We start from the raw sequence: 72,089 nt of genomic DNA on the forward strand, positions 1-72,089 counted from the left end.
CAAATTTCTAAACTGGATCTATAGTTACAGGCATCGAATTCAATATATATCTGTAAAGAAAATTAAAGTGTGAATGATGTATAATAATATGCAGAAAATATAGTAAAATTAAATGAACAATGAAAAGCACTACCCAAGACGTTTTAGGAATGTTAAAAAAAAATGTTTTTTGGCTGTGCAGTTATGGAAACTTTTAATTAATTACGCGACCTGTAAACATTACACAATAGACGTGAAACTTACACTCTGGAGGTTTCCCACCAAGTGGATGTAAATGACCAGTTGCTGCAAGATGCGTGTATGATTATATATATATATATATATATATATATATATATATATATATATATATATATATATATATATATATATATATATATATATATATATCATTAGCCGTTTGAGTGTCCACTGTAGGTCCTATCCCGACCGAAGTGGAGACGGTACAGCCAATGTAACTCTACCAATTGGCTTAGGCTGTCTGGTAGAGATTGTATGTACGGTGAGAAGTGCTTGTAAGTGTAATTGTAGTGTTGGAGTGGCTTTGGGTGTGTGTGTGTAGTCTGTGAACCAAGTGTAATCGGTCCGCGCAAGTCGAATGGGTGCAAGCATACTTTATAAAGTTTATAGTATGTGACACTGGTTCAACCACAGCACCCCTTATGTCCGCTAAGCAGTACGTGATCAGAAGAACGCTCCCAAAGTTTATTACCTTGGCGGGGTGCGAACCCTTGTTCTTCAGTGTACGAAAACGCACACACACACACACACACACACACACACACACATATATATATATATATATATATATATATATATATATATATATAAGAAGAAAATTCCCAAAACATGGTGTAATGCAAGTTATTTTACTTTACAAAAAAGGTGACTCAAAAGACCTTAGTAACTATCGACCCATTAGCCTGCTATCAGTCATTAGCAAACTCTTCACAAAAATCCTTACAAACAGAATAGCTACAAATTTGGAGGAAAATCAACCTCGTGAACAGACAGGATTCCGAAGCGGGTATTCGACTACTGATCATCTACACACAATGAATCAGCTAACTGAGAAAACTACAGAATATAATAAACCACTGTGCTTAGGTTTTGTTGATTACGAAAAGGCTTTCGACTCAGTGGAGCACATAGCAATTATAAAATCATTACGAGAACAAGTAGTGAATGAGAACATTGTAAAACTGCTCGAAAACATATATAAAGAGGGAACTGCTACAGTTAAATTACAAAAGGACTCTGAAAAAATTAAGATTGAGAAGGGCGTGCGTCAGGGAGGTACAATTTCACCAAAGTTATTTACAGCATGCCTAGAAAGTATTTTCAGAAGGCTAGACTGGGAAAACAAAGGAGTGAACATAGATGGAGAAAAGCTAAACCATTTAAAATTTGCAGATGACATTGTCCTAATCTCAGAAACAGCAGAGACATTTCAAGAAATGTTAAATGACCTGAACAGAGAAAGTCTCAAAGTAGGGCTAAAGATGAACCGGAGTAAAACTAATGTTTAATCCTCAAACACCAAAGAGCGTCATCAAAATAAGTGGAGAAATTCTTGAAGAAGTAGAGGAATACAATTACCTGGGACAAATACATAAAAAGACGCATTACAATTGGATGGAAAACTTTCGGTAAACATAGAGACATTATGAAAAGTAGTTTGCCAGTTTGTATGAAACGTGAAGTATATAATGAATGTATAATTCCAGCTATGACAGATGGTTGTGAGACCTGGAAACTTAGAAAATCGATGGAAAATAAATTAATTAGTTCTCAGAGAGCAATGGAAAGGTCAGTGTTGGGAATATCTTTAAGAGACAGGAAAAGATCAACTTGGGTGAGAGAGCAGACTAAAGTCAAAGATATTATAGAAGTTATAAAAGAACAGAAATGGAGGTGGGCAGGCCATGTAGCAAGAATAAGGGATAATAGAAGGAGCATGAGGTTGACTGATTGGACACCAAGAGATTGTAAGCGTAGCAGAACAAGGCTAGGCAGGAGGTGGAGAGATGAGATAGAGAAATTTGCAGGGAAAACGTGGCAAAGATTGGCTCAATCAAGGAGAAGGCTGGTACGCCAGGTACCCCTTTTTTGGATAAGGGCTATGGCGTTGCCCCTGGGTAGAGACTTTGGTTTGGAGCGTGTAGCATTTTATGACCGGATGCCCTTCCTGATGTCTACCAATGACCCTTGGGTGGATTCGATCCTCCGACCCTTCGGTCAGAACGGAGCGCTCTAACCCACTGAGCCACGGCTGCTACCATATATATATATATATATATATATATATATATATATATATATATATATATATATATATATATGAGAGAGAGAGAGAGAGAGAGAGAGAGAGAGAGAGAGAGGAGGGGGGTTATCAACAAAACTCACAGTTATTAACATTCACAGGATATTGATACTTCATGAAGAAATGTTGTCTGGAAAAAAAAAAAAAGTAAAAATATGTTGTTTAATTTCATATGTTGTTAATGAATCTTTCTTGTTTAATCTACTGTAAACCTACCTACTGATTATTGTCGATATTGCAATACTGGTACTGGTAATGCTTTAGGCTTGACAAGTTTGGATTGAAGGTGGTATTCCAGGTGGTTAGGAAACTTGGTAGCACGTCTTTAGCACTGAAGATGGTATTCTAGGTGGGTTAGGAGGCTTAGTAGTACGTCTTTAGCACTGAAGGTGGTATTCCAGGTGGTTAGGAAACTTGGTAGCACGTCTTTAGCACTGAAGGTGGTATTCTAGGTGGGTTAGAAGGCTTGGTAGCACGTCTTTAGCACTGAAGGTGGTATTCTAGGTGGGTTAGAAGGCTTGGTAGCACGTCTTTAGCACTGAAGGTGGTATTCTAGGTGGGTTAGGAGGCTTGGTAGCACGTCTTTAGCACTGAAGGTGGTATGCTAGGTGGGTTAGGAGGCTTGGTAGCACGTCTTTAGCACTGAAGGTGGTATTCCAGGTGGTTAGGAAACTTGGTAGCACGTCTTTAGCACTGAAGGTGGTATTCTAGGTGGGTTAGAAGGCTTGGTAGCACGTCTTTAGCACTGAAGGTGGTATTCTAGGTGGGTTAGGAGGCTTGGTAGCACGTCTTTAGCACTGAAGGTGGTATGCTAGGTGGGTTAGGAGGCTTGGTAGCACGTCTTTAGCACTGAAGGTGGTATGCTAGGTGGGTTAGGAGGCTTGGTAGCACGTCTTTAGCAATTGTCTTTGCACTTTTCATCTTGCTAGTGGTTTGTATGCTAAACAAGTCTTTCTAGTGCCGACACAGTTTGCATCAGAAACATACTGTATAATGCTGTCTAAAAATCTGGAAAATTAATGGATCTTGTCTTTGGCTGCGGTGGTAGGTGGTGGTGACCATCATCCACTCACTTGATGTAATGCTGCCTACTTCTTCCTTCACCTTTATCATACCTGTGTGTGTGTGTGTGTGTGTGTGTGTGTGTGTGTCCTCCTCTCTTCCCCTTTCTCTCCTATCTCTCCTGTCATTTTTTATTACCCTTCTTTCCTTCTCAGGTGACTGTACATTGAGTGACAAGCCTAATGGTTTCTGTAAACCAGGAAACCACTTACAACGCTGGGTTGTAATCAAATAACCCACCCATATGTGTTCCCTGCTTGTCAACAAGTGGATTCGTGGAGGGTTTGTGCCTCTCTCCATAGAACAAAAACTCAGAGAAACAAGTCATCCTTTACGAAGTTATGGCATCTGCCTAGACAGAATTTGGCTTTTTCAATGTTATTTTTTATTTGGGGGGAAAAGAATACGTTTGCTGGTTTTTATCTTTGGATTCTTAAATCTTTCCCCCCTCTTCTCCAAAAAATAAATCAACCCTCCAATGTAGTACAAAACAAGACTTTCCATGGTATTATGACATAATCAGGAGTATTATATTTAACCACGAGTATGAGTATGACATGCCTTTTATTTAATCTCGAGTATGAGTATGACATGCCTTATATGTAACAAGAGTATGAGTATGACAAGCCTTATATTTAATCTCGAGTATGAGTATGACATGCCTTTTATTTAATCTCGATTATGAGTATGACATGCCTTATATGTAACAAGAGTATGAGTATGACAAGCCTTATATTTAATCTCGAGTATGAGTATGACATTCCTTATATCATGGTGTAAATCGTACTGAAGGGGAATTTATCGTATATGTACGATAATTATTGTACACCTGGCAACACTGGCACGCTGGGCGGTCACAAGCTAATAATCACGGCGTTGCCTTGGATCCGAATTTCTGCATAATTGCGGAAGTTTTAAGATTGAGAAGGAAGTTACAGCAATGATAAGCTACTATTTGGTTTGCACAGTTCTCAACACAGAGGTCATGGAATTCTGATCATTTCTAGGGCATTATTGCACATTTCAACCAATAGCCTCTCCAGAAACTCTTCAGTGTTTAGAAATCTCTAGAAAGAATCTTGTATTCATGTTGCCACCTGCCAGCCTCCATCTCCCGCCAACCCATCCGCTCGAGGCGGTGTAAACTATCTTGGTGTAACCTACGCCTGGCCACAGCCTTGGCTAACTCTCTGGTCAGAGATTAGTAATCATGACTCTGTATGTCCCTGGTCCCCCAAAATTTGTCTATAGTTTATAATTTTTCTATTTCTTGCTTTGTTAACCTAATCAGATTCACTGCACATAATACTGATGGCAGAGCTATGTTTTTCCAATACGTCTTTCCTATTAACATTTTTGAAAAACTTTGGACTATAACTGAATATGCCATACTTGCCAGCCTTCTTGCCTTCATTATCATCTCTTCGTTATGCACCTTAAAATAGTTTTTACTATCATTTATTGTTACTCCAAGATACTCAATCCCACCACCGTGTGGTGTGACACAGATGCCAGACTTTTGAAGCTATACCTGCTGCTTCGACTTATCTGTAGAATATTTAGGGGGTTCGGAACGAAGACACAACGTTTTGGGCTGACTATACAAAAGAAAGCAAACAGCACCAGACCTAATGGTCATTTCGAGGCTACTTATTACAGAGAAGACTATCACCATGCTATCTAATTCTACAAGTTAAAGGTAAGACTAGTAAAGCAAGAAGGCTGCCCCGTCACCCGCCAAACCCTCCAATCGAAGCTGGCAGGAAAAAAGTGAGAAGGACCACCATGCAGCAGGGAAAAGCTGACATGGAATTTTCATAGAAAAGACTGAAAAGTGGTAAACTGCTGTATATTCTGTCCTACTATACAGGGTATCTATAAACTACAAGGGTCAATAACCTACAAGCATCATTAATTACATAGTGTTTCCCTGCTATAGTTTCATCACGATCTGAAATAAAGAAAAACAGCTTACATTATTATTCGGTCATGAAGGTGTTTTGCTGGGGATTTGAAGCGAGACACGTATCCGAGCGATTTTTTAATGGCACCACTGTACTGCAATCAACGACATCCCTGGGCATTGTTTTTTCTCTCCAAATGTTAACATCCTTGTTAAAGAAAAAAATGCTTTGCTTCATTAGATTGGTAATGCTTCCTAATATTTTTGTACCCAAACAAATTGCCTCTTGTGTAGTTCGAACGATCAGTTGCAAAGTACTTGTCAATGTCCATATCATCAATTCCTTTAATAATCTTGAATACTTGAATCAGATCCTCTCGTAATCTGCGCTTTGATAAGTTATATAACTTTATCTCATTTAAGCACTCCTCATATGATTTGTTCCTCAGTCTGGGTATCATTTTTGTCACTCATCGTTGCACTCTAATTTCTCTATACCTTTCCTGTAATACGGTGACTAGAACTGCACACAGTACTTTATATCTGGACACAGTAAGGAACTGTAAAGAGCAAGAATTATATTTTCAGATTTGAATTCAAATTTTCTACCTACAGTATAAATCCAACTAGTTTGTTGCTTCCTTTACAGCTTCTGTGCACTGTTTACTTGGCTTCAGATCACCCGTTACAATTATTCCTAGATCCTTTTCATGGTTTACATTCATGAGTTGAGAAGGATTCATTGTATAACTAAATTTTTCATTTATTACTTCCAACATTTAGAACTCTGCATCTATCAATATTAAAATCCATTTGCCATTTTTTAGCCCAACTAAGCAATATATCAAGATCCCATTGAATCAGTATTCTTTGTTCTGGGGTATCAGCTCTATTACCAACCTTCGTATCATCAACAAATTTTGATATCTTACAAAACAAGCCCACATCAATGTCGTCCACATAAATCAAGAACAGAAGAGGACCCAAAACTGAGCCTTGCTGTACTCCACTAATAACATTCTTCCAGTCTGATTCCTTACCATTGATTACAACTCTTTGTTTGCGATTCGTAAGCCAGCTTTCAATCCATCTTAGCACACTGCCACCGATACCATATACGAGCAGTTTCTCGACAAGTTGAATATGTGGAACTTCATCAAATGCTTTTCTGAAATCAAAGTAAATAACATCGACTGATTTAGTGCTGTCACACATGTTGATAATATATTTGAAATATCAGTTAGAACAATAAGACATGAACGCTTATTTTGGAATCCTTGCTGAGAATCGTTCATGAGACTGTTTTGTTCTAAATGCTTGACCACTTTATCTCTAATTATGGATTCCAACAACTTGCAACCAACTGATGTCAAGGTTATTGGTATAAGATGTTAACCACTTCAATCTGACGACGCATTCTTAAATTTTATTCTCCCAAGCTCCAAATGCTCTTAGTCAGTTTTGGACACCTCATTCAGTGAAGGGATACCTGAAGGCTAAAATCTCTCCAGTTCAAAAAGCCGCTCCAAAGCTGAATGAAAATGTATGGAAAAAGCAAAAACAAAAATCAACACTGCGTCATCAGATTGAAGTGATTATGTTGTACTTTGCAGATTACAGTAAGTAGAAATGTAGAAAACCCTGGTATTTATTGGCCCAGTTAAGCTTTCTGTGGAATAAAAATTATCTTATTGAATTTTTATCATTTTGATTCAAGCAAGAATAATTTTACTTTATGGTTATAAAGGGGTCGTGAAAAATATATACAGTATGTTGCTAAGCTTAAAGATGGGAGGCGTGATGGCCAGAAAGATGGAGAGATATGGTGATGATAAAGTGTGTGAGAAAGTGGTGGGAGACGTGGTGTCAAAAAGGTGGACAGATATGGTAAGAAAGTGTGTGAGAAAAAGATGGGAGGCGTAGTGCCAAAAAGGTGCACAGATATGGTAAGAATGTGTGTGAGAAATAGCTGGGAGGCGTGGTGCCAAAAAGGTGGACAGATACAGGAAGAAAGTGTATGAGAAAGAGGTGCATGGAAGACGAGGAGGCTTCGGACTGTCTGGATGAAATACGTACAGAGGAGTGCATGACAAGGCTTTGGGATTCCCTGGTAAACATAACAATCGTAGTATTGACTGTGGCTGATGGGTAATTGTGAAGTTTCACGTGAAAGGTGTGCCTATGAAGGACATCCAGGTTTCAGGGGGCTTTAATGGAGAGTGAAGGTTGGTGGAGGATTAGTGCCCCTCCCTGTAAAACAATTAACTCTAAGCCCTTGGCTACCCCGTCTGGGATACATGGCGTCTGGCAATGAATGAATGAATGAGTGTGTGGCCCATTTCACATTACTTCAACCACTGTCATGTTTGTTACGTTTCCTTGCTTTCTGAGTCTTATCTCACCCCACCAACGGGTAGGCAAAGAGGCGCGAATGATGATGTCGATAATGTTGTTGATAATGATGATACTGATGATGATGATGGTGATGAAGTAACTGTTAACAGAAATTCAATATTTGTTTGGATTAAAGGGAATTTCCAAATAATTAATTTTTTGTATCCATCTAGCTAGTTTGAGTATTATAAAAATCTTAAACAAAAGATCCGTTGTATAAAATGGACGTATTACTGAGTGATATTAATGATTAAAGAAGGGCCTCTTCTTCAGACTTGGCCAAGGTCGGCCATATTCCTTGAGCCGCCACTGGGGAGGGTGGACAATAAATAAATGCGTCCAACAAAGCAGTTTGTCCTTACCCTAAATGCAGATATCCTTGCATGAAAGTACAACTACACAAGACTTTACTCCACATCATTATGTGTTGATCGTCCTAGCCTCACATATTACAATGACATAGATATACATCAGGGCCTGGCTTCACAAACACAAACAAGAAGGAGCACTCACAGTGTTATACACCCCCTATAATAGGTCCAAGGACGTACCTATGACCCTGCTGAAACCTTGACCTTGACCTTGAGATAAGTTGGCATGGCTAAGCTGTGTGGGGTGGCTATGGGGACCCGGTGGCCCAAGAACTATAACTGGGACTGACGTTTGGAGGGATGGGCCTACTTGTCACTGGACAGAATAGCTTGACCCCGGACCATGACAGTCCGAACCCTGTTTATCCAGCTGTGTTGGTGTGGCAGTTTGTATTTATCCAGCTGTGTTGGTGTGGCAGTTTGTATTTATCCAGCTGTGTTGGCTGTGGCAGTTTGTATTTATCCAGCTGTGTTGGCTGTGGCAATTTGTATTTATCCAGCCGTGTTGGCTGTGGCAGTTTGTATTTATCCACATGTGTTGGCTGTGGCAGTTTGTATTTATCCACATGTGTTGGCTGTGGCAGTTTGTATTTATCCACCTGTGTTGGCTGTGGCAGTTCCTAAAACTAAACACATCCTGTCAAGACACACTTATGGCTTGGAAACTAAACACATCCTGTCAAAACACACTCATGGCTTGGAAACTATACACATCCTGTCAAAAACACATTCATGGCTTGGAAACTAAACACCTGTCAAAACTCACTCATTGCTTTGAAACTAGAACACATCCTGTCAAAACATACTCATGGCTTGGAAACTAAACACGTCCTGTCAAAACACATTCATGGCTTGGAAACTAAACACATCCTGTCAAAAACACACTCTTGTCTTGGAAACTAAACACATCCTGTCAAAAACACAATCATGGCTTGGAAACTAAACATCCTGTCAAAACTCACTCATTGTTTTGAAACTAAACACATCCTGTCAAAACACATTCATGGCTTGGAAACTAAATACATCCTGTCAAAAACACACTCGTGGCTCTGACACCACCAACCATCAAAATTTAGTATAAAAACTTCAGGTTCAGTCTTTGTCCAGCAACATGCAGACAGACACAGGATGATAATTGTCCAATAAACGTTTAGGGCAATTAATTCAAGCGATGCAATGCGATAATTTTGACTCAGAATTACACGACTATCCCGAGTTACTGACCGTTTAGTAGCTAAACTCTGTTACAGTGTGTGTGTGTGTGTGTGTGTGTGTGTGTGTGTGTGTGTGTGTGTGTGTGTGTGTGTGTGTGTGTGTGTGTGTGTGTGTGTGGACACATTTCCAAGCCACCCAGGAGGTAGTGTCAGGGCTCGTTTTTTTTCAAGTGGTGTCCCCGCCATGAGCTGGTCAGGCAGGCCTAATCCACCAGTACACAGAGGGAAGGTGTTAGTGTGGGGGGGAGGGGGTGATACTGAATTAGTGTAATTTAAAGACAATTTTAGTGTAGTCTACCGGTAAGATAGTGAACTCATACATCTGGCTCGGAAAGGACCAAACCATCACTGGTTACAGAAAGTTTATTAAACCAAATAATAAGTTGTACACCAAAGATAATCATTGAAGTTGGGTCCTCTCGTATAAAAATGTCCACATTATTAACCGTCGTGGAGCCAACCACAATGGTTACACCTGGACAATAAAGAGTAACTTCCCACACACAATCCACACCTTCCACCTTACGTGGAAATTCCAATTCCATAATCTCCAGACCACATCGTCGCGCCTCCTCTTCAGTAAAGACAACGTATGCTGCGCCGGTATCCAGGACGCCGGTCACTTGTACTCCTTTAACGGTATATGTGACCAGTTGTTCTTCTACTGGTTCCGGCAGGTCATCAGTCATTACAAAGTCTAGGGTTGGTGGGGGGTCAGAATCCTCTGGTTCTAAGCTAAAGAAGTTCCGTAGACAACACTGGTAATGCACTAACACGTCCCTTCCCAACAGAGGTATAGGCTGAATGGGAGCATCTTCAACCACCATAACATACGGGTAAATAGTGATCATTTCTTTCTCCACTGACGGTCTTACACTGGAACTCAATGTTACCCAGGATTCCGACTATCACCTCTGTACACGCTGGGTCAGCAGGTAGCATCCTGTCCAGCAGACCACACTGCTTGACCAGCAACAAAGGTAATACTGTATTGGTCGCGCCTGAGTCAATCGACATCCGGAATGTGTGGTCGCCAACTTGCATTTCGATAAACGGCATAATTGGGCATGGGTCCCCCTCCGGCCCATAAATGACTTCGACAGACCACATTGTAAACCACTAATATATTATACTATGTAAAGCTTGAAGCGTATCAGCTATACAAACTTTAGCCTTTGTATAACGTTAAAAGGAATTAACACGGAGTTAACACTCAAGCGTGCACTCACTGCAACACACACTCGAATAATGACCTTGTGATCATCCGCGACCTTATATATCCTGTCAGCTGGTGAGAATAACTTTTCAGTTATGTTCACTGACTTGTGTGAATAACTATATCACTATTTTCACCGATAACTAATTTTATTTTAATATTAATAAGAAATTATAAATAGATTTGAAAATATGAAAATGATCACATTAAAACAAAAGGCAAAGAATATAACTTTTAAAATCATATTTATTGGCTAACCACAAGCGCCCGGGGATTAAAATAATATCGATTGGCATTCAAATTTCAGTTCACCTTTTTTTCTTTTTTCCTTGATTATTATTCTAGCGTTTTAAAATAAAAGCCATTTACTAAATCCATTGTAAGTATGCTGGTTCGTATTTGATCAGGGTTACTGTTGACTTACTGTATGTAAGTAAAATGCCCGCCGTGCCCGCCGACGGACCTCCCACCTCACCACCCCCCACACCACCACCGGGCCGCTACCGCACCACCACCCCAGGAAGACACACCGGTGAGTTTAGTGACCTCAGTCAAGAGGGTCATCAGGACATTACGGTCCTAGGTCCTTGTTCCCCGCAATTGCCCCAACCCCAGGTGATCAGGGGAAGTAAACTACATTGCGGGCGGAGCAGCGATCGCCAGAAGAGGGGTGGGACTGAACCAGACTCAGTCCCAGGTAGCACCGTATTGACGGCTTTGTTACACCCTCTAGGGCAGGAGGCCCAAGGGCAAGAGGCCCAAGGCTACGGCCTAATAGAGAGTGTGAAGGGGAAAGCGACCCCAGTGTCCGGCCTTAACACACCAAAAAGAGAGAGTTGCCCCAGCGCATCGCTCTCTTGCTGTTCTTCCCTTCAGGAGCAACATCACGTCGATGGCCCTAAGCTGCGGCGTGAGGGCGACCCCGTACGTCCGGCAGATGTTCCTGCTAGGATAGATCAGCTACCGGCTATGGCCAGAGTACGGATCAGCGTAAAGAGCCCCTGCTACCGTACGTGTAGCACTTCCCCATTATGGAAGCAACACCCCGTCGACGGCCCTAAGCCGTGGCATGAGGGCGACCCCGTTCGTCCGGCAGTTGCTCTTCGAATGGGTAGACACTCGGCTCCGGCCGGGGCATGTACCAGGGTAGAGAAGCCCCTGAAGGTAGACTCAATCCGTATTGGAGAGAGTGTGGCCTCTGTGCCCCTCACTCCGGCTTGTCTCCTACTACGGGAACAACACCACGCCGGCGGCCCCCAGCCGCGGCGAAAGGACGGCCTCGTCCGCCCTACAGGTGTCCCCCGTACGCCGGGCAAGTTCATGGCTACAGCCAGAGTGTGTGACAGGGGAAGGTGGCCCCAGGCTCCGGCCTCCAGACGCACTCGAGAGGACATGGGTAACGTGAGTCCTCCTCCAGCCTCTTTCCCTTTGGGGAGCCCTTCATCACCACCCGGGAATATAGCCCCGGCGGAGGCGCTAGAGTGGTGGCAAGGCCCGATATCGGGCTTACCGCCTACACCCGGGAGTTCCTTGTTACTGTCCGAGCCCCGTAGGAGACACTGCCGCAGCCCAGTCCTGACGGCGCCTCTCCCCCTTGGTGCCCGCAGTCCCAGGACGCCCCGGCCAGACTCTCCAACTCCCAACGAAGGCGATTCGGGCTCCCTCACTCCCCGGAGTCGGAAAAGGCAGGCCTAATTACTCCGGCAGTTTGGCCCCAGTCCCGAGGGCCACCTATCAGGTCGAGGCCCCCAGACCAAAGGCCTCACTGCACCCCACCGGCGCGGCCCTAGTACGAGGGCCGCCTCCCAGGTCGAGGCCCCCAGACGGGAGAGCCTCCCTGCACCCCACCTACGAGTGCGACCTAGAGTGACTATTACCCAGGAAACAGGGAAACAGTGACAGTGACTCCGTGAGAAACAGTAGTAAATAGTGGCCTATCAGAACTCAGTGCTGACAGGGCAGAAAGTGAACTTTGCGAATTATCCTAGTCCCTCCCCATGTAAGAGAGTCAGAGAGTTTTCTGTGAACACCTGAGGTAGGGGCATGCGGGCTAGTCAAAAGCTTAAGTGTACGTGTCTCCGTGACAAGGTGACAGAGTCGAGTGTCAGTACCCGCACCCTACCTCCTTTATAGTAATATTCCCCATATAGACTCCCAACCTTGTTTATTCCTTATGTGAACAATTCTATTTATATCCTGCCTCCAAGTGACGTGTAAACCATATTGTAGATAATTCCCGATCTCCCTGTATAAACATTGTAGTGTATATGACTGCTCTGCGGTGCCAAGTGTTAACTATGTGTCTCTGTGTCCCTGTATCTTAAATATCACTCGACGTGTATTGTTACGATTAGAATTAAGGTAATAGATGTGTTAAGGTATACTGCCTGGTTTTTATGTCCTGTTTCTTTGTTGGTGCTTTACTTCCGGTCTAGAAAGAGGACCCCGCTTCAGGAGCTAGTGTTTTTACGACGAGAAGTCGCCTTAAAAACACAGCATAACACTGGTGGCAAGCGGTGGTTCTGGATCCGAGTAAAGGCACGGGGGAACGATAAAATGGAAACTTGCACAATGGCAGCCAAACCGCATATCCAATTACCGAGATTCAACCCGGACCAATGCGACATAGAAGTGTATTTAGATATGGTCAAACCCCTCCTAGACATAGGGTTCGACTCAGACAGAGAAAAGATTACAGTCACACTACCTAACCTGGGGAAAATAATCGCTACTGTCGCACCAAAAATCGTCCCAGAACTGTCATGGGATCAATTCTCACAAATAGTGAGACAAGCTTTCACACCATGAATAGGCAGAGTTGTCACCCTCTCTCAACTCGACGTCCTCACCTACGACGGGAACCTGGACGATACATTCGTCCAGGCTCGGCGCCTCATCAGCGCTGCCTATCCCGAGGCATCTACAAATGCCCGAGATATACATACATTTAATGCCCTACTGAGGATTCTCCCTAGCACAGTCAGGGAGCACTTCTCAATCTACGACCCCTCAGGGGACATGGAAAACGACCTGCAACTCGTCAGACGTCTCCTCACCGCCCGTCCCATACCACAGCCACTCCACGTGGTGACACGATTCCCGACAAAACAAAACCCTCCACCCAAACCTAAGCTGCCGCCTCACCAGCCAACTACAGAGCCATCTCCTACTGTGCCTAGGGCTTACCCGCAGAAAAAACGCCCCAACCCCAAGGAACAAGGAAACCTCATCACGATAAATCACTGGGAGTTCACGGCTTGCAGTCGTGCCTGCCCCTTGCACAACATAAGAGAACAGCTAAAGGCTAGCAGGCGCAGAAACTTTCACCAAGGGCGCAAGAAAGTCTCCTCCCTAGACGACGACGCCCCAGAAGACGACGCACTGCCAACACACTACTCAGGAATGGACGACAACGACCACGACGACCCCACTCTGCAACAGATGGATTTTTAGGCCTGCCCCCGCACCTCCCCATGGTGGCGAGGGCCACCTCACATAACTACAGACCCCCAGTCTACAACAAGATTTGGCTGAACGGGGTCAAGGCGCGATTACTGGTGGATACGGGAGCAGCCAGATCGTGCCTCTACTCCCACTTCTACTCCTGCCACACCTCTGCATTCAGCCCCCTTCTCCCCACTTCAGCCAACCTCGTCAACGCGGGGGACGGCCCCCTGCCTATCCATGGGGAAACATGGGCCCTTCAAACCCACACCCACCAACAAATATCCACTAACCACCCATTCATCATATTCGACTCGACATGCGATCAATATGATGGATATCTCGGGCTGGACCTGCTCCAAAAACTCCACGCCACCATTGACTGCCATCAGCGCTGCCTCCACTTCAGTCCAGCCCGTCCCAACCAAGCATCAATCAACAAGAAAGAAAAAAAAAAATCGAAGAAAAATCAGGAACACCACCCCTCCCTCACCACGCAAACACCCCCACCGTCAAACACTCACCTGTCCCAACCCACTCGTACATCTGACCCCAACCCGACCTCTCACACTGCCTCACTCCATCCCCCTCCATCATCATCCCCCACCACACATCATCTGGACCCCTCCCCATCTTTTCCTGCCACTATCGCCTCCTCAATCACCATTCCACCCCACCATGAAGCTTGGGTAAAACTGAACAAACCTCCATGTACCTCCGTCCTCTTCTCACGATCCATCCCCACCGGACCACTCTCCTCCTGTTTAGTAAGCCCCACCTTCCTTCCCCCACATGCCCACGAAATCCGTATCGCCAACCTCGCCACAACCCCACTAACCCTACCAAGAGGACTCATCATCGGCGACACATAAGAAGCCGAACCATGCCAAGCACCACCTCCAGACCATCCCACTCTCCCCGACCTACCATCACACCTATCCCCTGCCCAAACCAACAGCCTCCAACAACTCCTCCTGGACTTTCAGGACCTATTCTCATCTGGCCCAACCGACCTCGGCCATACTACCTATCTCAGCCATGAGATACACATGACCGGACCTACAATTTGCCAACCATCACGACGAAAAAATCCAAAGCAACGGGCAGAAGACCGGCAGGTCCAGGATGTGCTCGATGCTGGCGTTATCTCCAACTCCACTAGCCCATGGTCCTCACCAGTTGTACTCGTACGGAAAAAAGATGGGACAATGTGCTTTTGTGTAGACTACCGCTGAGTCAACGACGTCACGATCAAAGATGCTACACCCCTACCCCGAATCGACGACTCACTGGACTCCTTACACAGCTCGACATGGTTCTCCACCCTAGACCTGCAATCGGGTTACTGGCAAGTCCCTGTACATCCCGACGACAAACACAAAACCGCCTTCTCAACATCAAACGGGAAGCATTATGAATTCAACGTTCTTCCCTTCGGACTCCGCAACACCCCTGCCACATTCTCCCACCTGATGGAGTCAGTTCTCAGTGGACTAACCTGGGAGACTTGTTTGGCGTATCTTGACGATGTCATCATCTTCAGTCGTACCTGGGCCGACCACCTCCACCGCCTCAAACAAGTGTTCCACCGTATACGCCAAGCAGGGCTAAAACTAAAAAACCAACAAAGTGTGTCTTGGCCAAGAGGTCTGTTTCTTTCCTTGGACACCTAATTAACGCTGAAGGCATCTCACCAGACCCAGATAAACTACGTGCCATCGCCGACATTCCCCTACCTCGTGACGTACACGAAACTAGAGCCTTCCTAGGCTTAACATCATACTACAGGCGGTTTGTCAAAGGATTTGCTGATATCGCCAAACCCCTACACGACCTAACAAAAAAGGGCGAGCCGTTCGTATGGACCGAACCAAGGAAAACTGCATTTACCACCCTCAAGTCCAAATTAACCTCTGCCCCAGTAGTCGCTTTCCCAGATTACAACCTCCCATTCCGCCTGTATACTGACGTATCACTCATCGCCATAGGGGCTGTCCTTGCACAAGTACAAGATGGGCGGGAGCATATCATTGCTTGTGCCAGCCGCACCCTAAATCCTGCAGAATGGAACTACGCAGCCACCAAACGCGAGTGCCTGGGGATCATCTGGTCCCTAGAATACTTTCGTTCCTACATCTCAGGCACCCATGTGATAGTCATTACAGACCACCAATCCTTGCAATGGCTACGGCAATCAAACACCACCAACGCACAACTGATACGGTGGCGAGAGACACTAGAGGAGTATGATTTCGAAATCTCATACCGCCCAGGCAAACTCCACACAAACGCTGACGCCCTGTCCCGTCTTCCAATCAATGCAAGCTCGACAGAGCCAGACCTGGTCCAAATGTGGCACAACAAACAACGCCCTACCTGGATCCCACCGAACACATTTGCTAAACTCCACCCACACGGCGAACACCTGTTCGATCCAAACGGACACATCATCCTAAGCCCCACCACTGCCCACGACACCATGCTCCACCTCCATGCCCATAACGGCATCCACCTGGGAACAAAGAAACTCCTACAAGTCTTTACCGACATGTACTGGACCCCTAATCCATCCACCATCGCCAAGAACATTATACAATCATGTCGAGCCTGTGCTTTAGGAAAGGACATCACCCGGACACCAAGCCCTGCAGGAAAATTAACAGCACAAAAACCGTGGCAACTACTTTCCTTAGACGTCATCGGCCCCCTCACACCCAAAGCAGGGTACAAATACATAATCACGTTCGTGGATGTATATTCAAAGTTTATCATCGCATGCCCTGCCAAAGATCACAGTGCAGTATCAGTTGCTGATGCCCTCACCGACATGTCTTCCCTTATTTTGGTAGTCCCCAAGCACTGCACTCAGATAATGCCCCAGAATTTACGGGAAAAGTCTGGGAAGAACTGGCAAACATATTCGGATACCACATCTCCCACTCATCCCCCTACTGGCCCCAGGGTAACAGCATCTGCGAGAGAAGCCATTGCTCCCATATGAACCAGGTCCGCACACGCATTATGCAAACAGGAAACGAAGACTGGCCTGCCCATGTCAAGATCATCCAATGGGGTCTAAATACATGCCCACGAGAAGACGGGATAACTCCACATGAAAGAGTTTTCAGGGAATCGCCACTGCTCCTACCACTCCGCCACCACCTACAGCCACCCACCCCACCCTCCACTACCGACCCTCTCCACCACCTCAAACGCCACCTCCACCATCTACATTCACAACAAGACCTAGCACCCAACATGACCCACTCCAACCCATACAAACCTGGTCAATCCGTAGTCGTCGCAAACCTGCCTACCCCATCCAAAACCTCCCCCCAATTCAATGGACCCTTCAAAATTGTACGAGTACCCAACCCATACCAGGTCATTATAGATCAACATGGACAGCACCGCACATACAGAAATCGCCACGTGCGGCCCTTCCACCCACCCGCCACTGACCACCCCCGCACTAGGCCTATCTGCACCCCTGCCTGCACACCTGTCCATCCCGACCTTTCTCAGAATTACCCCCCAAACTCCTACTCCTACTCCTTCTCACCCCCTCCCTCAAACTCACCAACAACCAGCCCACCCCCCCGACACCCCACCACCACAGGCCGAAACCACCACCCCTTCACAACTTACAACTCACCTACCTAACACCTGTCCACCCACCACCTCCCAACCCACACCACCACCACCACCCAAAACCACCCCCCCTGAAAACCTCACAACTCACCACCCCACCACCTCCACACCCACCACCCCCCTCCCCCATGACCACTCTCATTATACGTGCCACACCGCGCCCCCAGCCATCTTTCCCCCTAACCTCCGCACACCCTCACCACCACCACGTGCACAACCACCATTGCCACCCACACCCACCATCACTACTACCACCACCAGATCAGGACGCCTCTCACGCCCACCCTTGAGGTACACCTCAACACCTCCGCCCATCGCACACCGATCCCAACACCCACCCCCTCCACATACTCCCCCAAACACCTCCCCCATAACCCTCCCCCTCCACCAAGCACGATGGAATTTTCCCAATTCCTAATTCCCCAAAGGACGACGCTCCTCCCACCGAATTAGTCCCAATAAAACCACCAACCTCCCGCCACTCTCCAGTATTCAAATTTCATCTCTCCACCAGGCACCATTCCCCGAGATGAAGGTGACGAGAGTGCATTGGCAACCCTACAACCGCCCACAGGCCAGAATCCGGGGCACCTACCACCTGCTCCAGCTCCTACGCTGGACCAACCATCCGTCCTCCCTCCACCTCACGCTCAACCCCCATCAGGAGCCCAACACCTTCACCACCCACTGGGCCAGCCTCAGCCAACACCTTACCCCAGCCCACCAGACATCCACCTCCACCACCTACCACCTCCAGTCACGGGGTCGTGACTTCAACGACGCGGAGGGTGGTAAAATGCCCGCCGTGCCCGCCGACGGACCTCCCACCTCACCACCCCCCCACACCACCACTGGGCCGCCACTGCACCACCACCCCAGGAAGACACACTGGTGAGTTTAGTGACCTCAGTCAAGAGGGTCATCAGGACATTACAGTCCTAGGTCCTTGTTCCCCGCAATTGCCCCAACCCCAGGTGATCAGGGGAAGTAAACTACATTGCGGGCGGAGCAGCGATCGCCAGAAGAGGGGTGGGACTGAACCAGACTCAGTCCCAGGTAGCACCGTATTGACGGCTTTGTTACACCCTCTAGGGCAGGAGGCCCAAGGGCAAGAGGCCCAAGGCTACGGCCTAATAGAGAGTGTGAAGGGGAAAGCGACCCCAGTCTCCGGCCTTAACACACCAAAAAGAGAGAGTTGCCCCAGCGCATCGCTCTCTTGCTGTTCTCCCCTTCAGGAGCAACATCACGTCGATGGCCCTAAGCTGCGGCGTGAGGGCGACCCCGTACGTCCGGCAGATGTTCCTGCTAGGATAGATCAGCTACCGGCTATGGCCAGAGTACGGATCAGCGTAAAGAGCCCCTGCTACCGTACGTGTAGCACTTCCCTATTATGGAAGCAACACCCCGTCGACGGCCCTAAGCCGTGGCGTGAGGGCGACCCCGTTCGTCCGGCAGTTGCTCTCTGTACGGGTAGACACTCGGCTCCGGCCGGGGCACGTACCAGGGTAGAGAAGCCCCTGAAGGTAGACTCAATCCGTATTGGAGAGAGTGTGGCCTCTGTGCCCCTCACTCCGGCTTGTCTCCTACTACAGGAACAACACCACGCCAGCGGCCCTCAGCCGCGGCGAAAGGACGGCCCCGTCCGCCCTACAGGTGTCCCCCGTACGCCAGGCAAGTTCACGGCTACAGCCAGAGTGTGTGACAGGGGAAGGCGACCCCAGGCTTCGGCCTCCAGATGCACTCGAGAGGACATGGGTAACGTGAGTCCTCCTCCAGCCTCTTTCCCTTCGGGGAGCCCTTCGTCACCACCCAGGAATATAGCCCCGGAGGAGACGCTAGAGTGGTGGCAAGGCCAGATATCGGGCTTACTGCCTACACCCGGGAGTTCCTTGTTACTGTCCGAGCCCCGTAGGAGACACTGCTGCAGCCCAGTCCTGACGGCGCCTCTCCCCCTTGGTGCCCGCAGTCCCAGGACGCCCCAGCCAGACTCTCCAACTCCCGACAAAGGCGATTCGGGCTCTCTCACTCCCCGGAGTCGGAAAAGGCAGGCCCGATTACTCCGGCAGTTTGGCCTCAGTCCCGAGAGCCACCTATCAGGTCGAGGCCCCCAGACCAAAGGGCCTCCCTGCACCCCACCGGCGCGGCCCTAGTACGAGGGCCGCCTCCCAGGTCGAGGCCCCCAGACGGGAGAGCCTCCCTGCACCCCACCTACGAGTGCGACCTAGAGTGACTATTACCCAGGAAACAGGGAAACAGTGACAGTGACTCCGTGAGAAACAGTAGTAAATAGTGGCCTATCAGAACTCAGTGCTGACAGGGCAGAAAGTGAACTTTGCGAATTATCCTAGTCCCTCCCCATGTAAGAGAGTCAGAGAGTTTTCTGTGAACACCTGAGGTAGGGGCGTGCGGGCTAGTCAAAAGCTTAAGTGTACGTGTCTCCGTGACAAGGTGACAGAGTCGAGTGTCGGTACCCGCACCCTACCTCCTTTATAGTAATATTCCCCATATAGACTCCCAACCTTGTTTATTCCTTATGTGAACAATTCTATTTATATCCTGCCTCCAAGTGACGTGTAAACCATATTGTAGATAATTCCCGATCTCCCTGTATGAACATTGTAGTGTATATGACTGCTCTGCGGTGCCAAGTGTTAACTATGTGTCTCTGTGTCCCTGTATCTTAAATATCACTCGACGTGTATTGTTACGATTAGAATTAAGGTAATAGATGTGTTAAGGTATACTGCCTGGTTTTTATGTCCTGTTTCTTTGTTGGTGCTTTACTTCCGGTCTAGAAAGAGGACCCCGCTTCAGTAGCTAGTGTTTTTACGACGAGAAGTCGCCTTAAAAACACAGCACAACAGTAAGTATTAATGTGACTTTTTTTTTTTTTTTTTTCCCCGATGCTACTAAAACATGGAAGTAAAGCTGATTATTATTTTACTTTGTAAGACCAAACATCAACTCAGCAGCCAGCAACTACTGTAGTCATATTGGTAAATATCGTTTCATTTCCAAAATTCACATAGGCCTAACATTTTCATTTATATTTTTCACGCCGACTTAGAGGTATCTTCTCAATGAATTTTCCGTCGCAAATGTTTCGTTTAGCACTTCTAGTGTATATGCGATGGCGAATGGAGGTATCGGAGCTGTGGAATCCGCAGGGATGGATCCAGAAATATTTTTGAGGTATTGTCGTTATCACTTTCCAGTGTAGTAAGTGTTGTTGCCTTTGTTGATATTTTGGCCACGACGCGCATCCCGATGCTTTTTTGTTTTATTTATTTTATGAGACAGGCGGACTCGGTGGCAAGAAATGTGAAGCTGTAGCCTACACTTCTTTGTTTTTGTGCCCTACACCGATGTGTCTGCCAGCATAATTGTGGTTGTGGCAAGAACCACACAATATGGTGGCAACGGTGGCGGAAGTGGATCAGTAAAAACGCCACTGGAGGTCTGAGGTACTGGCTGGAGAGGTAAAGGTGCTTGCTCCTGATCTTAAGTTAGGTGCAAGGATGAGTGAGATGGCGGCCTCCATTAAACCAAAAGAAATAACGACAGGTCCACAAGAGAGACGGAGAGAAAAAAATGAAGTGTGTGGAAGAACTGTAACATTATCCTCGTCAGCGCCAATAAAACCTGTAGCATTAAATATTGCACAAACGTGAAAAGTGCAACAGTGAATGTGGAGTAGGCCAGTGCCACAAGAAGGTGAAAGAAAACGATTATGCACAGAAATGACCTGTGTAAGAAATGGTTCCACACACGGTGTGACAAAGTGCGGGTTGAATGATACAGTTTTACAAAATTTTCAATAGCTTATGTGGTTCAGTAGAAGGTGTAAATCACCGATCATTTGTCTATCTGTAGCCAGACGTCATAATCCCGTAGGGGTGACCGTACCGTATGTCTTTGAGTTAGTGGTTTTACGGGGCCGATTATGCAGAGAGATTTATGAAAGCTGTGGCAAGAATTGAGGAGTTGGAAGATGCAGCACAAAAAAACAGGGATGATTTAATGAAAGGAGTGACATACACAGCAATGAAAACGTTGTTGAGAAAGAATATAATGAAAGACGGAAGAAGATTGTAGTGATGTTTAATCTAAGTGAAAGTGAAGAAGACACTGCCACAGAAAGGGAAATGGAAGGGACTGAGAAATGTAATTACAGTATATGATTCAGAACAGCTTAGCGTTGGAGGATACTGAGTTGGAGAAAGTGATAAGATGGGGAAAGAAATCTGGCAACAAGACTACACCTATGCTTGTGAAAATGAAAAATGAAAGACAAAAACAAGCAGTGATAGGGTATGCAAGAAAGTTCAGAAATGAAACTGATCCAGTGGAAAAGAGATGTCACCAGATATAACAAACGCGGAAAGAAAATGACTATGACGGGAAAAAAAAAAAAAAAAAAAAAATTGGTGAAACGGAATGGAAAAGTTCGAGAGGTAATCTGGTTGGAAGTGTGTAAGTAGAAACTACAAATGGTAATTGTAGGAAGTATTGATGAAACCACAGAAAATAACAGTAAAAATCAACACCTTGGTAGTGTAAGTAAAGCATATTATTAAGAAAATTATGTAAACTTGAAATTAGTAAATGCACAAGGATTAACCTGCAAAAATAGCTACATGAGTTGGAAACAATAGTTACGGTAGTGAGTGATGTAATTTGCATCACTAAAGCACAGCTGAAAATAGACATAGTTAAGTAAAAATATGTGTAAGATGGATTACGGTATGAAAAGTTTTAAATATGATGAAGGAGGAGGTCTTTTGCTATTGTGTAGAAAAAGTTGTCCTTTTAGTTTGGGGAAAATCAGTAAATACAGAGATTTATTGCTTGTTAAAGGAAAACTGTGGAAGCACCTGTAGCAATGATTTTAGTTTATCAGTTGTGGATACAATTCAAAAGTAGTCTAAGAAAAGAGAATTTGGTAAAAAAAAAAAAAAAAAAAGTATTGGATCTCTTGTATTAGCTATTAGGTGATATGAATGGATATGGTGACTTTATTTCTGAAGTGATTGAATAAAAAAAAAAAAAAAGTATATTAAATTACCCAAATTGTGAAGGAACTTAGACATGGGGGAGAGGAGTGCAGAAGCGTGTGACACTGTACTACTGAATGATAAACTGTATGACAAAAAAATTAGGGAAAAACACAATATACTATATAGATATATCATTCCTATCAGATTATAGCCTTATTCAGGTAACAATGAAAATAAAGAGCAAAACAAAATCAAGAGAAAAAAAAATAACCAAAAGAAAATATACAACAACTACAAAGGTACTGGATGATTATATATCTATGTTCACTATTTGGAAGGCGAGATAAAGGCAGAAAACAGTGTTTAAATTCTAGAACTGATTAATAATCTGATTAAAGACATAAAGCTCTACTAAGAATGTATAATAGAAAAAAATTGTATAACAGAGTGAAAGAACGACCATGAATAAATCATGACATAAGGATAATAGATTAAAAAGAAACTATAACAAGAGATGAAGGAGAGCGGACTCAGAAGAAAAAGGAAATACTGTGTCATCTTTATGTGGACTAAAGGCGAAAGGTACAAAAGATGATAAAAGACGAAATTTAGATACATGAAAATGACAGATGAAATCAAAGAAGATAAAACAAACGGAAGGGATATCACAAAACAAATAAGGGCAGGTGTTAAATGTATGAAGGAAACTTCTGTTTTATGATGACAGCATTCAGTTGATATGTGAGGAAGCAGAAAGATTGAGGAATACTGGACACAGATATACCAAAAACATGACAATAGAATGTGTGAAAGTTGGAATACAGAGGAAAGACAAAAGTATAAAACTTAACATGAAATTCCCATAGTATAGACTGCTATTACCGAAACCGAAGTAACTCCCGGAAGAAAATGTTGATTAATAACGATCCCAGAAGATGATAGTTACACCCAGCTAAATGTGAATCAAAAAATGCTATTATGAAGTTAAAAAAAGAAAAAATAAACATGACCAGATGAGTTAAAACCAGAATCTTATAAAGCCTTGCTAAACAGTGAAGATTTATTAAAAAAATAATAATAATAAAACCTAAAGTTCAAATTCTGGTTTGTTTTAAACCCCGAATTACTGCATAATCCCAGGTTGCACATAGAAAGCGGTTTAGATCCGTTGAGGCCGGTTTAGTACATCCGCAGTTGGGTTACACAGTCAGACACGCTCAGTCATCGTTCCAGAAAGGTTTAGTGCTTCAGTGAGTAGTTTTCTACGCATCACTGAAACACTCTGTTTCACAATATAGGCGTTTTAAGAAATACATATGAAAGTTGGTCATAGCTGTTATTTTTAGTGTATAATGAGTGCGTGATGCTATTTGACATTCATACTGTTTTTTACTAGTCTGTTTATTATTTCACTCACCTATTTCTTGAGGCAAGCCTTTAAAAGAGCTGTTAATAGGTGATGGCGGAGAAATATCCACGACAACCACAGCAGCCGGCATCCACACGACATATTCTAAGTATGCTTTATAATACTTATATCACTGACAAAAATTTACCATTACTTGCTACTTTGAGCTATATGTTTTACTCTGGTGATAGTCCTCATTACCATCCAGTGTGAATGGTTGCGCTGTTCGTACGCGACGTCTTAGCTGCATGTCCCCTCAGGTCAAAATGTGTGCCAGTTAATGCCGCTAATTCATGAATGATTATCGCTCCGCCTTACGAGGCAGAGCAATAATGTTTTTGCCTCCCTCTGTGTGTGTGTGTGTGTGTGTGTGTGTTCTTACCTAATTGTATCTTTACAGGAATGAGTCAAGCTCGTACTGTCCCGTGTCTTAAACCATATTTATCGTACATATCCTTAAATTTGTGAATTGTTTTGACACACACTATTTCATTCGGTAGTGCATTCCACTGATCAATTGCTCTATTTGGGAAACTAAATTTCCTTACGTCTTCATCACCTCTCTTTTTATGCAATTTTTTGCAGTGTCCTCTTGCTGATGCTTCCCCATACGTTAAGTAATCATTTATGTCTATTTTCTCCTTCCCTGATATGCATTTATATAGCATAATCATGTCACCTCTTTTCCTTCTCTCCTGTAGTGTTGGTAGATTCAGTTTATTTAGTCTATCTCCACAGCTTACATCCCTTAAGCTTGGTACCCATCTTGTAGCGGCCCTTTGAACTTTTTCAATCTTGTCTATGTGTTTTTTGAGATGAGGACTCCAGACTAATGCATACTCCAGGGTTGGTCAGATGAATGATGTTATTATCTTTCTTAGCATGTCTTCATTTATGTATGTGAATGCTATTCTCATATTGGCAAGCAGTGTATACATGTTCCGTACCTTCTCACTGATGTGGTCAGCCGGAGATAGTTTGTTATTGACAATCACACCTACGTCCTTCTCTCTTTCTGATGTGTATAGGGTTTTATTTCCTAACATATAATCCCAATCAGGTCTTTTTCCACTTTTACCAAACTTGATTACATGACACTTGTCCACATTGAATTCCATTTGCCATGTATTACTCCATTCATGAAGTTTATTTAATTTTTCTTGTAGCTCTTTACAAGAATCTGTGTTAGTAATTCTCCTTTGTATTTTTGCATCATCTGCAAACATATTTAGATAGCTTTCATTTCCAGTGTTACTGTCTATAACATTTATATACACTAAAAACATGATTGGTGCCAGCACTGAGCCCTGTGGTACTCCACTAGTCACTACAGATTTCTTCTGATACTTCTTTCAATATGCCCATTACATTTGCCATCTCCTTTTTGTCTCTTGTGTGTGTGTGTTCCCACTATATCTTATAAACGGCTTGAGTTATCAACATGAAATCGTCAGGGTATCAAGATATGGCCAAAATCTTGGACATGGCCAACACCATATTCTGGCGGGCGATTAGCATTCGGCTCCGAATCCTTTTCTTTCATTACATATGATGTATATACCCACATAATTATAGTGGCACATGCCTGTTTGCTTGATGGAAATTGCCAATCGCAGATTGAAAAAATGCCGGCCCCTTTCAATAAACGCAGATTATTATATTACAGAAGAAAAACTACAAAAATATGGTAATAGAGATACGAGGAGTAGAACGCTTGAAATCACCTGGTTACACTTCTTTGCCCCGTCCAGTAGTGTGGAAGCTGTGTTCGGATGCGTGGCTCGTGTGTGGTCACAACACTGCACGACAAGCACCTCCGGTCAGAGATTAGTAATCATGTGTGTACAGGGAGCTGCACTGAGAGGAGAAATGGGAGCAACAAGTATGAGGGCAAGAATAATGGAAGGGCAGTGGAAATACTTAAGCCAAATATTAAGTGGTGAAAGTAATGAATTGATGTGTATAACTGATGAAATAAGAGAACAAAGGAAGAGTAAGTGGCTGAATAGGCTTAAGGGACGTTCACACATTCAGGAGTCGGACGAAGAGTCTCCAAGAGTTCGAACTCGTCGCGGATTGTCAATTTGGCCAAGAATCCAGTAGTCTAGGAGTGCGCCAGGTGGGCGCTACAAGCAGCTACGCATAGCTTACGCGTTGCTACGAGTTCCCCAGGGCGGCGCTATGAGTAGCTAAGAGTCGCTATGCAATGCCGAACCAAATGGTCAATAGCTAAGAGTAGCCATGAGTAGCTAAGAGTATCTAGGAGTAGCTAAGACCCCCACTAGAGTAGTTACGAGTGAGCTACGACCATCAAGAATTTGATGCGAGTCTGTCAGGAGTGTCGGGTGAAAAAACATATATAAAGGATGTGATGAACGTGGACTACTTATTCAATAGCGAGCTTGCATTCAGCATAGACCAATGTATCCTCAATGACCATGGCCGGAGGTGCCCACGAACTGGAAGTACTGAAGCTGCAGGTGGATTTGGCATGTGAAGCGGCCGACCTCAATGTGGCAATATGTAGACTGTTACTTGAGAAGAAGAAAAGGAAGCAAAATAGAGAACCCTTTGGAGCAGGTTATGGCTGCTACGACGTCCTGTATACGGCCAGTACGAGAAACTTATTGAAGATTTGAAATTAGAGGACTCTCATAGCTTCAGGAATTTTCTTCGAGTGGATGACAACATGCGTATGGAACTGTTGGAAAGAGTTGGCTCCCGTATTGAGAAGCAGGACACCTTCTGGGGGAAGTCATTGTCACCTGGGTTGAGGTTGCCCATCACGCTATGCTACCTGGCAACAGGAGATAGCTACAAAACCCTTTCAGATGGCTTCATAGTGGCCCACAATACCATCTTACTTATCATTCCCGAGACTTGCGAGGCAATCACTGCAGAGTACCTGAAGGATGTCCTGGCCTGCCCCACAACGCCGGAACAGTGGAAGGAGGTAGCTTCCCTTTTCTCCAACAAATGGAATTTCCACCATGCAGTCGGTGCCTTGGACGGTCACCGACTCCCAGCAAACTCGCAGACTCCTACCACACTTTTACCCTGCTCTTGGCATATTCGTAGCGACTCACAGAAAACTCTTAGCTACTCTTCGTAACTCGTGGATGAAACGAAACGAAACTATTGAGCACTCCTGTGAAACTCCTACCTACTCCTTGCTACTCTTACCAACTCCTAGCGACTCCTAGCTACTTTTAGTTACTCACAACAATCCTTAGCAACTCGCAAAAGCTTTTTGATACAAGAATCCGTTGAGAGTATCTGAGTCGCGAAGAATCGCTAAGAGTAGTCACGAACGCCTAAGGTACATGCTAGGAGTTAAAAAAAAAAATGCGTATCGGATCTTGAAAATTTTTGAATATGTCAAAAACATCAGGAGTGCGCGGGGAGTCCCGAGACAGTGCCGAGAGTCCGTAGGACTGTAAAGGAATTGTCAGAGTAGGGTGCAGAGTGTCTCAAAAGAGCAGCAACTCGCAATGATTCTTCGTCCGACTCCTGAATGTGTGAAAGCCCGTTTATCAGTGACCTGAAAGAGGCAAGAATAGACAGTGGAAGAATAAGTAGAGCAACGTGTGAAGAAATAAAAGGGAATGAGAGAATGGGGCACAGACATGTGGAAGCAAGAAATGAATGAAAAAACAAGGGTGAAAAAATATCGAGGGTGGAGAAGAGAGACTCGGGGACAAGAAAGGGTATATGATAATAGCATAGCTTCAGTAATATTGTTTAAGTGTAGGATAAACAATTTGAGTCAAAGTATAGGAATAGGTTAAAAAATGATGAGACAAGTTGTGATATGTGTGCAAAAGAAAGGGAAGACCTGAAGCCCTTCATTATGTGGTGTCCAGCGTAGGCAACAGAAAGACAAATGTGCAAGACTTCAACAGCCTTATGAAGAAGAAAAGGAACAAATTATAGGACAAAGTTTTGTTCGACAGTGACAGTATAGATGAGATAAAGAGAACACTACAGAATTTTTGGAAAAAAAGGGAAAGAAGGGTTCAACAACGTAACTGTGGAAAAAAACAAAAACAAATACAGACCATAAAAGGAAAGAAAACAAAGACGAAAAAGCAGGAAATAATAAGAACACATCAGGGAGTGCCCTTGCAAGGGCAATACTCCCGTATATCAACTGAACTGAACTGAATTGAGTGGTATGGGGCAAGGCCTAGAGAATTCTTTAGGCCTTGGTTTGGGGGTAGACGTGGGGTAATGGAGGATGTGTATGCTGTAGTTATTGTTGGCAATAAAGTCTAGCTATACATCGCAGAGTAGCGGCGCTAAATGTGATATTACGCCTGATTTGATACCTGTAAATAGTGAAATGTATCGTCAACCCGAAATAATGGCTAAAACGTGTAGCCAAACAAAAAAAAAAAAAAAAAAAATGGGAGAAATGAAGTTCCCCCGAGCTAAGCCCTGTATTGGACTATATAGCCCCGCTAGGGTTACAGGAGCGAGCTACCACTCCCGGCACGGCAGCCCGGGCGAGGCTCGAACTCGCAATCCCCCGATTACGAGTCCGGCGCGCTAACACTGTGCTACCGCGCCCCCCTGTGTAGCCAAACAAGCTTTAGCAGAAATTACGAGGTGCTACCCCGCCCCTCCCCACCTTCATGCCACTTCCCCTCCGTCGGGTAGCCACATAACATCGGAATAAGGGACAGACAGCTGTGTTTTTTCTGTATTTTTACCTTCTGAACATGACAGGATATAGTACATATCATGTGTGCACACACATCCTCCACTACCCCACCTCCGCTCCCAAACCACTCACTCCCACTACCGTGACGGCACCGTCTGGTCTTACACAATTGTCAGTCTTCTGAAACTATCTCTGTTGCTTCGACTTATCTGTTCGAATATTTACGGGGTTCGGAACGAAGGCATGACTTTTTTTGGCTGACTATACTTTGTAGGAGAAGAGACCGTGTTTCCTAAGCAGTCATAATATTGAGTTAATTATTGGTGCTGCGGTCTGACTTTTCAAAAGTAGTCCCAAATGAAACATGTATCGGGATGATCTTGGCCGCGGGCCCGCGGCACTCCCTTCAAAAGTCAACTTGGGCAGGTATACTGCAGTTTTGGCAACATGTCGCGCTGATCTCCATAATTATGTTCGTGACGTCACAGAGAATAGGCCTTAGAGCCCCTTCACACGACGCCACCAAATAGTTTTGGTGGTCACCGTATTTTTCTGGCCACCAGTCACGCCACCAGCAGAGCTCATTCTCATCATGGAGGAGGAGGAATCAACAGTTACTGTTGTGTCGTACGCGCAGTTGCGCAATCGGCGTAAACGACGAGAGAGAACGATATTGGGTTCACCCAATTCTTGAGGACGTACGAAAGGATTATTTTGTACTCTATACAATGATCTATGACATAATCCTGACACATTCTTCAGCTTCGCACGGATGAGCATTGCATCTATTGATGCGTTGTACAAGATCAACTGACCAGTGGACACAAACATGAGAGACAGTACAGCATCTGTGGAAAAGCTGATAATCACACTGAGGTAAGAAGATGCACTTTTTTAGTTGGTTAAATTTTCATACAATTCTGGTAATGTAGTATAGTTGAATATATAGCATTATTATTGGTATGTTTTCACAAACAATTTCTTTACAAACTTTAAGCTATTATTGAAAAATATTTTCAGACCCAGGCTCATAGCTGCTTCGGCGAATCAACGTGATTGCTGAATAACTGGTTGTAGTGGGGTCAGTCTGCCAGCTTCGAAGTTTGCTTGAAGGTATTAATGCTGCTGGTATGGGTTCAGGTTGTAAGAAATATCACTCGGTGTAGCATTGTTAATTATTTGCATGAGTTGCATGTGAACACAAAAATGCAAGTGTTATAGATTTTTTTTTTTTTCCAGTGGATTCAGAGGTGCTGACAAAAACAATCGATCATCATGTTTTCTCGCTGTTCTCGTGGTTGCATACTGGCTTGGAGCACATTCACAGGCACTCAACCTCGGTAGAGATATTATCTACTCTCTGCCTTTTTTCTCTCCCCGCTTCCACACTTTGCACAGCATAATTCGTAGGGGCTGTTTACCGCCCGACGGCCTTGTTCAGCAGCAGTTTGTTCCATGTTGTTAGAGGTATCTTTACCCCTGATGACTCTGTAGGAAGGACAGTTGACTGTAGAATATACAGTATACTAAAGTTTTCTGGAAACAGATGCTCCACTTTTAATTTTTGCAAATCTTTAACGCTTCCTGGTGTAGCAGTCCCTGCGACTTCCATTTTAGTTGCATCTGTTGACCTAAAACAAAGGAAGTCTTATAGTATGAGAGAGAGAGAGAGAGAGAGAGAGAGAGAGAATGCGTTTGTATGTAGTTATCAGTGTATACAATATTTTTTACTAATGTCTCGCAAGTGGCTGCTCGATGAGTGATTTACGTATCAGTTTCCGGCTGGGATTATCTAAAGTAAGGATCATCATCAAGCAAGTTTGTCAAGAAATATGGAGAACAATGAAAAGTGTCTGGTTAGCCTTACCAGATGCACCGAAGTGGAAGTGTATCAGGTTGGAGCTAACTTTCCTGTGTTGGCGCCTAGGATGGCAAGCATATAAGAGTGATTAAACCTCAGCACAGTGGCTCAGTCCCTCAGTTGCAAGCACTTCTTTTCTGCTGTGTTGTTAGCAATGTGTGATTCCAACTGTTTGTTTACTCCTGTCGATATTGGTGCCAATGGTAAAGAAAGTGACGCAACTGTTTTCAAGAACAGTGCATTAAATGCATTAACAAACAAGTTGAAATTGCCAGAGGCAACGTCTGTCTGTGAAGCTGCTGGTGACGTTTTGTCATGTCTTTGTGGCAGATGAGGCATTTGCACTTTCTGATCATGTGATGCGCCATTTTGCCAAGGGTTCTGACAACACGAAGACAAGTTTATAACTGCCGCCATTCTCGTGCTAGTAGGTACACACACAATGTGCATTTAGCACTGTGACTAACAAATGGGGAATATTGCATAGTTCAATGGATGTAGGTTGTGTCTTTAGCAGAAGATATCATAAAGACATGCTGTATCTTACACAACTGCGTCAGCAGTAGCGACGGTTACAACTTTGAGGCAATTCTCACAGCTGATGGGTTTGCAGCTAGAGACTTGTAAATATGTGAAGAATGCTGTAGGGCTGGGCAAGAACCGTTAATATTGGAACCGACGGTTCCGATTCTCAATGCCAACGGAATCGCTGGAACCGGTTCTAGAACTGGTTCCTAAGAGTAACTGAGTAACACAGGTGCTTTCTATTGTAAATTTGCCAGCTTTGAAGAACAGAATGTGATGTAGATGCATTAAATAATAAATATTTACAGTTTTACAACTTTTTTTTTGTGGGAAGAAAAAATCTAATTTACCAAAACAGTTTTATCAAAAATATTAATGCCAACTATTGGGAAATATTAAATAAACATATGCTTCTCTATCAAAAATAACGCCAAACAATTAAACCATTGGGAATTATTAAATAAACATATGCTTCTCTTAGTCTTCATCAGAAATAATGCTAACCATTGGGAAATACTGAATAAACATGCTTCTCTTTATAAAATAAAAATAATAATGTCAACCATTGGGAAATAAAAAAAAAAAAAAAGTGCTTCTCATAATTCACTGCTGTCAGTGACAGACTCCAGTTAACAAAACATATTTCCTTATTTAAGAACAAAAAAGGAAATAAATTTGATTCACCACTATAATGAAATAAAATTACCGATATCTAACTTGTTAATTAAACACACTAATTTGTAATTAACAAATATTTCTCACTTGGCACTTATTTCATATTCTTGTTGAGGAATACTACTGTATTATGTTTACTAGTCATTGCGGAACCGCATCTTGGGAACCGGTTCAGAAGCTGGGAATCGATTCTGAGTTTACCTCATTAGAATCGCTAGAACCGGTTCTGGAACCGGTTCTTGCCCAGTCCTAGCTGTCACACCCGGTGTGCTTTCACGGCTTCTATTATTCTATAGTAACGTTTTCCTGCATTTACCGCTTTAAAGCATATCAAGGATATTGGCATAACTACTAAAGAATAATATCATGAAGAACTTACGTACAGTATATCAATGAATATCAAGGGAGTGATTTTTAAAGATATGTGACTTATGTGTTCTCCGCCTGAGTAGCCCGACTTTCATATTGAACTAGCTGGCGATCAATGGCATCTCTTGAGTTAGTGACGGCAGGAATTCTTACAGCTGATGGGTTTGCAGGTTTCCAGTATGATTTAGTGAGTAGAGGAAGGGCAGTGGTCTTTTATACATGGTCGCGGAGAGTGTGGACGTGCTATTCATCTGCTCTCTCTCTCCTCCAGCTTTGTTGGGCAGCCTCACCGGCATTACCTTTTTTTTTTTTTTTTTTTTTCATCCTGGTAACACTAGGTTAGTTAGTTCTCATTTTCCACCCTTCCCTGTTAGTCTGGAACAGTAGTAGATGTCTGTTCCTATACTCTGAGATTACCTTTGCTTGCTGCCCACGGAGGATCCCCCTCATTGATCGCTCTGGGGCGTGAATTATCACGGTCGGTCCTCCCTGGAGTGGTTTGAGAGGGCTTAGGTGTTTTGTCCCCGGTTGTTTGTCTCTTGCTCGTCTTTTCTCCTTCTTCCCACTTCCCCCTTTGGGGGGGGTAATTACTATGTCGGACACCCCTGCTGCCTCCCCCCCCCTCAGGGGGGGAGGTGGTCCTGACGAACCCCCGACTGTTAGATGGACAGACCGCACCCAGAGTGAACGGCCCCAGACCCGCGTCCCGCTTGACATCCCTGTACATAACGCCTCGTTCGTGACCCTGCATGCCCTTGGTTCTACTCCCCTGGTTGGCCTCAATCCTTTCATGATAAAGAAAGTAATTGATGCATGTGCTGGTGAGGTAGAATTGTCAAAAAACTTGCTAATGGAGACCTCCTTATCAAAACTGTAAACTCTGCCCAGGTTAAGGACTTGCTTAAACTGTATAAGTTCCACAAGTATGATGACGAGCCGAGGATCCCACATTCCATGAATTCCTGCAAAGGTGTCATCACATGCAGGGATCTCATGGTTATGGAGGAGGACGAGATCATATGGGAACTTGCACAGCAGGACGTAATAGATGCCCGTTTCATAACTCGTTTTATGGAAGGCATAAGGACGAAGACAGCTACAACCATCTTGACTTTTGGAAAAGTGTCTCTTCCAGGTAGTTTCAAAGTGGGATACGAAATTGTCAATGTACGACCATATATTCCCAATCCCCGTCGCTGCTACAAATGCCAGATTTATGGGCATAATGAAAAGACTTGTCGGGCTTCCCAATAAGTCTGTGTCACATGTGCACGCAAGGTCATGATGCTGAACATTGCACATCAGAGATTGTCAGCTGCTTTCACTGCAAGGATGCTAACTCCACTTCCTCTAGGGACAGTCCCAAGTGGAAGGAGGAGAAAGAGGTCTGCGTGGTGAAGGCGACTGAGGGCATCTCTTACTACGAAGCAAGGAAAAAGGTGAAGGAGTTGCATGCAACTTCTACACTGAATAGGTCCTCTGCTACGGCGGTGATGTCCCGTCCTCTGATATGCACTGTGGAGACACAGACTGATCTTGTACTTGTTAATCAGGCCACTCACTCTACCTTAACCTCTACCTCTCAGCCTCTTGTACGATCCAACTCTCTGACATCGCTAAAGCTTCTTCATATTGACAGGCCTCTGCTACTTCTCAGTCAGTCAAGCCTAAATCGAAGTCTGACAAGACTGATAAGAATAACTTCACCACCCTTTCAAAGACACGTCCTCATGTCCTTCCTGCTCCTGCTCCAGCAAGGGAGAGAAGAGTTAGCTCTTTCTCGGGGGACTCTGGGAGCCCTGTCATTGATGAACATATAGAGGTTTCCGTTAGTAAGCACCGGGAAAGATTCCCCGGTGGCCACTCGTCTGGTCGCGGGGGGCATAAAAAAACTAAGCACACTGGCCACCATCATATATCTTAAACCGTCTCATTCACTGTGCTACAGTGGAATTGTAGCGGTATTGGGAATAAATTACACAATATAGCAATCCTGCTATCTATACACAGGCCAGACATTATTTGTTTACAGGAGACGCTCTTGGTGGATCACCTTAATCCTCTGCAGTTCAAACACTACCACTCGTATAGAAGATATGATGGTCACGGAGTTGCCATATCAATTAATCAATCAATCAATCAATCATTTCCTGTGGCACCCCACGGGATGCATAGGGCCTCAATGAACTCTCTCCACCAATATTTGTCTCTTGCCATCTCCTTTAGGTCCCACCAACACTCCTCTCCTGCTTCTTTTTTCATTGTCCTCAACCAGGTTTCCCTCGGCCTACCTCTACCTCTTCTTCCTCTAGCAGTCCACACTGGCACATCCTGTATTAAACTACCTTCTTTTCTGTATATATGTCCCAGCCACTTCCAGCGAGACAGTCTCACATATTCATTGACTGGTTCCACTCTCGTAATATCCCTTACTCTTGCATTTGTAACTCTGTCTTGCCACTTTACCCCAAGAATCCTTCTCAGTATTTTATTCTCAAATCCTAATACTTTCTGATCTGTTGCAATTGTACTGTACCATGACTTATGCCTGTAAATTAAAATTGGTCTAACCATGGACTTGTAAATTTTCACTTTAGTATGTACCGAAAGCATATTATTATTCCAAACAGATTTCAACATTCCAACAGCTCCCCAAGCCTGTCTAATCCTCTCCTCAATTTCATTGTTTAATGATCCATTAGATGATACAATCATTCCCAGATATTTAAAGTTTTCTACATTCTTCACCACATTATTCCCAATTACACAATCGATTTGGTTCTCCACGTTCATATTAATAATTTCAGTCTTTCCACAATTTATTACCAATCTCACTTTTTCTCCTTCCTCCACCAGACAATCAAGCACCCTCTGCATCTCGTAAATACTTCCGCAAATCAATACAATATCATCACCATAGTCCAAATCCATCAGCTTCTTATTTTCTTTCCAGTTAATTCCTGCACCTGTTCTCCTTACAACCTTTTTCATAACATAATTCATAACCAAAACAAACAACAATGGCGAAAGAACTCCCCTTTGAATCACTCCTGACCTAACTTGAAGTGGATCATTCAAAGAACCACCCACCATTACCTTACAAAAAGTACCTTCATGCAGGCTTCTAATATTATTTACAAACTTTTCTGGTATACCATAGAATCTCATAATTTTCAACATAGCTCCACGTGAAACACTATCAAACGCCTTTTCAAAATCCACGAAACATACTAAGTGGCATTTTCATCTCATTAGCTTGTTGCATTAGATGCCTTACAATAAAAATCTGATCATTACAACCTCGACCCTTTCTAAATCCCGCTAGTTCTTCTCTTAAAATTTTATCAATTACTGGCTCTATTCTGTTCAACAAGATTTTGGAAAAGACTTTTGCAACTACAGGTGTCAAAGTTATCCCCCTCCAATTGCCACAAACACTTAAATCTCCCTTTTTTGGTATTTTTATAATCACTCCATTTTTCCACTCTTCTGGAATTCCACCATTATCCCAAGCCACATTAAAAAGTTTCAAAAGCTCATTCATCAACTCTTCATTTTCCACCTTAAGCATTTCAGGGAATATTCCATCCTCTCCTGGGGCCTTAAAATTCTTTAACTCCTTTATAGATTTTGCTACCTCTTCCAAAGTTATATCCCCTGTTTCTATCTGCAAATCTCTCTCGGCTGGCAAAATGTCCTCTTCAGGTGGGATTGGTCTATTTAGAACAGATTCAAAGTGCTCTTTCCACCTTCCTTTTATATCCAAATCTTTAGTCATCAAATTACCATTTCTATCTCGTACAGGTATTTCCTTCCTTCTCTTTTCAGTCCCAGTTAACTCCTTTATGACCTGATACGCTGCTCTTGTGCTCTGACCGTCATTTTTACTTAATTTAATTTCTGTCTCTGTCGCCTTTTCATCATATAGTCTCCTCTTATCACGTCTAACGAGTCTTTTTACTTCAGAATGTAAACTCCAGTACTTTGCTCTAAGTACTTCAACTACCTGGCCATCAACATGTTGTTCTTCACTTCTTAACTTAGCCTCTTTCCTTTTCTGAATTGCATTCCATGTTTCATCTGACATCCACTTTTTCCTTCTCGCTTTTCCCTTTTTCTTGATAGTAACCTTAGCACTCTCATGCAAAACCTCTTTTACCTCTCTCCACATTTGATTAATATCATTGTCTTCTGATTCCATCAAAGTCTGCAGGACTAGAAACCTGTTCCTACATTCCCACCGAAACTTTTCCCTCGTGCTCTCATCACTTCTCAGCTCATCAAAATCATAATTATTACCTCCTGTACAATTACCATTAACGTTTCTCTTAAGTTTTATTTTAATCTTTGACACAACAAGTTGATGATCACTACCTATATCTGCCCCCCTCCTTACGCAAACATCTTGCAGATAACTCCTATGCCTTCTGCTAATTGCAATGTGGTCAATCTGGTTACAATATTTACCACATGGTGAAATCCAAGTAGTCTTATGTATTTTTCTATGCTCAAAGATAGTTCCACCAATTATAAGGTCATTTGCCAAACAAAAGCTTCCAAGTATCACCTTATTTTCGTTTCTTACACCAACACCCTCCTTACCCATACAGTCTTCAAAGCCATCCCTACTACTGCCAACAATCGCATTAAAATCACCAATGCAAACTAACACATCATGTCTTGCCACTCTATTCACTACATCCTGCAGCTTCTCATAAAAGTCATCCTTCATTTCATCAGCAACCTCATTTGTCGGAGCGTACCCTACAACCATACTGATATTACCATGGCCAGATTTTAAACGAGCATAGAGCAAGCGCTCATTAATTGGTTCAAACTCACATACTGCCTTACAAGCATCTCTACTCAGCAGTAAGCCTACTCCTTGGTAATGATTTCCATCCCTCCTGCCAGAAACCAACATAGTAATACCATCTTCCAAATTCATTTTATCAACTCCAAGCAACCTCGTTTCTGTAAGAGCATAAATATCCATCTTGTATTCCTTGAACACTGAAATAAGTTCTTCCATTTTACCAGCCTGATTGAGAGTTCGAACATTCCAGTTTCCAATTCTTAAGGTTCTTTTTGGATGTATAAACTTATTCCTACACCGTGGGATTCTTAGCACCCCCTGCCCACTTAAGGGCTGCACGGAACTGAGGGCCATTGCTTCGTCACCAGAGTTCATCAAGATTTCTTAGGCAGAAAAATATTTTACCCTGGAGCCAATGCCAGTGACTCGCAGGAACCAGACAGTGGAGAGAAGAAATTAACTAAATGAAAGTTAAATGCAGAGGGTTTGGACAGACAAAGTACAAGTTGCTATATACACACACAAATCACACCCACAAACGGAAGTGATTCTAAATTCTGCTCTGGAAGCTGTCGCGTACAGAGTAAAATTTAATAACACGTATCTGTCTATTTGCTCTCTGTACTGTCTGCCACATGGCCCCATTGATAATGATGCTTTGAATTCACTATTTGAACACCTGCCTGGAAATAAGTTAGTGCTGGGCGATTTTAACACCCATCACTATCAGTGGGGCAGCTTGAGGATCGATGGTCGTGGGGAGCAAGTAGCCGACCTAACACTACAGTCCAACCTCGGTCTTCTGAACAATTGTAGAGCGACTCGTGTAGATGATCGTACTGGTAACTTTTCGGCCATTGACTTATCTCTGTCCTCCCCTGGTATACGTCAAGATATCTCATGGGACCCTTACGACGACTCCTTGGGAAGTGATCATTTACCCATCTGTCTTTCTTATACACGCAACATCGTTTTTCAGACCCTCCACCCCCAAAATTTAACTATAAGGAGATTGGGGATCCTTCTCAATGATCGCCAATTTAGATATATCCGGGGAGACCATATATGTTAAGGTCGAAAATTTAACCAAGTCCATAATACACGCGACTGAGGCTGCTATTCCCAAGACTTCTATAGTTCATGCGAAGCACAGAGCACATTGGTGGACGCCGGATTGCCGACAAGCATTAAGGAACACAATAGGAGATACAGGATTTTTGATAGTCAGCCTACTGGGGAAAAACTTATTGCATACAAACAGGCACGGGTTGAGGCAAGGAGAATAATTAGAAGGGCGAAACGCGACTCCTGGCGGTCCTTTGTGTCCACGGTGAATCGATCAACCCCACTCACTAAAGTCTGGTTTGCTATTAAAATATTAAATAATAAATGCCCAACCATCCCTGTGACCACCCTACAGGTGAACAACATCTATGACGATCCCGTGGACGTTGCTAACATCCTTGCCAGGAGTTTTTCTCATGTAAGTAGCTCAGCCAATTATGACCAGCGTTTCCAACATCATAAACGCACGGCTAAGCTACAGATATTAGACTTTGCCACAGAAGACGTAAACTCCCTGTACAACCAAGAGCTTACGCTAGATGAACTACTTGCCCTTAAATCCTGTAAAGACACCAGCCCTGGACCAGACACCATCACGTACGGTATGATCCAGCATCTTAATCAGGACAACCTGATTAAGATGTTAGCATTGTACAATGAGATTTGGGCGTCTCGAACGTTCCCAGACTCATGGCACTTTGTGCACGTCATACCAATACCCAAAGAGGCTGGTTGTCTTATGAATCCCACATGATTTCGTCTTATTGTGTTGACTTCTTGTCTGTGTATGGTCATGGAACGAATGGTTAACAATGGGCTTTTTTTTTTTTTTTTTTTACAGTCGAAGAATTTGTTAAATGATCAACAATGAGGCTTCTGTAAATATAGAAGTTCACTACATCATTTAATGAATTTGGAGCATTGTATTGCAGAGGCATTTGCCAATAAAGAATTCATGATAGGGGTGTTCTTGGACATCCATAAAGCCTATGACATGACATGGCGACACGTTAGGCTATACTAATGAAGCTCTATGCTTATGGTTTAAGAGGAAATTATTCCTATTTTTATTTCAAATTTCTTAAGGGACAGGACTTTCTCTGTCAAATTGCCCCGTAATGTAACATCGAATATATTTATCCAGGACAACGAGGTGCTGCAGGGAAGTGTGCTTAACCCACTTTATTTAGTATTATGATCAATGATATTCTGTCATCAGCTCCCATCCCCAGGAATCTTAAATACTCGCTCTATGCTGACGATTGTGCAATATGGCACTCCTCCCGTAATGCACAATTTTCGGCTGGGTGGATTCAAGCAGCCTTTGACTTCGTCCACCAATGGGCCTTGCAGTGGGGATTTAAGTTTTCCGTCCCAATGTGTGCCGCTGTAGTTTTTACTACGCGTAACTTCCTCGATTTGCGTTTATTTTTGGATAATCAAGCAGTACCTTTTCAAAATTCTGTGAAGTTTTTGGGCCTCCACTTTGATCGCAGATTAAATTCTAAACGCCACATTAATAACTTGCTTGCTCGTTGCAAAAACACGTTAAATGTCCTCAAGTACCTAGTGGGTACTACATGGGGTGCCGACGGAAAATCTTTGTTAATGGTGTATAAGTCCCTTATTCGATCGAAGCTAGACTATGGTGCACATGTATATGGTTCGGCATCCGATGCCCCATTGAAAAGGTTGGATGTATTGTAGAATAAATGTTTGCGAATGTGTCTTGGAGCCATCTGGTGTACCCGTGTAGCTCGTATGGAAGTGGAGGCGAATGTGTCTCCCCTCTGTATTCGCTGAAACCATCTGGCATTGTTCTACGGCATAAGGATAACTAGGAAAAGTAATATCAGCAATGTGGCCTGTACTCCCCTGCGTCAATACCACCATCTTATGCGGGGGGTTCGTCGGCCACTTGCCATTCGCCTCCACTTACTGACTCAGGAACTTGGTGTGGACCCCAGTGACTTTGACAAGTTGGTGTAAAAAAATATAGCGCCTTGGGAGCCACCCGGCTTTACTGCGGATGTTTCATGGCTCCCAGCACCAAAGACCAAGGCGCCGGAGGCGGAGGTCCACCACTTGTTTCGTAACATCATCGTTCGTCACTTGGGGTCCCACCAATTGTACACCGACGGTTCCGAGTCAAGTGAATGTGTGAGTGCAAGTGTATGGTCGACCGAATGTGCCCTCAGGTATCGGTTGCCGACTCATACATCTGTGCTTACCTCCGAACTTTTTGCAATTGACAAAGCCATGGACTATGGCCTCAGTTCTAGGCATGACTCATTTGCCATATTTTCAGACTCGAAATTAGCCCTTCAGGCGATTGCTTCTTGCACTAAGGATTCTAATGAGATCCAGGGCCGCATTGCTAATAAATTGCATTCCTGCAACAAGTCCTTCACGCTGATCTGGGTGCCTGGTCATTGTCTTATCTACGGCAATGAGCAGGCTGACTTACTTGCAAAGTCGGCTGTAGAGCTCGAGGAGACTTGGGACGTTCCTCGTGATCTACGGTCGAGTCTCTCTCTCGGAAAGAAATCAATAAATCATCTGTGGCAAGGTCAGTGGATCAGACTTAATATTCCAACGTGTAAGCCATACTTGGGCGACTGGGACTCTTCCAACCGTCCCAGTCGCCTGGAAGAAAAAATGTTGGCACGGTTGCGTTAAACAGCGCCGTTAAAGACGATTCCCACCGCACTGTGACATCTGTGATGTGTTTTTATCTATCAGTCATATCATCCTGCGCTGTCGGCGATTTATTCGTGAACGTGCTTCACTTATAAATTACTGTGGCGCAGCAGACGTCCCCTCCACCCTTTCCACAATCCTGGGTGATGGGGATATTGTTATGACTAATAAATTAATGGCTTTCTTTTGAGAGACCGGACTGATCAGAGTAATGTGACTTTTTTACTATATGGTTATGGTTTTTATCGAATGTATATATGTATATATATGTATTATTAATTAGGGTTGACAGTTGACGTATTGGAAATAGGTCTACTTCTGACTGCTCTATTCTGATATCGATGTTCCCTACATTAAACCACGTTCCTCGCTTGACAGTCACCAGTTGATGAGTGCAAGTGTCCGATATTGAAAGGTATTGGGCATTTTCAGTCGATGGTGTTCTGTTGCGTGAGGTACTACACTCTGTACATATGTAAATGCATTTCATCATCTTGTATAATTATATAAGTTATCTTAATTAGGCTCGACAGCTGACGTATATGGAATAGTTCCTGACTACTCAGGGTCTCTTTCACATACTGATGTCCCCTATATTATTTTCTGCCTCGACTGACAGTTAGCAGGTGATGAGTGCAGGTATGTAATGTAGGAAGGCATTACATATCTGCAGTCGATGGTGTTCTCTTGGTCGAGGTATTTTTATCATTACTGTAGGTTTAGCTATTTGTCTTTTGAGGATTTAGTATAGGTTAGCGATTTGTCTGTTAGGTTATTAGTTTTAGGGTCTTTAGGTTAATTAGGCAATTTTTTTTTCCTATTACATGATGTAAGGTTTAAAAAAAAATAATAAAAATTCAAATAAAAATACAAAAAATTAATATAATATATATATATATATATATATATATATATATATATATATATATATATATATATGTGTGTGTGTGTGTTTGTGTGTGTGTGTTTGTATATATATGTATACATATGCCTATGTATATATATATATATATATATATATATATATATATATATATATATATATATATATATATATTTATATGCCTATGTATATACACATATATGTATTTGCCTTAATGACCAGGGGCTTCGGCCCCAATGGTCGATAGAAAAAAAAAAAAAAAAAAAGGAAGGGCAGCTATAACATTTAGCATTGCAACACTTTTTTTTCCTTGCTGCGATAGAAGGGCTCGTGTCCATCACTGAAAAAATTTCAGTGTTCTTGTTATTGGTCTTCGGATTGCTATTGCTTGACTATATCCCTGTGTGGCCACGGCTTTATCCTGTTCATAAATTGTTCCGCCTCTGCTTTGCCACACCAGCTGATTATCGCCCCGCCATTCCCAATGACCAGCTCTCACAAGTGGACGTTTGGATACAATCCACCCATCACGATATCGGGTGTTTGGCTCCCTAATGTAAACAGCGCGTCCGTCCGCTAGTGTAGGGAAGGATGCAATAATTTTACTATTTGTTTTGGTAAAGGACAACATGACAAGGGAAAGAAATGTTCCTAGACGCACAAAACCTGCTGGGACGAAACATCCAACTTTTCAAGTGACGAACTAATAAACCGCCATGACACAGGAAATTATTATTATTAGTAGTAGTAGTAGTAGTAATAGTATTTATGTTAACAAACATAATTATGTTCATTCTCTGCCGCTGTTTTGCTGGAAATAGTGGTCCCATCCGTGGTACCACTGGCCCTTGGGAATCCACTTAGGCGACTAAATCCTTGAACTGTTCCGTCTGTCTCTTGCATTGTTCTAGGATTAATAGTTTTTCTTCCTTTTCTTCACATAGCACATAACTTACTCAGGTGACTGCTAACACTAGACTGGCTTAGTCCTGTGGAATCAGCACCAACGCTTTGAAAAGTAACACTAGACTGGCTTAGTCCTGTGGAATCAGCACCAACGCTTTGAAAAGTAACACTAGACTGGCTTAGTCCTGTGGAATCAGCACCAACGCTTTGAAAAGTAACACTAGACTGGCTTAGTCCTGTGGAATCAGCACCAACGCTTTGAAAAGTAACACTAGACTGGCTTAGTCCTGTGGAATCAGCACCAACGCTTTGAAAAGTAACACTAGACTGGCTTAGTCCTGTGGAATCAGCACCAACGCTTTGAAGAGTAACACCAGACTGGCTTAGTCCTGTGCAATCAGCACCAACTCTTTGAAGAGTAACACCAGACTGGCTTAGTCCTGTGGAATCAGCACCAACGCTTTGAAGAGTAACACCAGACTGGCTTAGTCCTGTGGAATCAGCACCAACGCTTTGAAATTAACACCAGACTGGCTTAGTCCCGTGGAATCAGCACCAACGCTTTGAAATTAACACCAGACTGGCTTAGTCCCGTGGAATCAGCACCAACGCTTTGAAATTAACACCAGACTGGCTTAGTCCCGTGGAATCAGCACCAACGCTCTGAAATTAACACCAGACTGGCTTAGTCCTGTGGAATCAGCACTAACGCTTTGAAAAATAACACTAGACTGGCCTAGTCCTGTGGAATCAGCACTAACGCTTTGAAAAGTAACACTAGACTGGCTTAGTCCTGTGGAATCAGCACCAACGCTTTGAAGAGTAACACTAAAGTGGCTTAGTCCCATGGAATCAACACCAACCCTTTGAAAAGTAACAATAGATTGGCCTACTCCTGTGGAATCAGCACCAACGCTTTGAAATTAACACCAGACTGGCTTAGTCCCGTGGAATCAGCACCAACGCTCTGAAATTAACACCAGACTGGCTTAGTCCTGTGCAGTCAGCACCAACACTCAGAAATTAGCAACTAACATAAAACGTTAAGGTTACTAATATCTGAATGCGTGCAGGAATTGCAGGAAGACTGTAGCACCTCACAGACTACACTACTAACAACACATCAGGGTACTGCATTGTACCACACACACCAATAAACAAAGCAGACATCTGGCACCTCTTCTTTATCGGTTTGTTTCAGTTTATGCCACGCTGATTTTTTTATGTTCATTACGTGTATCTAGATGTAAACCTGGTGTACTGCAGAATGAAGTTGCCTTTCTCCTGAAGTTTAACATTTCTCTTTTCGTGGGATAGGGAGGGAGCTGAGGGACATTTACATAGCCGGGTAGAGGAGCCCCTCGGTTATGTCGGTGCCACCACTGTAAGCCAGCCCTTTCCGGGATCACCTCATTGTTAAATGATGTAAATACATGACATTATCAAGCTGTAATACATAAAGTTAATACCAAAGGAGTAGGTAGTAAAAAGCTTCTTATCAAACAGTCGCATTCCATGTGACTCTGGTGATTTTGTAATACTTGCTTTTTAGCAATTTTTCTGCATGTACACCCCAAGCTCCACTATTATTTTATTGATGTAATGTTTGCCAATATTAAGCTGATAAAAACTGCATACAAGGGAAAGTTAAGATATAGTCTAATATACAAAATACATAGCTGAGGAAGAGACACTGTGAAACATACAATGCTAAGAATTATGGACCAGTACACCAAACTGTATGGCACCGTACATACCTACTGTACTTACGTGTGTACCATCGATAAACAAAGTATCGGCACCCTTTCAGCGTGAGGCATTATGATACACAGACTATGATTTACGGGAATTGACACAGTTATGTCGCTTTGTACTTTTCATTTGTGTTGTTATCATATATTTTATAGCTATATAGCTGGATTAGTCGGAGTAACATTGTACTACATGTTAAATCAACCATCTTTGTGAATTGAACAGGCATGCCAACACTACCTATTGAACCAGAGACGAAGTATTTCACATCTTATCCGACCCCAGGGTTCCGATACTTTTTTTTATCGCTGGTACAGAGGACATACCCTCTGTCATTCCATTCTCGCTCATGTGGCAACGGCGGACTGCTGGTTCTCACCCTCCCCTTGATTTCACCTACTGTACTGTACACCCGCCAACAAAAGTCCTGACGCCTGGCCTCCCTCGTCATGAACCCCATGATTCACAAACTCGTGAAACCGAAGCAGTAGACAGTATGAGAGGGTGATGGGTAATGGGGTAGCGGGGTGTGGAGGCGGGAGGTAGTGAGGGAGTTCGGTAGCATGTCCAAGGTGGAGTATTCCACAGACTGATGGATCGTAAGATGTTTATGTTTCCTAAAATGATAATGATAATTACAGTTAGCAGTTATTGTCGGACAGTCATACCGTTTTAGTAATGTTTTGTCATTACAATAATGTGTAGAGAAAAATGGTTAATGAGTTCCACTACGCTGTTACCATACTAAGAGAAGACTTAAAGGTAGTTTGTTTGTGACATTGTAATTCGCTTGTCGAACTATCATATTGCCTTTACTTCCACCAAGACCTACAGCAGTATTACCAACATTATGATTTCAGTATCATAATATGTAGAGGTGAGTAATCTCTATTGCTGTAAAAAGTTAGTGCAACTGTTGCTATAATCAGCGATAAGGGTCAGTATGGGTGGACAGTAAGGGTTTAATAATTACTGCACAACTCCTCCACAGCCATACACTGTATGTTGAAAAGCAGAACAACAGTAAATGTCTTGGGAGGGTGATCTGCCGACATTCACCACCTGGATTGATACGAAGTGATAAGAAATGCCCTGTGCGCTATGATCCGCTACATTTTACAACCACTGTAATTATCAGACACGTCCCCGGCTTCCTCACGTCACTCTCGAGTCAAGAGTAGACACCCCCTCTCTCTCTTTCTCTGTATATACTGTATACAGGTCCAACAGCAAATGTGCCATAGTTAATGTCATTTATATAGGTCTCATACGCCTACATTACGAGACAATGTCTCCACGACCTGTGTTACTGCATCCATCGTGTCTGTGCACACACTCAACTCACTCGGCCAACATTATTCGCCGTCCCAGCCATCCTTCCACTCTCACCCTCTGCACCATTCCCCATAAGGCACCATCCACCATACAGTATGTTTAGCAGTAGCATTGTCGATATCAGTGATTATTATCATATCAGCTCGAGTATTATGTGCTCTTACGTGAAATCCGTTTCCAATTGGAATATGTATAATAATATATTTGTTGAGTCTCATGGCACTGTAATTCATAGCTTTGCGACGACACCTGTGTAGTTAGCTGTCTAGCCCCGATTGAAGTTACCAGTTACTTAATATGAATGGCATCCCCATTTCGTTGTATTTTGCAGTTAATGTTTAATACATCCAATGTAAATAAAATATGATCAGGTTCAGTGGTTACTTCACGGATTTCGGGTGCTGTCCCGTCACTGGGTAATGGATATAGGTGAAACGCAGTGGTGCTGATTCGTTGTCTTCATAAACACACTATTGGTGATAATACCCGGAGGTCGATATTGTGGAAGTAGTTAACCTCATTATCATTATGCGCCCATAAACCCGATGTTCTGCAGCCAGCTTATTTGGGAATATAAGATGCTTATGGCACGAATATTGCATGTCGTTTTATGCATATTGACATTACTGCAAAACATATATAGAAACAAATACATCCATGTGTATAAGTTTATAGTCAAATTATTTTCCCTTTTACCAAGGTTTAATCAATCAATCAATCAATCAATCATTTCCTGTGGCACCCTCGGGGATGCATAGGGCCTCGATGAACTCACACCACCACATCCTATCTTGTGCTAACTCCTCAAGATCTCCCCAACACTCATCTCCAGCTTCCCGTCTCATTGTCCTCACCCACGTCTCTTTTGGCCTTCCTCTACCTCTCCTACCAAGTGCCACCCACCCTGGTGTACCTCGTACTATTCCCTGTCTCCTATACACATGTCCTAGCCACTTCCATCGTGAGAATCTAACATATTCATCGATCAGCTGCACTCCCGTTATTTCTCTAATTCTACTATTTGGTATCCTTTCCCACCACTTAACTCCTAATATTCTTCTAAGTGCTTTATTTTCAAACACCAAGAATTTATTTTCCATAGTCACTGTGCTGTACCAAGACTCGTGTCCATAAATTAAGATACTCCTAACCATTACCTTATAAATTTTGATTTTTGTATGCACAGAGAAATTGTTATTATTCCAAATATTTTTAAGCATTCCCATTGCCTGATTAGCCTTCTTTAACCTTTCCTCGAATTCAAAGTTCAAAGAACCATCCTTGGCTAAATAAGTACCTAAATATTTAAACCTATCAACTTGCTTTACAACCATACCTTCAATTACACATTCCTGCGCATTTTCCATATTCATATTGATTATTTCAGTTTTTCCACAATTAATAACCAAACCCACCTTGCGACCTTCACTCACCAAACAGTCCAACACTCTCTGCATCTCTTCTGGCCCATCACAAATCAAAACTATATCATCCGCATAATCTAAATCCAAAAGTTTCCTGTTCTCTCCCCAAAGTATACCTGCACCGGTTTCTGTTCCAACGCGTTTCATAATGTAATCAATGACCAATATAAATAGTAAAGGCGATAGAACACCACCTTGAATTACTCCGGACTTGACTTCAAAAGAATCACTAAGACAACCATCAACCATCACTTTACAAAATGTGTCCTCATGCATGTTCATAATGACCCTCACAAACTCCTCTGGTATTCCATAATGTCTCATGATCTTCCCCATAGTCTCTCTCGAAACACTATCAAAAGCCTTTTCATAATCAACAAAACAAAGACTTAACGGTACTCTCATTTCATTAACTTGCTGCATCAAATGCCTAACTATAAAAGATCTGATCATTGCAACCACGTCCCTTTCTAAAACCAGCCTGTTCATCCCTCAGAATACCCTCAACCACCGGCTCCAACCTATTTAACAACACTCTACTGAAAACTTTCAAAGCTATCGGTGACAAAGAGATTCCCCTCCAATTACCACATTCACTCAGGTCTCCCTTCTTCGGAACTTTAACAATTACACCATTCTTCCAAACTGATGGTAGTAACCCCGTCACCCATATCTTATTGAATAGCTTGGTCAAGATCATTATTAATCTATCCCCCTCCACTTTAAACATTTCCGGAAATAAACCATCCTCCCCTGGTGCCTTATTATTCTTTAACTGTTTTACTGCTTTCTCCACTTCTGCAAGCCTCAACTCTCCTGTTTCTATATTTAAATCTTCCTGAGCAGACGGTATATCCTCTTCTGGTGGTATTGGTCTATTAAGAACTGTCTCAAAATGCTCTTTCCATCTATTTTTAATATCTCCATCTTTGGTCAATAAATTTCCTTCCCTGTCTCTAACTGGTATTTCCTTGCGTTTACCTGCATTACCACTCAGTTCTCTAATCGATTCATATGCTATTCTTTGACTCTGTCCATCATTTTTGTTTATTAAGATTTCAGTCTCTGCAACCTTTTCATCCACACATCTTCTTTTATCTCTCCTAGCTAACCTTCTTACTTCTGAATTCAAACTCCAGTACGCAGCTCTTGCTAATTCAATCTCTCGTTCATCAACGCATTGCAACTCACTCCTCAATTTAGCCTCACCTCTCTTTTTTATCATATCCCACGTTTCCTCTGATATCCATTTCTTTCTCCTGAAGCTATGTCTCCTTCCAATCGTACATTCAGCAGTCTCATGCAAAACTTTGTTCACATCCTCCCACATCTCATCTACACTTCTCTCCCCTCTTCCAACGTTTCCAACACCAAAAACCTATTTCTGCATTCTAATCTGAATTCCTCCTTTTCTTCTCCTTCCCTTCTAAGCTTAACAATATCGTATCTACCAACACCAGATTTTTCCTTCTTCTGATTTTTAAGTTTAAACCTTATTTTTGCAATGCTGAGTTGATGGTCACTACCAATATCCGCTCCCCGTTTAACATGAACATCTAGCAGAGAACTTCTATGCCTCCTACTGATAGCGATGTGATCAATCTGATTTTTATATTTTCCACACGGCGACACCCATGTTGTCTTGTGTATATTGCAATGCTGAAAGAGTGTGCCCCCGATGACTAAGTCATTTGCTAGACAGAAGCTTCCAAACCTCACTCCGTTTTCACTCATCCTACTACCAACTCCCATCTTACCCATACATGCCTCAAATCCCTCATTTGAACAGCCCATTACTGCATTAAAGTCTCCAACGCAGACCAGTATAATATTCATAATAATACGAATATTAATAATACTACATTATTACACATGACGGTTTATATTACGCTGACTGAATATACTGTTATGTGCAAAACATACAAGATGACCTACTGTATACATTGCACAGATATCAAGGACCTCTTAGTAACGTTCCCCACTAGGAGTACAGGTAAGTCTATTACACAAAACAGTCATGTAAATACAACATATGTAACACATATTACAAACACAGAATGTTATACCATTACAAGCACTAGCAACATATAATATGTTAATCAAATATCCAAATGAAATCATTAATCAGTAGGTGGGGCTGCAACACGGATATTAGTATCCAGTGCATCCACCATGTGCGTCAACAACGCCTTGTATTCGCTTGGGCATAGAAGCTACAAGATTCTGACATATGCTAGGGCGACGCCGTACAGACTCCCAAACATCCCGTGCCGTTCGTTCGATAGCATCACAGCTCCTTTCGTCCCCCACATTCCAGTCATTACACATGATCGCCCACAGATTTTCAATTGGGTTTAGATCGCACCCTTTACTTGGCAAATCTAAAACCACAAACTCAGGATGTTCCTTGTCACGGGGTTTTTAAAATATCACTGTGTTTTTGATATAAATGCTTAAATATTATTTAAATTGATATTTATATTCAATAATATTGAAGAGCAGAGACAATGGTTGTCTTGCTACATCAAGCAACGATTACTTTACGTTGGCTTAGCACGATTCTCTGAGAACGAGAATTTATAAACTTTCTCAACAGTACACAGCAGAGACTAATTACTCACAATTGCTGAATTACTGTACTGTTAGCCTCTGGAGAAAGTTACATCACCCCTGACAATAAATAACTAATACTAATAATAATAACATCAGGTTCTTGCTGATGCATTAACTCCTGGCACAACGGATTTTAAGTTAATACAAGACTGGTCTAAGTACCAGTTATGAATAGTAAATGTTTATGCAAGCTAGGAGCTATATGGAAAATAAGCTTAATTATGGAGAAATGAAACAAGATTTTTACTCTACATTAAGCTCAAGAAATAGAACTGTTAAATTTATTAATTACAAAAAATAAATTTAACGTTACAATTCAAATCAATTAAATGAGACGCACTTTTCGCTCACTCACACAGAAGCTAAATACTTACGCCTAGGAAAAACACCTTAACTAAACTCTTAAGACTACAAAATACACAAAGGAAATACTAGTCAATGAATGCGGTGTATCACCCAAAGCTGGAGAACTAAAGGTGGGAGCTTGGAGAAACTGTAAGTGGAGTTTGGGTACTAGCTGACCTCTCGCACTGCTGCACAGGTCCTGTCTCCGTCACAGCAAACACTAAACTGAATTCAAATAATGTATGGGCAGGAAGCACGAGCCACCGGAAGAAGGCGTGGCTAACGGTTTATGCAAGTAGAGGCGAACGATAAAGAAACAATTGTATCGCTCAGTAGCGCACTTAGTGACGTGCATTAAATCGGTCACTTTTGAAAGTGACGAATTATTTGAAAAGTATACCCCGAAATGGAGAGAGAAACGGTTAACTGAGCGATACACAGTGAGTTTTCCACTAATAGTTCGTGGCTTCTCACAAAAAGGAAATGTCGCAATTGATTCGTGACATTACGCCCCCATGAAAATTAAATCTTTCTTCCTTCAGAAGAAAGATTTCAATATACATACATATAAATCCTAACTCAGTCACACAAGATTCACACTGTGGTGTGTATGCTATCCTGCTACAGGAGAAAGTCGCAGTCGTCAGTGAGCGAAAAAACCTCGTATTTACGTTAATAGAAGCAAGCTTGAGGGAAAACTCCGTGACGACGGTGAAAATCCTGTACTCAGGTCAAACTGAGCGAAAATTCGCTACATTTACACTGACAACTAATTGTTGTGTAGCGTGGTGTATGTAATACACGGTGTAGGTGTGACAGTTGTAGTGTAACTGTACCTACGTGTAAAATGACATAGTAAATATTATGGCGACGACGGAGGCAGAGGAGAAGAGAGGCGGCAGCGTGCGGCAGACGATCAGCTGGTCCGCACAGCAAAACTGCTACACCCATTGCTGAACCTGCAAAACCAATTGAGGTGGAGCATCAAAAGTGTCAATGAGACAAAATTCTTATTAAGTTACAATTACTCTCTCTGCCTAGCAGTCAGTGCTACGACGTACATTCGAGGTCGCCATTAATTATAGCACACAATTATGTTTCGACAAGTTGAGAATCCCTGTGCAAACTCGGGTCTTCCATAGCCTCGAACCACACACGGGTCCTCAACCTGTGCCTCAACCTACAGTACTTATATTAATATCGGAGAGCTGAGAAACCTTGTGCAAACTTGGGTCTTCCATAGCCTCAAGTCGCCTCTGCAGAGTCCTCACTTCCCCCTTAACCTACAATACAATACTTCTATTAGTACCGGGAAGCTGAGAATCCTTATGCAAACTTGGGTCTTCCATAGCCTCAAGTCGCCACTGCGGAGTTCTCTCTCGAACTTCCCCCTTAACTTACGGTACATATATTAGTACCGGGAAGCTGAGAATCCTTATGCAAACTTGGGTCTTCCATAGCCTCAAGTCGCCTCTCAACTTCCCCCTTAACTTACGGTACATAATATGTATGTACAGGCCCCGGACATAATGTGTCCTGTGGGGCCAATGGGCGAGACGTCAGGTCTGCACCCACTTCACCACTACCCTGTCTCTCAACTGACTCAGAGATTACAGGTGTGGTTATGAATGGCACAGGAAGGGCATGTCCCTGATTAGTGGTGATACTTTGGCACACAGTGCAGGAACGGACAAAACTGTCTATGTCTCGTCCCATCCCTGGCCAGAAAAAGTCAGCTCGGATACGGCCCTGGGTCTTCCTTTTGCCCAGGTGACCTCCTGAGGCTGGACAATGACCCCATTGTAACACTGCTGGGCGGTACTTGGCGGGAACGACAAACTGCAGTCGAACCTCGCCTCGGGTGTTCGTGACTCACGGTAGAGCCGTCCTTGTTTGCGAAGGAACTTGGCTCGACCTCCCCGTGAATACTTAATCACTCGACCCTTTTGTTTGTTCCGCACGGCAGCAAGTGTCGGGTCAGAATGTTGTTCTTGTACAACAAATTGACTACACATCAGATCTTGCGGCGATTCAATGATCACTGGGGTGACACAGTCTGGAGCCTCAGTCATGGCTCGTGTCACCGCAGCAGCCGAAGTCTGAGTAGCGCCATCGGAGCAACTATCCTTGACTCCTTGAATATTGCCTACTATTAAGTCAAATAGAGGCTCTGGCATGACAACTGCAAGTGTCGTACCAGTATAAAATGGAGATGCCACCTGGATACATGCCTCAGGGAACAATCTCACTGATCCATCAATAAGCTTTGCATGGATCTGTCGACCTGTATACTGCTCAGGCCGAACTAGACTCTGCTTGACAGAGCAACCTGAGGAACCATTGTCTCTCAGGACCTTCACAGGAATGTCTCCCACAAACCCTGGCTGAACAAGGAAGGTACTGTCACCTGTGGGAGGGCCTGTGGAGGAAGCAGCTAGCCACTCATGAGGCTGCTGAATTGATGTGGCAAACATTGTGCCTTGAAGGTTATATTGGGGAGATGGAACATTGGCCATCTGTGGAGGGGGGTTCACTGTCACTGTGGGACTAGTGAACTGTGGGGAAGTACCCACACTGGTAGGGACGTGACCACCAGGCTGCTGCCTGAGGAATGAAGGCTGCATTCGCTTCCTGCCTCTTTTGAGCTGGAGGTGAAAAGTTTGTCCCGACGGTCGGTTGCGTGGCTGATACTGCTGCTGGTTAGGGTACTTGTTGTACCTCTTCCACTCAGATTTCTGAGTGTTTTGCCCTGGTCCTTCCACTGCGGTTTTGGACCTTGGCCATTACTCTGAGAATGGCCTTGGTGCTGGGATTCAGTCTGAGACGGCTTCCCAGACTTGGCAGTATCTTTTCTGCTCCAGGTGTTTTGCTTACGAGCTTGATACCCGTATGCAGTAAAGAATGCGTCAGCCTTCTCTGCCATTTGGCTGGCATCTTTCACCTGGCAGATCTTAAGCTGTGCTATGAGCTCAGCAGGCCACGACCTCTCTAGCTGTGTACGCAGCATAAGGTCAATTATCCCCTCAAGCGTGGAAGGAGTTTCATCTTTCTCCATCCACTCATTTAAGTAAGCTGTGAGACGATCAAGGAACTGAACAGCTGTCTCCTTGTCTTGGAGACGAGCTCGCATGAACTGAACTTTGGCGTCGTCTACTGTGAGACCATACGCCTTAATGAGTGCAGCTTTCATCATCTCATATGTGAGATTGTCTCCACGAATTCTGTGGAGAATATCGAGGGCAGGGCCCTCAAATAAACTAAGAAATTGGATCCGCTTAGCTGCCTCATCCAGTTGATACATGTCTGCCATGTCCTCAAAACGAGCTATGTACGGCTCGATTCGCTCGCTTTCCTTGTATGAAGGAAGCTTGATGCGTGGGGTCGCCAGGACATGTGCAGGGAGAACGCTCGTGGAGCTTTGACCAACTGCACCAGACGTGTCTGAAGCCAAGGAATCTCGCTTGAGCTTCAGCACTTCAAGTTCATGTTCTCGTTCTTTGTCTCGTTGTTCACGCTCGTATTCGCGCTGTTCTCGCTCGTGTTCGCGCTGTTCTCGCTCTTTTTCTAACTCGAGCTCGCGTTGTTTCTGCTCGTGTTCGCGCTGTTCTCGCTCTTTTTCTAACTCGAGCTCGCGTTGTTTCTGCTCGTGTTCGCGCTGTTCTCGCTCGCATTCGCGCTGAATCCTACGCTCTTCACGAGCATCTTTCTCACGTTCTTGCTCGTAATTGAACCGTGAGAGAACGTAACTCTGTATTTTCTCTGGGTCTGTGAGACCCATATCTTTGGCTTCCTGTACAAATACAGCGGTAGCCATGGCGCTAATTTATTAAGCAAAACCGAAATTGAGTACTGACTGCTTAGCGACGAATACTAATAAACACAAGTAAAGAGTACAGACACAAGCTAGTGGTGACCAGTCTTATCCAGTTAACTGGCAAAGAATAAATAAAAAATGTAAATGACTGGGAAGACTCAATAATAAACACAATGGGTACGGCGACTTCCCAGAAGCGAATAAAATTGTCTGGCGTTACCAAAAATAAACTAGAGTTAAGTATTCTATTGATTAATAAAGCAAAATTCACTTGCTAAATTAAGGGTAAACACCAGTAAGCTTGTGCCTATAAACTTTAATGATAAATACCTAAATATGAATGAGTGAGCACTATCTCATGAATAGCTTTAGAGCTAGGAGTTAATATCCTGGCGAGGTCGCCAATTGTCACGGGGTTTTTAAAATATCACTGTGTTTTTGATATAAATGCTTAAATATTATTTAAATTGATATTTATATTCAATAATATTGAAGAGCAGAGACAATGGTTGTCTTGCTACATCAAGCAACGATTACTTTACGTTGGCTTAGCACGATTCTCTGAGAACGAGAATTTATAAACTTTCTCAACAGTACACAGCAGAGACTAATTACTCACAATTGCTGAATTACTGTACTGTTAGCCTCTGGAGAAAGTTACATCACCCCTGACAATAAATAACTAATACTAATAATAATAACATCAGGTTCTTGCTGATGCATTAACTCCTGGCACAACGGATTTTAAGTTAATACAAGACTGGTCTAAGTACCAGTTATGAATAGTAAATGTTTATGCAAGCTAGGAGCTATATGGAAAATAAGCTTAATTATGGAGAAATGAAACAAGATTTTTACTCTACATTAAGCTCAAGAAATAGAACTGTTAAATTTATTAATTACAAAAAATAAATTTAACGTTACAATTCAAATCAATTAAATGAGACGCACTCGCTCACTCACACAGAAGCTAAATACTTACGCCTAGGAAAAACACCTTAACTAAACTCTTAAGACTACAAAATACACAAAGGAAATACTAGTCAATGAATGCGGTGTATCACCCAAAGCTGGAGAACTAAAGGTGGGAGCTTGGAGAAACTGTAAGTGGAGTTTGGGTACTAGCTGACCTCTCGCACTGCTGCACAGGTCCTGTCTCCGTCACAGCAAACACTAAACTGAATTCAAATAATGTATGGGCAGGAAGCACGAGCCACCGGAAGAAGGCGTGGCTAACGGTTTATGCAAGTAGAGGCGAACGATAAAGAAACAATTGTATCGCTCAGTAGCGCACTTAGTGACGTGCATTAAATCGGTCACTTTTGAAAGTGACGAATTATTTGAAAAGTATACCCCGAAATGGAGAGAGAAACGGTTAACTGAGCGATACACAGTGAGTTTTCCACTAATAGTTCGTGGCTTCTCACAAAAAGGAAATGTCGCGAATTGATTCGTGACATTCCTCAAACCACTGAGTTACAAGTTGGGCTGTATGTATTGGGCTTCTGTCCTGTACGAATATGACTGGTTCTATATCTGGAATAGCCATGGCTCTGACTGATGGCAGCAATACGTCTTGCAGAACCTGAACATAGTCCCTAGCTGTGAATCGCCCCTCTAATCTCACCAACTCCCCTGGGCCATGTGCCCACATCCAACTCCAGAAATTGCAACTCACTCGTCCACTCTTGGCTCTTTCCTGAATGTTCTGTGGTTCATACCGAGTGCCATTCTTCCTCCAGCAGTGCCGTGTTTGTACTTCAACCGACGTAAAGCACTTTTCGTCGCTGTAAATGACTTTTTCCCAGAAGCTTGTGTCAGCACCAAGGTATTGAAGTGCAAAGCCAAGTCGTGACTCCCTGTGATGTTGATTCAGTTGTTCTTTACGTGCCGGGACATGGCAGCCGATGGCATTTGCACGCAACCGACGTCTAGTTGTTTGTGGAGTACAGGGTAGCTGTAGATTTCGGGTTATGTGCACAGCCGACATCTTAGGATGATTCTGGCATAACGTTACCATCCGGCCATCCTGTTCAGGCGTGGTGACCCGCGGTCTGCCGCTTCTTGCTTTGGTTACCAGTGAACCTTCTTCTTGCCAGCGTCTTGTCCACCTCTGAACGGTTCTCAGTGACACCCCGATTTCAGCAGCTGTGTCACTGGTCGCCATACCCGCTTCCCACAGGCCAATTATTCGGCGTCTCTGGGTGATGACGTCAACTGCATTATCTCTCCTTGCCGGCATACCTATAAAGCATTAGTATTTGAGCACAAAATGTAGGCAATACATTATATATATATATATATATATATATATATATATATATATATATATATATATATATATATATAATATGATTTCAGCTGGGATTATAGGCAAAAAAGGAACACGGCATTATGAGTTGCAGGGGTTAGGTCAGGTAATGCGAATAGAGGTATTCAGGTATGCATGCAACGAGTCGGGTGGATACTGTAAATGTAACTATAATCAGTGGAATTCAGTATATCGAACCAGTGACATTACGCATCGAAGACAAGAAATACAAGGAACATCTATAAAAGGAGACGACAACTACCTTCGGGCCAGTTTATACCAACTATGATGTGGCAGTCAGGCTGTTGGAATCCACTACAAAACCCCAACAGACAAAACCCCAACCCCGTATATATATATGCAAAGTGCACAAAACCCCAGTCACGTCTTAAAATGTTTTCGCTTGTTTGTTTATTTGTTCTCATCTATTTCGCCGTTTCCTGCTGGCCAAGGTGGCAATAGTTAATTACAATATTTAATGTTTCATTATTTGATAGATCCAAGCTTGTCATTTGTCAACACATGGGGACTTCAGTGTCATGACACTTCATCAACAACAAAAGATCAACGTAGTAACCAGTGCCCGTATTAATAAAAACTCCTAGGAGTAAAAGTTCCTCTCAAAGTGAAATTTGGCTCCTAACTTCTAGAAGTACTCCTAAAAGTTACTTTCAACTCCTAAGTTTACTCGTAAAATCGCTAAAAAATAAAAGTCCTCCACAAGGACTTTTAAGGAGTTAGGAGGGCTTTTAGTGACTAATCACAGTAGCTGCGTCCCTCAAACACCAAGAGACAAGACTACATAGACCATGGCTGACCGACACCATCCACCACGCAGAAATTTTCGAGCTCGGAAGGATGCATTCATGGAATATGATGATCAAGAACTTGTAAGAAGGTACCGTTTCGATCGTGAGGGCATTCTACTTATTACTGATTTAGTAAGAGATGTACTGGAAAGACCCACACATTGAAACCATCCTCTCACACCCGAGATGAAAGTGTTGATACTATTTAGGTACCTTGCAACTGGAAAAATGCAGCAGTGTACTTGTGATGACCGGACCATCGCAGCCATCAGTGAGCAATGTGATAACGGAAACACCCTATGCTCTAACTGCTCCACACATTGTTAAGAGGTTTGTGAAGGTCCCTCGTACACTCCCTCCATCCAGTTTCTTTCTCCTGAACTTATCTGCAGCCGTGGAATCTTGAAACTGTGCCATTGTTGACGGTCACTATACCATGTACACACGATGCCCCGATGGTAGCAGGGACATCAGCTGACCACACGATGTGTTTACATTTTATCCATTTCATCGACATTCGTAAAGATTCATAATATAAAGTCAAATAGATGTTGTTTCTGTATATAAAAACTAGTTTTTCATTTTTAAACTACATACTGATACTCTAAGGCTTTGTAATGGTATTTTTTTAAATATATTAAGCAGAGATTCTTTGTGGTAGGAGCGAAATTACTACTACAAGTCCTCCTAGGAGGAACTTTTAGAAGCAACTCTCAGCTACAACCACTTTTAGTAGTAATTGTAGGAGTACTGCTAGAAGTTTTTATTAATACAGGCACAGATTATCATATGCCACCACCTGGACATTTTATTGGAAGACTGTTATTCATGAAAACAATTATAAAAGAGTATGAACAGAGCAGATATGCATGACACTAAGCAGCTGTTTTACTTTAAGCACATCGTATAAAACTGTGTAACCTAAAAACATTAGAGACCTAAGAGAACTAACCCAACCCAACCTACCCACCACTACAATTTTGGCGCAGTTGCTCGCTAGCTTCGCGGGCTCGCTTCTAATGGGGGGGGGGGGTTCCGTTCCCTGGATCCACAATCCACAAAGGTCTTTTAGATTTGTAGGGATATATATATATATATATATATCTACAAATGTAAAAGTGCTTTGTGGATTGTGGAGGGTGAAAAATAAACTCTGTATACATCATAATGTGTGTTTGCAACCATACTATTGTTTTATTTTATATTTATAAATCAGACTGGGGTTTCTGTCCACTGAGGTTTTGTCTGTTGGCGTTTTGTCTGTGCAGCGGCTGGAGGGAATATTTCGTGGTGTGTTGTGCCGTTACCACGAGCGCATAGGTAGCTTATTGTAAACCAAGTGCAAGTTGTGACGGAGAAATTCTGCGTTTCCTGTTGTAACTGGCACCTTCCTGTACGAACGTCGGAATATTAAACAACATAAATTCCAAAATACGTTATGTTACCAACTAGAATTGTAATACACCGTTACGTTTACACAATACCACGGACACCATAAAGGCGTGTAGCAGATTGCTGTATATTATGTGCTGTCACCTGATTGCGCTTTACCACTACACAGTAGCACCAGTAACGTGGTGGCTTATGTGTTTGTGGTGATGATGCTTCTGATGACTACACTTATTGTGGTGGTAGTGGTAATGATAGCAGGGGTGGTGGTCATGGCACAGGTTTTAGGAGTGCAGTACTGTGTTTTTTTTTTTTTTTGTGGTGATGAATACTGCAGTGGGCGTTGGCAGAGGTAGGGGAAGCTTTAGTAACAACCGCGTCATTGTGAATGATCTGAGAGGACCTTATTTTGTTCCAATAATGTTTCGCAATTTGTGTGTAAACCTAATGACCCTTGGCATAGTAAGCATGTTATAGGTGTATAAATATTCATATCTTATCCAAACATACATCCAAACATTCTAATGACGGTGAGACATGGTAAAAAACGTTAAGCATAGAAATAGGTGCAACACGGTTAAGTATTTGGTAGCCTGCATAACAGTGGAGATGGGGAAACATGGTAAAGAGAGTAGACATGGTGGTGGAGATATATCAGGTGTCAGACAGCGTGAGGGTCTTACAATCATATATGAGATCATTCATTTGAACGTCTGGTGCGGGTGTGCAATACAGCTGTAAAAGGACAATATTTAGTTTTGGCTATTAATCAGACCGACCTTTTTGCCTTTCATATTAACAATATACACATTAGATAGGGCATGACACAGTAGGTGACTGCCGTCGCGAACGCATTTTTAATATTATTGTAGAAAAACATAATGTTAACCTTACCTTCCATTAGTTCGCCACTAACTTTCATGCTTATCCTACCCCCTGGGGGTAGGGTTTTTTTTTCAAGAATACTCCCCCAGTATCTCTGCTTGTCGTAAAAGGCGACTAAAAGGGTTGGCGGAGGGTTAGTGCCCCTCCCCGGAAAATAACAAACTAAAAAAACAAACAATAAGCCTCGGACAAGGACTGACCAAACAATGACGACCAAGGACCGGACAAAGGACATGGTAATTGGAACTTGGAATGTAAGGGGAACGAATGATGAGGTGAAAGAGAGAGAGATTGTCCAGGTGCTTGAGGGTGCGAAAGTGGATGTATGTGGAATAACTGAAACAAAATGGAGAGGAGAAAGTGTGAGAGAATGGGAGTATGGATGGGGTATATGTGCAGGAGTAGGTGAGAATGAGAGGGCAGAGGAAGGAGTATGTATAGTTGTGAGTAAAAGATGGAAGAGGAGCATAAGACAGTATGGATCAGTTGGGTCAAGGATTGTCTGGGTAAAGTTGAAAGTTGGAATACAAATGTGGGCGATTGTGTGTGTGTTTGCGCCAACGTAAGATCGTGCTAGAAGAGTGAGAGAAGAGTTCTGGACAAATGTAGAAGTGTGCATGGAAAACTTTGGAAGGAATGAGAGGGTGTTTTTGATTGGTGATATGAATGGTAAAGTTGGGAATGTGAAGGTGGATGGAATAGTTGGTGAGTGGGGTGTGCCTGCTGAGATAGATGAGAATGGGAGTGCGTTAGTGGACATTTGTGCTGGGAGGGGGTTGGTGATAGCCAATACCCTCTTCAGGCATAAAATGATCCACAGGTATACATGGCGAGTGATGAGAAGGGTGGATGGTGAACTGAATGAAAGGAAGGCAATGATTGATTATGTGTGCGTGGATGAAAGGATGCGAAGATGTGTAAAGGATGCAAGAGTGTATAGAGGTTGGGGGAGTGGACTTTCTGACCACTACTTGGTGGTGGCCAGAATTAGAATGCAAGTAAGATGGAGGAATAGAAGAAGGGAAAGACGAGAGGAAGGAGTAGTTGCAAGGAGAGTGGAAAGGTTACAAAAGGATGAGAAAAAGGCAGAGTATAAGAGAGAAGTGGAGGAACGATTGGGCAAATATGAATTGGAGCAGATGGGAGACGTGGAAGGTGTGTGTAAGATATTTACAGAAGAAATATGTGCAGCATGTGATGTGGTGTGTGGAAGGAAGAGAAGACGTAGGGGGGTGCAAGGAACAGCGTGGTGGACTGAAGAGGTGAAACAGGCTGTGGCACAAAAGAAGAAAGCAGACAATGAATGGATGAGAAATAGGGGCGTGGAAGAAGTTGAGAGGCGGAAGAGAGAGTTATATGTGGAAAAAAAGAAAGAGGTGAAAAGATTAGTAAGAGAGAGTAAGAAGAGAGTGGATGAGGAATTTGGAAGGAATTTGAGTGTAAAGTAGAGGGACTGTAAGAAAATGTTCTGGAGAGAGGTGAAAAGAGTAAGACAGGGTGGAAGTGAAGTTAGCAGGGGAGTGAAAGATAAAAATGGTAGATTACTAGTGGAGAAGGGAGAAAAAGTGAGCAGATGGAGAGAACACTTTAAGGAATTGTTGAAATTAGAGGATGGAAGTAATGCGAGTAGAAGTGGCTGGGGAATGGCTGGGAGAAGGAGGGAGGTGAGAAGACAGGAAGAAATCAGTAGGATAGAAGTTGTGGAAGCAATGAAGAAAGTTAAATCGGGGAAAGCCCCAGGAATTGATGGAGTGTGTGGTGAAATGCTGAAGCATGGGGGAGAGATAGTAGTAGAATGGATGTGGAAGATGTGCAGATTGGCCTGGGAGGAAGGTAGAGTCCCGGAGGATTGGAAGTCAGGTATAATTATTCCCTTGTACAAAGGAAAAGGGGAAAAAGAAGTGTGTGGTAATCATAGGGGCATTTGTCTTCTTAGTATAATAGGAAAAGTGTATGGCAGGATACTTATAGACAGAGTTAGAGAAAGAACAGAGAAATTAGTTGGAGAAGAACAGGGAGGCTTTAGTAAGGGAAGAGGTTGTGTAGATCAGATATTCATTCTTAGATCTTTAGTGGAAAAGTTTCTAGAGAAGGGAAAGAAGTTGTATGCGGCTTTCATGGATTTGGAGAAAGCATATGACAGGGTGGATAGACAAGGATTGTGGAAAGTGTTAAGAATATATGGAGTAGATGGAAAGTTGCTGAATGCTGTGAAGAGTATGTACGATGATGCGAAGGCTGCAGTGCGTGTGGATGGTGAACTAAGTGAATTTTTCTCTTTGAAAGTTAGTTTGAAACAGGGATGTGTCATGTCTCCATGGTTGTTCAATCTGTACATGGATGGGGTAATAAAAGAGGTACAAGGTAGTGTAGTGGATGTTGGAGTGGCCCTGGTGAGAGAGGATAGTGTTTGGAAACTCCCTGTACTGTTGTTTGCAGATGATACTGTGTTGTTGAGTGAAGACGAAGGGGAGCTGCAAGGCTTGGTGGATGAGTTTGAGAGAGTGTGTAAGAAACGGAATCTAAAGGTGAATGTAGGGAAGAGTAAAGTGATGGTCTTTGAGAGAGGTGAAGTTAGTGAATGTACAGAGAGGTTGGATGGTGAGGAATTGGAAAATGTGAGTACGTTTAAGTACTTGGGTAGTGTGATGAGTAAGGATGGAGGTTTGGAGGGTGAAGTGCTTGAAAGGGTACAGCAGGGAAGAAAGGTTGCTGGTTCTTTGAAAGCAGTAATAAGAAACAGGGAAGTGAGCATGGAAGTGAAAAAGTTACTACATGACAGTATTGTGATACCAACTCTAACGTACGGAAGTGAAGCTTGGACATTGTTGGAAGGACACAAGTCAAGAGTGAGAGCAGTGGAAATGAGTTATTTAAGAGGGGCCTGTGGAGTCACGTGGAGAGACAGGCTGACGAATGAGGATATAAAGGAGCGTTGTGGTGTGGATGTGGATGTGATAGGAAGCGTTATGAGGAACACACTGAGGTGGTTTGGCCATGTGGAGAGGATGGAGGGTGAAAGACTGACGAAGAGAGTGTATGTGAGTGAGGTGGAGGGGGGAAGAGGGAGGGGGAGGCCGAGGATGAGATGGAGGGATGGGGTGGAGAGGTATATGAGAGAGGGGTGTGTGAGTTGGGAGCAGGGCAGTGAAATGGCGGGGGACAGGGCGACTTGGAGGCGATTTGTTTGTGGCCACCCCAAACGGGATTGAGGCGTCTGGCAATAGATAGATAGATAGATAGTTAGTGTAAAAGACAACAATTTCCGTTTCCATTCGTTTTTGGTGTGATTCGGGTTGATTTTGACATTCATTTCTGTCGGAAATCACCAGTTTGTATGGTGATGCAACTTCGTCTAGTATTTCAAAAACTAGTGATTTGCGATAGAAATGAAGGTTAGAATCGAATGAATCACACTGAAAACCATTGGAAACACCAAGGTTGGATGAAAAAATAATTAATAGCCATAACTGCATACTGACCCTGTAAAATAATGCATACAGGATATGCCTTTCTTTACACCTGAGTCACCGTGGGTTAGAAACAGGGTGGGTTCCGGTCAAGCAGACAGTCCGTTTCGCTAGTGCATAACGTGTTACCCCCACGACCCAACACCCCTTGTATCAGGCAGATTAAAGTATATATCTATATATATATATATATATATATATATATATATATATATATAGAGAGAGAGAGAGAGAGAGAGAGAGAGAGAGAGAGACGTGTATCACATTTCTTACCTGTTGCTGAGTGTAGGGGAGGGTTACTGTGTGTGGGTATTATACTCCGGTCTCTTATCACCTCGCGTCACCCCACCCCTCCCTACAGCCCCATTCTTATTGTAAACCGTTTAACAGCTTATCGCTGTGATGGCTGTTTCACTAATTAAGAATTGTGCAATCCCAACATACCACCCATTGTGGCTCGTATCGCTGATAATGGTAAGAGTGACAGTTGTGTCCATACGATTTTACTGATGTAATAACGATGTCAAGTTAACTGTGGCTATACTGTAAGTCCTTGACGACATGCGGGGTGTTTCTGTAATGTAAGTGTAATTTTACATATAATTGTCGGTTGACGTTACCCATTATGTGTAACAAGGTTAAATACAACTGACATCTATACACGGCAATGACAATACGTTAAAAATACTGTAGAATATCCTACAACATCACTAAATCAAACATAACCATCATACGAACCATCGGTCCACCTAATACTCCACCCTGGACATGCTAGCGAACTCCCTCACTACCTCCCGCCTCCACACCCCACTACCCATCACCCTCTCATACCGCACTGCCATCTATTGGTATTGTTGTCTACTGCTTCGGTTTCACGAGTTTGTGAATCACGGGGTTCATGACGGGGCAGGTCAGGCGTCAGGACTTTTGTTGGCGGGTGTACGTCTGCATATCCCCTCCCATCTCTGCCTCATCCCTTGCCTCTAATAACCACTCATATCAGCTGCATCTTTGAAGACGTTGGCCTTGTATTCTAAAATAGTTACGTTTTCCGTTCATGGGATCGGTTAGCGCACATACTCGTAGTGTTAAAATGAAAGTCAATTAAAAGGTGGGATATCAGGCCGAAGTGAGAATGACGCGGCAAAACAACTTCTGAACTGCAAGGATACGAACACCCTATAGGTTATGGCTATGACTACTGAGGCCTTTTGAGAATTTAGGGCCTGGATGTCCCCATAAGCTCCTACTTTTCTTCCCCTGGGGGCATGTAAGAAAAGCGAGGTGGGATAATATCACTGTTACCCATAATAACCCAGATGAAACGTTGGACATCTTCATGCTTCATCACCTCCACCGTTCACTTCCCGTTCTTCTGACTCCCTTACCCCCTCTCTCCCTTCCCTTACCTCACCCCCTCCATCGCCCCACTTCTTCCATCCCGCCACAACTTTCTTTAAAGGCAGTATATACTGCTAGTAATACCACATACCCTCATAGAGATTCCATATTATATTATTCAACCGCATGTTAATATGTCGATTATTGTATCAAACTACTTAAGAAAAATCTCTGTTGTGAGCCTCCTACCCACACGAGCAGCGCGCCGTTACCACACGAGCGAGAGGGAGATGGCAGGGAGTAACAAGACTCCGGGAGCCGACTGTACGTATGTATGTATCTATTTATGTATTTATCTATGTATGTATGTGTTACGCTAGGCGTTTTTAGGTCGGCTTCCCGTCCTAATAACATCTAAGGTATAGCTGGGTTCCCTTTCTAGACCGGAGCTTAGACACAGTGTGAGAGGAACAGGCCATAAAAACACGGCAACAACCTCACACGTATATTACCAAATTCTGGACACAGGAAGCTAGACTTTGTCCAAAGGCAAGAAACTGGACTGGACAGGTGTTTATAAGCTATAAGTACAGTTGCGAGCAGATGACTCGATGCCACCTAGTCCACCATCATGTTGGTGTTTTATCTGGTAACAGTAGTAGCTATGAACTTGACCGAGATTCACTCGGCTGTTCGGGCGAAACAAACCCAGAGATAAATTGTCAAATTGCAGTTCTAACTGGTCTCCAATCAATATCATGCAAGTAAACGTATTATATTGATAATGATTAACGTGTCGTACACATGGTAGATACATTTACAACCATAGTATTACAACATAGGCATCCAAATAATGATGCGTTCATTCATGTGAGACACACGGGTATCCCGAGTATGCAGCTCCATCACCACCTTGGTTTGTGACGTAGGCACCATGTGACGCCACGTATGGGGAGAGGCATGAAGGTGGTCATGATGATAAATATTTATAGAGAATAATCGTTCGACTTTACCACTCGAATATTAAACAAACATTGGTTGCGTATGTCAAACTTATATAGCCTTTAATCTCATATACATTTAATACCGCAGCCAACCGCCTGCCTCCTCCGCCCACCTCCTCCCATCTGACGTCCCACCTCGTCCCTCCCTTCCTCACCCACCACCCTCCTTATAACTCCCACACACCCCTTCCCCTGTTCCGCCTATTGTGATGTGAGCCTTTAACTCTCCCACCTGCTTCGGATTTAGACTTCGGCGAAACTGAGGTTCACGGTGAGGGATGACTGGCATGACGGCATTTTTGTGATAATTGTAATGCTAGGTGTTTTAGGTTCGGCTTCCCGTTCTGTAACCGCCTAGCGTATAGCTGGGCACTCTTTCGAGACCGGAGCTTAGACAAATAAGAGAGAGTCAAGACACAAAAGCTCCAGGCAGCAACCTTACACGTGTATTGCTTAGTTGGATGGGGGAATGAATAGATGTTACAGGCACAAGTATACTGGGCGATTATAAACTCTTATGTCTAAATATGGTTAGCAGTATCGTGCAGGATACTGTTTTGGGTCACAGTGAATAGCACTTGAGGCAGTGTCCTTAATCAGGGAAGTCCAGGTTTTTTATGTATATGGAGTTGTTAAGGTTATTTCTCACGGGGGAGTGTTGCGTAAGGCACTGGGGTCTGATTATGGTCTTAGTATTATGAGATATTTTCTGATGGTAGCGTATTTACTTCAATATCCTCGACTCGTATTTTGCTTTTAAACTGTTACTGTCACTCACTCCACCACTTTGGTATTGTTATTGAATCTTGTCAGAGAGGTAGCTCACTATTCCGTCCCCTGGGTCACATACACTGTTCACTGTATCTATTCCTCACTCCACCACTTTGGTATTATCACTGACTTCCATTAGAGGGTTAGTTCACTATTCTGCCTTTGCATTGCATGATCACTGACACTACACAAGTATTGTCACTCCGGTTGAATCTGGCGCCGTGGCGGTCAGGAGCACGGGTGGAGAGGTGGCACATCTCCGCTACTGACGGGGCTGGGCACCACCGGGGGCCTCTGTACCTAGAGACCATGGGATCACATGCAGGGGCGTTCGTTCTCGTCCAGGGCTGTGGGTGGTGAAGGGTCCCACGCTCTCAGGGCTGGGAACAGGAATGCGGCCCTCAGGGCTGGGGCCGAACAATTGCCTGAATTGGTCATACAGGCTCATGATGGAGGATGAGGACCACTGCTGTTGAGGTGTGGGAAGTTCTCCCCCGGGAGTTCTGGGGGCGGTCAGGGGTTCCCGAGGGCTGCAGTCCCTGGGGCTTGGCAGCGCCGACAGAAAGGGGATGTGGCACAAGTCTGCATTGGGGTCCATCAGGTGGGTCTCCTCCAGAGCCAGTTGTAGGGAGCAGAGGCTGAGGGAGACTACAGGGCCTTTCCAATACTCCTCTATGCCCGAGACTCCCTCTGTGTCAGGGGTCGGGGAACAGGCATCAGTTCCAGGTGGCGGAGTGGCTACAGGCTGTCTCCTGCTGTACGGCCCAGCTACTGACTGTGGCCTCCTGGGGGCGCGGCTATAGGCCGTCGCCAAGGCCCGAGTACTGTCCATGGCCTGGGAGAGTGCGTGGCTGCCAGCAGACCCAAAGGCATCTTCGGAGTGGCTACAGGCCATCTCCTGACGAAGGTGGGAGCGGCTACAGGTCGTCTCCTTCAGGAGGGGTGTTGAGCGGCTACAGGCAGTCTCAGGGGCGACACCTTCAGAGTGGCTACAGGCTGTCTCCTGACGAAGGTGGGAACGGCTACAGGCCGTCTCCTCGTTACCCTCAGAGCGGCTACAGGCCGTCTCCTTCAGGAGGGGTGAGCGGCTACAGGCCGTCTCAGGGGGCACACCTTTGAAGCGGCTACAGGCCGTCTGATGAAGGCAGGAGTGGCTACAGACTTCTCTTTCAGGAAGGGTGTTGAGCAGCTACAGGCCGTATCAGGAAGAACACCTTTGGAGCAACTACAGGCTGTCTCCTGATGAAGGCGGGAGCATCTACAGGCTCTCTCCTTGGAACCCTCAGAGCGGCTACAGGCCGTCTCCTTAGCAAGGGGTGAGTGGCTATAGGCCGTCTCTGGGGTGCTGGCAGGAGCTGGATAGGCAGATCCACCCCTTAGCTGGTTGGTGAAGGCTCGCCCTGAAGGTAGTCTAGGATTCCTGCTATGGTGGCAGTGGGCGAGCTCTGGATCATAGGGGCACGTGGCCCAGGCTGACTAATGCCGTTGTCGCTCCGAGTCCCAGTGCACTGTCATTGCTCCTTTGTGGGCACCTTGTGAGGGTGTCTGGGCGTTCTTGAGGGCACTATACTGCATTTTACCACCGTCTGCTGGGAAGAAGTCACGTCCCCATGACTGGAGGTGGTAGACTTGAGTGTCATAGGTGGCGTAGACTGGCTGCAGGTGTTGGAGGAGGGCATGCCAGGCTGTGGTGGCGGTGTTCTCGTCTTGTTCCTCATCACAGGTGAGGAAGAGGGTGGATGTGGCGGTGGAGGAGTGAAGGAGTCACAGGAGGTGGTGTGGTCATCGGACTCGCTGGTTACGTCCGAGTGATGGTGCCCATACAGCTCGCCATATTTTCATGGTGGTAGTTGTTGTCCATGGTGTGGTGTGGTGTTGAATGCTTGAGATGGATGGTGAGTGTGGGGTTTTATGCTGGGGTAATGCGGCTTATCGTCTCTGAGGAGTGTAGGTGGCTGGGATTTGTGCTTGGTTATCATGAGTGTGAGATGGTTTAGGGCAGGGGTAGGAGTGTAATTTTGCGGCAAGGCGGGTGGGGTGGGAGAGTGGGTGTATTGGGCGGGTGGGCAGGAGAGGTGCCTGGAGCATGTGATGGTTGTTTTGAGGGTGGTTGTGGGTGGTGATGTGGGTGTGTGGGGTTGGCATGGGCATGAGGTGCGTGGGGCACATACAGGTGGGCATGGCGCGGTTGGAGTGTTGGCGGCACGGCGTGGGGAGTTGGGGGTGGGGGTGTGTGTGGGCAGTGGGCTGGAGGGTGTGGGGGCAGCGGTGGGCGATGGCTGGGGCGGGGGTGTGGGGGCAGCGGTGGGCGATGGCTGGGGCGGGGGTGTGGGGGTTGGGGCAGGACACGTGGTGCTGGGCACGGGGGAGGGGGCGGCAGGTAGGGAAGAGGTGGGGGAACGGTGGGGCATTTGTGATGTCAGTGGGTTGTCAGGTGAGGTGTGATGAGACATGACAGCCGGTGAGGTGGAAGTGGCGGGGGAGGGGGAGGGAGAGGGGGAGGGGGAGGAGGAGATGTAGCAGTCATAGATGGTAGGAGGGGGCTGCATGGGAGTAGAGGGAGGGACAGGGTGCGGGGCCGGGGTGGTGGGGTTAGGAGTCTTGAAGGGGTGCACGTGCCGGTTTCGGAGGGTGCGAAGAGTACCGTGGTAGTTGACGGTGACCTGATAGGGGTTAGGGACGCGGATGATGGTATGGGGTCCTATGAAGCGGGATGCGAGCTTGTGGGGAGTAGGGAGCTGGGCTATCATGACTGTGTCACCGGGCTTATAGGGGTTGGAGGCAGTGTCGGGGCTGAGGTCCAGGTTGTGTTGGAGGTGGGTTAAGCAATGTTTGAGGTGTTGTAGCGGGTCTTGTGGGAGCAGAGGTGGGGGGTTGCAGGTGCTGCCGAAGGGGCAGAAGGAGGGGTATTTCCCCGAACACTCGCTCATATAGTGAAATTCCGTCCTCTCGGGGGCAGCAGTTGATGCCCCATCGTACGATTTTTACATGTGCGGGCCAGTCATCATCCTTAGTGGCTTCTATTCAGGTGCAGAGCTGATTCATCAGTGTATGGTGGCTGCACTCTCATACTGCATTTTCTTGTGGCCAGTAGGGGGAGAAGTGGGAGATGTTGTACCTGAAGATATGGGCCAGCTCTTCCCAGATCTTACCGGTGAATTCGGGTGTGTTGTCTGAGTGGATCGATTGGGGAATGCCGAAATAGGGGAATACGTGCCGAAGGAGGGCATCGGCCACCATGACAGTGTGGTGTTCCTTCACTGGGCAGGCCACGACAAATTTGGAATACGTGTCGATGAATGTGATAACATATTTATAGCCCGATTTTGGAGGTAAGGGTCCCACCACATCAATTGCTGGCAGCTGCCAGGGTTTGTGGGCGGTGTTATGGCCAGATGGTCCTGCAGTACGGATAATGTCTTTAGCAAGGGTGCAGGCACGGCAGGTTTGGATAATTTCCTTAGCCAGGACGGAAGGATTAGGCACCCAATAGGTGTCATTGAAAAACTGCAGCAGTTTTTTCATACCCAGGTGAATGCCGTTGTGGGTGTGCAGGTGTCGCAGGGCGTCGAGGGCGGTGTCAGGGGCTAGGAGGATATGACCTGACGGGGTTAGGAGGTGGTCGCCCTGGCGATACAGTTTTCTGAAAAGGTGCTGGGGGATCCAAGGGGGCCATTCCTTATGATGCCACTGTTGGAGGAGATCTGGCTCAGGCTGGGCGGCATGGATGGGGAGCCGAGAGAGGGCATCCACGTTGGTATGGAGTTTGCCGGGGCGTTATGAAAGTTTGTAATTGAATTCCTCCAGGGTTTCGCGCCATCAGATGAGCTGGGCATTGTGGGTGTCAGACTGTTGTAACCACTGGAGGGACTGGTGGTCTGTAATGATGGTGACTTGGGTCCCAGAGAGATATGCCCGGAAGAGCTCAAACGCCCAGATGATGTCCAAGCACTCTCGCTTGGTGGCGGCATAGTTTTTCTCCACCTGATTTAGGGTATGACTGGCACAGGTGATGATGTGATTGCTGCCCTCTTGGACTTGCACTAACACAGCACCGATGGCAAGGAGGGAGACGTTGGTATAGAGGTTGAACGGGAGGGCATAGTCGGAAAAGGCCACGATGGGGACGGAAACGAGCTTGTCTTTAAGCTGTTGGAAGGCAGATCATTTCTCATCCATCCAGAGGAACGGCTCCCCCTTACGGGTAAGGTCGTGGCATGGTTTGGCGATGTGGGCAAACCCCTTCACGAAGCGGCGGTAATAGGACGTCGGGCCAAGAAAGGCCCTGATTCCATGAACGTCCTGTGGTGGGGGTATGTCCGCAGTGACACGGAGCTTGTCAGAGTTGGGAAATATGCCTGGTTGGGAGATGACGTGCCCCAGGAACGAGACGGTTCTGGCGGCTAAAACGCACTTGGTGAGCCAGAGTTTGAGGCCTTCCTGTTGGATCCTGGTAAAAACTCGGCGGAGGTGCTGCAGGTGGTCGGGCCAGGTCTGGCTGAAAACAATGATGTCGTCCAAGTATGCGAGGCAGATCTCCCACGTGAGACTGCTGAGGACGGATTCCATTAACGTGGAGAAGGTGGTGGGGGCATTGCAGAGGCCAAACGGCAGGACATTAAACTCGTAATGTTTCCCGTTGCTGGTCGAGAAAGCAGTTTTGCCTCTATCCTCCTGGTGCACTGGGGCCTGCCAGTACCCCGACTGGAGGTCAAGGGTAGAGAACCAGGAGGCTCCAAACAGGGAATCCAGGGAATCGTCTATACGTGGGAGTGGAGTGGCGTCTTTGGTAGTCACGTCATTAAGCCGGTGGTAGTCGACGCAGAACCGCATCATGCCATCCTTTTTTTTACGAGGATGACGGGGGGAGGACCAGGGGCTGGTGGAGGGGGAGATGACTCCAGCTTCGATCATCTCCTGTACCTGGCGGTCTTCCTCTTCCCGCTGTTTGGGGTTCTTCTGTCGGGATGGCTGTCGAATCGGTGGGCCCGTCATATGAATTTCGTGAGCCAGGTAGGTGGTGTGTCCGATGTCAGCTGGTCCTGTTGTGAACAAATCCTGGAAATCCAGGAGTAGGCGGCAGAGGGTGTGACTGATGGGTGGAGAGATTGTCGGGGATAGGGGGCAGGGGGGGCAGGGGAGTGGGAGGGGGGAAGGGGTGCAGGGCTCAGCTTCCTCCATCTCTCCGATTATGAGCCCTTTTGGGAGGGTGAGGGGCGAGGGGGCGAGGTTGACAATCTGGACTGCTGTGTGATGCGAGGGAAGGAAAGTTGGGGGCAGAAGGTAGGCCGAGAGGGTTCCGTGTGGTAGGAGTGGGGAAAATAGGATGGAGGGGCCAGAGGGCCGGTTAACAGGCACTCAAGCTTCATGGTGGGGGGGGAATTGTGACGGTGGAGAAAATGGTGGCAGGAAAAGAGGGTGGGTGGGTGGGGGGGGAAAAGGGGGGGAGGAGGGGGGGAAGAAGGTCGGGGGGGCAGAGTCTTCCGGCTGTGGCTGTGGCATGCAGGTGCAGATGGCCCAGGGGGAGAGGGTTGGGTAGTGCACGGAACGGGAGCTGTCTATTGTGGCAATCTATGGTGGCTCCTAACCTCTGCAACAGGTCCACCCTCAGGTATCCATCGTAATTCTGGCAGGAAGAATCGAATATTATGAACTGATGTTGGGTTGACACTGGTTGGTGGGTGTCAACTCTTAGGGCCCATGTCTCCCCACGGATGGGCAGATGGCCATCCCCCGCATCCACAAGGTGAGTAGCCATTGGGCGGAGCAGGCCAAAGGTCGACTTGTGACGGGAGAAGTAGTGGCTATAAAGGCAGGATCTTGCCGCTCCCGTATCAACCAGAAATATGGCTTTCACCCCGTTCAGCCTCATCTTGTGGTAAACTGGAGGGCGATATTTGGGGGAAATGGTCCCCGCCATTGTGGGAGGGTGCAGGGGTGGACCAAAAAATCCAGCTGTCTGGGGCCTCCTTCTTCTTGCTCCAGCTCCTGTTTGCCAGGGTCGGTCTCCACAGGTGCAGGTTCATCCTCTGTTACCTCATCCTCTAAGGAGGAAACTGCGTGGGCCTGGGGTGGTAGCTTTTCGATGCGCAACCCTTAACTGATCTCTGATATCGTGCAGTGGGCACCTGGAGCTGCACGCCGAGAATTCCCAGGGATTCACTAAGATGAGGTTGGGGTTCTCCGGTGTGTGGGGTGTGCCCTAGACAGGCTAGGTGCTAGGGTTGGGGCTGTTACTGGGCATAGGCGGATGTGGCTTGACTGGGGGAGCTGGAATTTTGGTGGGAAACTTCCTTACCACGTTGATTTGCTGGGGTGCAGGGCGGGAGGTCAGGAGGCGCTGTATCAGTTAGACGTCCTTATCCATGTCTCCAGTCAGG

At 44.6% G+C, this 72,089-nt stretch overlaps 1 protein-coding gene across 1 annotated transcript; it reads left to right on the plus strand.

Moving 5' to 3' along the window:
• The first annotated feature begins 26,672 nt into the window (after window positions 1-26,672).
• LOC145416713 (uncharacterized) lies at window positions 26,673-27,095 on the plus strand. The gene has a single exon (XM_080285646.1). It carries the CDS (start codon window positions 26,673-26,675, stop codon window positions 27,093-27,095), a length of 423 nt encoding a protein of 140 aa, XP_080141772.1.
• Window positions 27,096-72,089: the final 44,994 nt, after the last annotated feature.

This window comes from Coenobita brevimanus, chromosome 107, assembly GCF_032717465.1.
Source record: "Coenobita brevimanus isolate Jiangsu-jjx chromosome 107, ASM3271746v2, whole genome shotgun sequence".
In the NCBI taxonomy this organism is placed as follows: Eukaryota; Metazoa; Arthropoda; class Malacostraca; order Decapoda; family Coenobitidae; genus Coenobita; species Coenobita brevimanus.

What these genes read in the sequence shown, in the direction of transcription:
- LOC145416713 (XM_080285646.1), top strand. Translation starts at nt 26,673, where the DNA reads ATGCGTATGGAACTGTTGGAAAGAGTTGGCTCCCGTATTGAGAAGCAG.